This window comes from Macrobrachium nipponense, chromosome 45 (assembly GCF_015104395.2).
Source record: "Macrobrachium nipponense isolate FS-2020 chromosome 45, ASM1510439v2, whole genome shotgun sequence".
Lineage (NCBI taxonomy): Eukaryota > Metazoa > Arthropoda > Malacostraca > Decapoda > Palaemonidae > Macrobrachium > Macrobrachium nipponense.
The window spans coordinates 17,999,052-18,065,887 of NC_061105.1; the positions used below are offsets into that span (position 1 = coordinate 17,999,052).

General features: G+C 35.5%; 2 protein-coding genes across 2 annotated transcripts; one reads left to right on the forward strand and one right to left on the reverse strand.

Annotated features, from left to right (window-relative positions):
- Positions 1-14,135: 14,135 nt before the first annotated feature.
- Positions 14,136-25,629, forward strand: LOC135214407 (uncharacterized). Its single transcript, XM_064248677.1, has 8 exons — positions 14,136-14,338; positions 15,700-15,886; positions 16,941-17,131; positions 17,490-17,699; positions 18,314-18,444; positions 18,902-19,052; positions 19,268-19,502; positions 19,954-25,629. Exons 1-8 carry the CDS (start codon positions 14,143-14,145, stop codon positions 22,754-22,756), a joined length of 4,104 nt encoding a protein of 1,367 aa, XP_064104747.1. The 5' UTR covers positions 14,136-14,142; the 3' UTR covers positions 22,757-25,629.
- A 9,997-nt stretch (positions 25,630-35,626) lies between these two features.
- Positions 35,627-46,944, reverse strand: LOC135214408 (mannosyl-oligosaccharide glucosidase-like). Its single transcript, XM_064248678.1, has 5 exons — positions 46,733-46,944; positions 43,340-43,618; positions 42,169-42,326; positions 40,837-41,014; positions 35,627-39,478 (listed from the first exon to the last, which is right to left on the reverse strand). Exons 2-5 carry the CDS (start codon positions 43,616-43,618, stop codon positions 37,604-37,606), a joined length of 2,490 nt encoding a protein of 829 aa, XP_064104748.1. The 5' UTR covers positions 46,733-46,944; the 3' UTR covers positions 35,627-37,603.
- Positions 46,945-66,836: the final 19,892 nt, after the last annotated feature.

The following is a 66,836-nucleotide window of genomic DNA, read 5'->3' on the forward strand; positions in this document are numbered from 1 at the left end:
AAATGAGGCTATTAATGATAGTATAAAAAATATATACACAACACAAACAAGTGTAATATTACTAAAATAATAAAGACAGATTGTGTAATTTTCCTTAGGTTCGTGGTCAGATTAATTGTTCATTTAAACTTTGCTGGACAAGCTTCTTCCATAATATAAAACATTCCCCATAATTTTGGTCAGGAACTCCCTTGCTAATTGATTGTTGGTATTTCACCTATCATTCTCGTCTACTCCTAATGGCCTATAGGCCTATATAGTCAAGGTACCGTAAATTTAGCCAATCTGTAAATTGTGGACTTATAAACTTTTTGACTGACTATAATATTGATAAATCAGTCATCCTTTTCCCTTAATATCATTCATATATTCATATGGGCCTTAAAATACACCAAATCATGTCCATTTCTTCAAAAAATTTCTCGGGTTGCGCTTACAGGGGCCTAGCAACCTCCCAGCTGCCTATAGGTTGGTATCGCTCGCCAATATTAACCGAATAATTTTCCGAATGAGCGCACCGCCCCACCCTTTTTGAGACCAGGTGACGCCCCTGGATACGACAACAAGAGGCTCTATACAGTGATAAGATGTTGCGACAAATAGTTTTATCGCTTGTTATCTTCCTTGTAACTCGTCCAGGATTATCATAATCGTGTGTCGTAGCGGTTAAATTATTGCATAGGCTAATGTCAATATCCTCTCTATTGCCAATTTTTTATGGGACTGTTTCTGTTTTTAATATAAATCATCCAGTTTTATTCGTTGTTGTGAGTTATTAATAACATTAATTAGAATATTCTTTTTAATTTTACGATTCTATGTACTACATATATATAATTTAGCGTGAACTTATAGTCCCATTCGTTCTAGACTCATCTGACAAACCTTCATAGCCAAGTCACTTAAAGTTTTGGTTAGAAGTTTGTGACTTTTTTTAACAACACGCTACAACGAATGACGTAAACATCAGACTCATTACACCCTGTTTTGGAAAACTCCTCGGAAACACAAAACATGAGACTGAATTACCGTCAAAAGCTGGCGTTTCGAAACGACGGAAAATGCAACTCTTGCGCAAGACTTCTTTCGATAACTTGATCACTCAGAAACTACGTACCGTGTTTTTTTATATGGACATAACTACTATTACGTGACAGATAATGAGATCAGCATGAGAATACTATCGAAAGTAATCGTAAATTATCAGACAAAGGAGTTACCGAATTGCAACGCGGGAAATTGCCGGATTGGGTAATTTGTTAAGGTAGGGTTCATCATCCCTACAATTATACCTACTGAGTAATCAGGTAAATCTTCAGCGTGTAATCTGTTTCGTTTTTCATAATGCGCTCGCCGCTGTGGAAAATAGATTGGTTGATTAAGTTACGGAATGGAAAACGGAATTGAGAAAATTAGTTCAGAACTAGTTTGCATAAATTCCGTATGAATATTCGCGTAGACCTATAATATAATTTATCTCGTCACATATGAATAATAACCATGTCTATCAAAAATCATATTGAATATGACAAGATGCACTCTACGTACTAAATAAATCTGGATCTATCTAGTAATGAACTGACTGTATATTACAAAAAATTGCTTAAACAAAAAATTTGCGTATCTAGAGGAGCACTGCTTACTATCGTCACGCACTCTCTCTCTCTCTCTCTCTCTCTCTCTCTCTCTCACACACACACACACACACACACACACACACACGCACACAAAAGCAATCGTAAGGACAGTAGTACTGTAGTAATAATGGTAGCATAAGTAGCAGATTCACTAGTGGGAAAATGAAATAACACAGAATGTGGCAACACTGGCGACCTTACGTTTATATGACGCATTTCCTGTTTGGAAGACATTTCCCAGTAGATATAGAGGTATATATCTGTGTATTTCCCCCAAAATCCGTTAGTACTAATGTTTATGTAGACCTAACCCTTTAAATAAACTTTGATAACATAAATACGTTTCATGCGCGTGTTTGTTGTTGTATCTCTGTGTATTTAAAAATGAAATTCTTCATACGCCTATAAGAAATTGTATTTGTAAATACATAGTATATACACAGATGAAAGGAGTGTTAATATAATCGTTAACTTCTAATTTCCCGCCAAAAATAAAATTCTTTGCAAAACACTGCAATAAGACTACGGTAAATATGTGTTTTACCGCCTTACATTACATGATATATATATATATATTATAATATATATATATATATCTATATATATATATATATATATATATAATAATATATTCAAGAGCCAGCAGGAAAAATGAAAAGCAGCAGTACCTAGCGCTTCGTGTATTCTTGATACACCTCATCAGGGTACAATATATAAAAGAATGAAAAATAGCTTCGAAATATCAAAGGTAAACATAAAAACAAAAAAGTAAAATACAGAACAATCAAACAGCCCAGTCAAGAAGCAAATGGCCCACAGCCTAGAATTTCACTTAAAGGCTCTTGATATACAATCTTCACGTGTTACTTGTGATCGTATAGCATATATATATATATATATATATATATATATATATAGATATCTATATATATATATATATATATATCTTATAATGTAAGTTTGGAATGCAATTATAATTGTGGTAATATGATTAATTCACCTCAGAACCTGTGTATCATGTTATGAAGTGTATGTTTTTAGTGTTCAGATTCCCATATTTAAAGATAACATGTGCTAAATAATCCCACTTTTCATTTTGAAGTACCGTAAGACAGAGAGAGTGAAAGCTCATAAGCCTTTTGAAGAGGGTTGTTGTCACACTTTGAGAATGTCTTAGCTAAGCTGATTTCTTTATCGGCACGAACACATGCGTAAGACCTCTCAGGCCGCACTGTTATTCAACCCCTTGAAAATAGATGAGTTAAGCTAATTTTTTATCATCCGGGTCGGGCCTGTAACGGAACAAGGGAGCCTTATTCATAGACATATGTGAACGCAGTCAAAGAGGCCCTGTACTAGATATCCCTATAGAGATAACGTAATACGTTTTCGTCTCGGACTTGTACACTGAAATACACCCATTCCCCTGATACGCAGAGTTACGCATATAAAACATTCATTTGCTTTTGAGACGTAGCGGCGTGCGTTAGAGAGTTTAACATTGCTCTCTCTCTTTCTCTCTCAAAATCTCTCTCTCTCTCGCTCGCTCGGTTGCGAGACTGTTTCAGTAACTTAATGTAACAAGCTGGTCACTCATTTCTTAGTAAAATATGTGTTGTTTGTGGAATCTGAACATAGTATTATTTCTGTTAGTTTTGTGAAGGCGCCCACGAAAATAGTGAAGAGGTTGAAATTGTAACAGGCCTTTTGATTGGAGTTGCAACTGTGTATAAGGTATTTTTACAAATGTTTTGAAGTGCACTTCGAGGTTTTTATCCTTTTTTTAAACACATTTATCTTTTGCATTGTTCTTTTGACATATCCAAATTTTATATGCTTAATGTTTGTACTGTCAATGCTTTAATTGTTTTCATATTATGCATTATGTTTTTGCATTGTCTTTATTTTGTTTAATTAGTTTGAATAATATTCTATTGTGTAATTGTTGAAATTTAACACTTGCAAGTTAATTTGTAACTAATTGAATTTCATTTCAAAGTTAATTATTGCTTTATAATTTAATTTAATTAATTTTCTTGATAAACTTTGATTAAATTTTGCTTAATAACCAATTCAAGAATTAATTAAACTTTTCTTTTCAAGTAATAACAATTTCCCTGAGATTGTGAATTCCACTTATAAATTTTGAATTTAGAAATAAATTTTTTGTATTTAAAATTTTTGGAAGAGTTTCATTGACTTCCACCAGTATATAGCAATTAACCATCTTACGCCGATTGGATGTATTAAACGTCGAGTCAAAATGTCTCCCGTATGCCGATTGGACGTATCATACGTCGGCTCAAAAAAGTTTTTTTAAAAATTCGCGGAAAAATACTTATAGGCCTACCAGCCGAAAACTTTTGAATCACGCGCCTTGGGGGATGCTGGGAGTTCACGGATCAAGGCGTTGTTTTGTTTACAATCGCACCGCAGGCGCGCAAGCGCGAATTTCTTTCTTATCGCACAAAAAAGTATCAGTGACACATCTCAAAAATTATTTCGTCACTTTGACATAATTTTTGCACCATTTTAAATTATCCTTTACATTAAGTATTATATATGAAAATGTGCGCAATTTCATGTAAAATACAACAAAAAAATACCCATGATTGTAGCTTTTATCAGTTTTGAAATATTTTCATATAAATAACGATAAGTGCAAAAATTTCAACCTTCGGTCAACGTTGACTCTACCAAAATGGTCGAGAAACGCAATTGTAAGCTAAAATTCTTATATTATAGTAATATTCAATCATTTGCCTTCATTTTGCAACAATAGGACGTCTCTAGCACAATATTCCGATTTATGGTGAATTTATGAAAAAACTTTTTCCTTACGTTCGTGCGATAACTCTTCCGATAAATTTTTTCGTGCGATTGTCCTAATGTTTGCACCCTTTTAAATTTGCCGTTACATAAAGTTTTATATATGGAAATGTGCGCAATTTCATGCACAATACAACAAAAATCAACCCATGGTTGTAGCTTTATCAGTTTCGAAATATTTTCATATAAATAACGTTAAGTGCAAAATTTCAACTTTCGGTCAACTTTGACTCTACCGAAATGGTCGAAAAACGCAATTGTAATCTAAAACTCTTATATTCTAGTAATATTCAATCATTTACCTTCATTTTGCAACGACTTGGAAGTCTCTAGCACAATATTTCGATTTATGGTGAATTTATGAAAAAAAAACATTTTCCTTACGTCCGCGCGGTAACTCTTCCGAAAAAAAATCAGAATTTTTTTTATGCGATTGTCGAAATGTTTGCACCATTTAAAATTAGCTGTTATATAAAGTTTTATATATGAAAATGTGCACAATTTCATGTAGAATACAACTAAAAATGATTGAAGGTTGTAGCTTTTCTCTTTTTTTCGAAATATTTGCATATAAATCACGATAAATAGAAAAAAAACCACGTTCGGTCAAATTTGACTCTACCGAAATAGTTGAAAAACGCAATTGTAAGCTAAAACTCTTACGGCCTAGTAATATTCTGTCATTTTTCTTCATTTTGAAACAAATTTGAAGTCTCTAGAACAATATTGTGATTTATGATGAATTTATGAAAAATATATTTACCTTCACTCCGCGCGCCGATTCGTGGCCGCAAGTCTCCGAAATACGTACATCGCATTATCCTAATATTTGCTCCTTTTCATATTAGCCGTTTTATAGAGTTTCATATATCAAAATGTCCGCAAATTCATGAAGAATACAATAAAAAATAATTGAAGGTTGTAGCTTTTTCCATCTCCGAAATATGTGCATATAAAAAAATATATAGATAAAAATTTCGACATTCGGTCAAATTTAACTCGTCCGAAATGGTCGAAATCTGCAATTCTAATCTAAAACTCTTACAGTATCGTAATATTCAATGATTTGTCTTAATTATGAAACAAATTGGAAGTCTCTAGAACAATATTTAGAATTACGGTGAATTTTTGAAAATAACATTTTTTTACGTCCGCGCGTTACGAATTCGTACATCATTTTGTGATAATATTTTTCCGGTGTTGCTTTTATTGTTTTACTATGTATTATATATAAAAATTATTGAAATTTAGTGTACAATACAACGAAAAAAAAGTAACTCCTTAGCTTTGACCGTTTTTTGCACAGCGTGATATTGAATACAATTATCTATGATTTTTTTTTTTGCTACCATATATCGCATTATTTACATATGATAATGATATTATTTTTCATTTCTGATGATTGCATACTAAACTTCAGGCAATGACAAAAATATGAGCCAAAAATAAACTCTTAATCTTCAAAACTAAGCGCGCTGTGATTTTTTGAAAAAATTATTTTTTCCACTTCCGCGCTCACTCCAAACCGGCGCCGGCATACAGGAGAGGTTTTGATTTTTAGGGCTTCGGCGTAAGGGGGTTAAGTATTATATTTTATTTTTGTTTAGGTAGAAATATAGAGTGATGATTGTGACGTTTCCCACAAATAAAACAGAATTAGGGAAATACTTAGATTTGAATTTGCAGGAGTGATGCCCTTTAATTAAGATTACCTCCCACCTATTTTAATGAACTTAGACTGATTGTTTTCTTGACTGTCCAATTAAGAAAAAGTGATCACTCTTACCTTTAGAATATTCAGTCGTTTAGTATTTGTGATGAAGGGTCAGGTGTCTGTCTGTAGTGAGGTAAGTAATAACCAGGTACTTGAACAAACTGTGCCCTAAGTACAAAGGGTGTCCCAGACCCAGGAATAAAAGGGTCTCTTGTACTAGCAAGTACAAATGGTAAGTGTAGTAACCAGATACTTGGCAATTTGGGTTAACAAATATTAATGGTGTCCAGACACAGATCTTTGACTACTTCGTGCACCAAGTATTAATGGTATCCAGACCCAGATGCTCTAGGCCACTTCGTCACAATATATATATATATATATATATATATATATATAATATATCTATATATATATACTATATATATATATATATATATATATACATACATATATTTGATTCTAAATCACGAAGAAATAAAAAACTGGATGATTATATGAACAAAGTTACAACCACGAAGGAAAACTGAAACGCTGGAGAGGCTATAATAAGTACTTTCGTCTTATTACCAAGACATGGTCACAGCAACTAAAGATACACATAAGCAAGGGCTTATATAAATGGCGGATACAAGCCATAAGAAAATACAGAGAGGCCGGGAGGTCACAGAACAGCCAACAGATGAAAATGAAAATCTACTTATTGGTAATCCTCTTTATTCTATCTTTCAGTTCTTTCTGGAACGTATGTTTTATGACCGGGTCAAAAGATTGGCGTTAAAATTGTTCATCCAGGTTAACTGAATCAAAACAGATTCTAACAAGTTCCGGGAAATAGTTTCGTTACAAAGTGGCAATATTTGGGCTTTGCGTCCAATGCACTATTCTGTGGGACTTTTCACTTAAATGTAAAAATACAGCATTATTTGTCTGACCTGCTCTCATTGGGTATTTGTGTTTTAATCTCGTGTTTAATTCTTTACTGGTCTGACCTATGTAAAGGGGGCCGGCCGGAACCCCTGTATATGGGGTTATAGGGCGAAAAATGCAAAGTCATGAAAAAATTCATGGAGCTTCATATGGCAATTGAGAATACGTATAAGAAATATTTCGTCAAAATTCCTCTTACTTTCGTAGTTACAGGGTAATTAGTTAACGTAACTCAATAAGCCTTAAACATTGATCCGTACATCAAAATGCAACATTTCTTCTATTATCGTAAATTTTGATAATTACTGTCAAGGAAATTAGGAGAAACGGCATCTGTAGACATTCCCCGAGCCGAGAAGGGAGACTTCACGAAGTTCACTTCAGTCAGCTACGAGTACGAACACGAAGTCCAATCATCAGTGCGACTGCGAGCACAAACTTCATGTAGATTACACGGTCGATTTCGCAGTGACATTCGCTTGCTTTTACGTATGTTTATGTATGTTTCGGCAAGAATTTCATCATGCCAATGAGGAAAAGACAAGGAAAACATCTCGTTAACATACAGACGAAGAAAAATCGCTCAAGTATTATTACAGAATATCATAATATACGCGTAGTTAGAGAAGAGAGAGGGGAGGGTTGCGTAGTAACGCACTGCCTTGCCTGTGACAGCACACGTCACACTGTGCCCAAGGCTACGATCTTTGAGCAAAGAGATCTTCATTTATGATAAATAACAAAGTTTTGGTTTTTAATACCCAAAATGGAATATGAAATTCATAATAATCATGATTTATTAAATTGTCTTTGTAAAAAGAGAGTACACCTTCGAGTTTCACCTCTGACATTCTCTTTCATTTACGTTTGTTTATCTTTGTTTCGGCAAGAATTTCATCATGTCAAAGAGGAAAATACAAGGAAAACATCTCGCTAACATACAGAAGAAGAAAATTCGCTGTAATACTAATAAGCCGAGTTAGTGAAGGGGAGAGAGAGAGAGAGAGAGAGAGAGAGAGAGAGAGAGAGAGAGAGAGAGAGAGAGAGAGAGAGAGAGAGAGAGTTGCGTAGGAAGGAGTGCCCCATCTTGCCTCAAGCAGTGCCCCAGGCTACGATATATGAGCAAAGGGATCATCATTTATGATTAAATTATGATAAATAAAATAGTTTTGGTTTATTAATACACAAAAAAGAAATATACATTCATAATAATCATTAGTATTTATTAACATTGTCTTTATAGAAATACGAAGGAAAATATGAAGGAAAACTTTGAACGGCTGTATCTCAAAACTATACTTATTGACCTTCAAAATCTATCTTCTCACTTAGTTTTAAAGCTATAACATTGGAATTTGGTGTATAACTCAGAAAGACATTATAGAACAATAAAATAGAGCCCTTTTTTCCAATTTTTTGTTTCGTCTTTTTTTTATATTTTTTTTCTCCTGATTTAAATGGTTTATTTTTTTTACCATATTGAAAAATTCATATCTAGCAAAAGAATGACTTTTAGGAAAAAAAAAAAAACTCATTCGATTGGAGGTCTACATCAGATCTATATATGGTAGTAATCCTAGGTCTTAATATTAAATATCAAGGGAGGAGATAGAATTTGAAAAATGGTTATTTTCGGGATAAATCGTCCTGGCGTCACAAAACCGAAGGTCAGAGGCGAAAATCATATGCGGTTTGGAGATGTCCCAAGTCACCTTATTAAGTGGTATGAATATCAAAGTCCTGTCCTTAAAAAATTGCATTAGCCGGCCGCCGCCCTAAAATAAATCACAATCCATACGTGGAATTTTGTACACAATATTGCTATATTTTCGGTGGTTATTTTTTATTAGAATGTTTTTACATTATTATATGAGAAGGATAAATTTGTATTAAACACTTTTAAAAAAGGTTTTACAGCCTCAAATCCAATAAAATGTGGTAAACAAAGGGTGTTTGAGGCCACTTCTTTTTTTCTTTCTTTTCGGTTTTTCATAAAGGTCTTAAATAGCTTTATTATGACAGCAAAAATTTGCTCCTACTTTTCTGATGTTTTTGAATTCTTGATCTAAAAACTCAGGACTGATTGTGTGTGTATGTGTGTGTGGATGTATGTGTGTGTGTGATGTGTGTGTGTGTGTATTATGGAGGTGTCAGACAATTCTTTATTCTCACCCCCTTCTCTTCACACACACTTAAGATAATGGTTTCTCACAAACCGACTCTCTCTCTCTCTCTCTCTCTCTCTCTCTCTCAGTGTGTGTGTAGTCTTTAAAAGATAATGGAATTTCACAACTCCAAAAACTGGAAAGGTAGAACCATTTGACCACCCATTAAGGGGGAAAAAGGTTATAGCATACATACACACACATATATATAGCATATGTATTTATGCATTTATCACGTTCCAAACTTTCGTGATTCAGTTATACATGTATGTATGTGTATGTATGTATGTATGTATGTAACAGAAATATCTCTTCCTTTATTTCTTATGGAAGTACTGTCAACCTACCCACAAAGAATGACGAGAGTAAATAATACCCAATACCCAACGTAGAAACAAATGCCTGCGTAATTATAGCTTTCACGAAATATACCCGCAAATACCCTATGTTTACCTGCTGTTTTTTTAGACGGAAGGACAGCCTCCGTGGTCATTGGTTAGAAATATCTCTTCGTAAATTGCAAATGGAGTCTTCTAGAATTGTAACGTTAACAGCATTTATACCACCACCACCACCATTACTACTACTACTACTACTACTGCTAGTACTACTACAACACAGCGTACTAGTTGATGAGATAACTCGTTTTTTTAGTCTATTGAATGAACGTACTACTAGCGATTTCGCAAATATTTATGATGAATGGACTAATGGAGAGTTTTTTTTTCTTTTTTTTTTATCATCAACGTCAATCACTCACAAAATTCCTCCTATATTAAGTGTTCTGTTGTTATTTGAAGTTTAATAATGATAAAAGTTAATAAAAAAAATACCCTTCGTAGACTTCATTCAAAGATTATATCCCAAATCTTCACGGGGTAATCAGCCGTAATAGTTTTACAACGCCGTTCACGTTTAACGGAAAAATAGAGCGTAATTTGCCCTTAAGAATGCTCCGGAGAGAGAGAGAGAGAGAGAGAGAGAGAGAGAGATAGAGAGAGATCGAGAGAGAGAGAGAGAGAGAGAGAGAGAGAGAGAGAGAGAGAGAGAGAGAGAATTCCACTCGCCCTTATTTTATCTGAAGAGCACCAGTTTACGAAGGTAACATAAGTAAAATGAAAATAAATAAATCTCACAGACACGGCCTCCTCTGTTCGTCAAAAAGAAGTGAGAGAAAGAGGGAGTGAAGGGCGGGAGGGAGAGGGAGAGAGAATAACGGAAAAGGCTCCAGAGAAGGGAAACTCTGTTGTAAATAGAGGGAGGGAGGGAGGAGGGAGGACGGAGGCTGGGCATTGTGTATGGGAATAGACGGGGAAGGAAGGGTATCGGGCATTGCTTGATGAATGTTGACAGGCAGCTCCATTCGAGGGAGGTCCAGTTTCACTCTCAACAGCACTCGAGCGTCGGTAGAAATTACTTTTGGACGTCTTACTGTCTTTTTTTGCCGCAGTCTTCCCGTATCATCTAGCCTTTATTACCATCTTATTTACTGTCTTATTGTCCGTCAGATTTACTTTCTTAAAGAAGCTACAAAATAGGGAAGTAAGCGTTTTAATGAAGCATCGGCCTAGTTGCCTAAACTAAGGTATCTCGGCCTAAACCTCTGGTGGCCAAAACAGTCAAATTTTTCTCGTGTCGAAAATATAAAATTGATCAGAATTTGAAGACGACCTATATGGTATTTCGGCGATTTCCTTTATATTCAGACCGCAAGCAAATGTATATATATTTTTTTAAAGAACAGGAAACACACTTGACAATACAACTAAAAAATGAAGAAGAAGAAAAAAAAATACAACGCATGAAATGACGCGTTATGTTACGGTCAGTTACAGAAACCAAACGCCAATCCCAGCGACCTTGGACGAAGTTCCAAACCACATTAGAAAAAAAAATAATAGATCATAAAAATTGCTTTAATTTCGTCTTATTTAACGGAAGCTATACCCTTCGCAAGCATCGGAGGAACATTAACAATAGCCCTGGGTATGTAATGATGCCCACCGAATTCTCTCATTCTCTCTTTCCCACCCACATATTTACCATGCCATTCCTCCCCTCTTTGGATCTTTTTTTTTTCTTCTTCTTCTTTAACACGCTTTCTGTAGTACCGCCCCTCCCCAAACCCCCTAATGAGACGGGCCACAGGTCCCACCCACTAGGCTACTACCCAAGCACCACCAACCGTTCCTTAGTACCACACACCTAACCGACCATAAAAGTTTTAGTCTGCTTTAAAAATGATTTATATATATAAATATTTTTTAAAAATTATGGGCTTGATTGTAGGATAATGATTTGTGTTAGACTGATAATTTTTACGGACATGAAGATTTCGGATTGACCCGGTTGGTAAAGCCATGTAGACGTCTAGGACAGGTCGACAAACTTTGAAGGAGTGCTCGTCTGCATGGTGTGTATTTGTGTGTGTCTGTGTGTGTATTTAATACTAACAATCATTTACTCATAAACGCCATATACATATATGCCTTTAATACGTAAATAATGGCCAGTTTCAAATGCACGCCTGATTAACACAAACGGAAAGACTGTATGCACAGTTCGGACGTCAGAAGCACATTAAAAAATTGGAGTTATATTAGCAATAAGCCATGTATAAACAAAGGCATATTTATATAAAATACATATAGGCTACACACACACACACACACGGAGTATTGAATGTCTCATTTCAAAGCAACTCATACAAACAGACAAAATACGCGTTGCATTATGTATGTGCTTACACAGCGTGGTGAGATGTTTACAAATCTTATGCATTGAGGCGTGAGTTAGACCTATACTAGAAAATAGTTCGGTTATTATTTCCAGCCCTAATTATTTTTATTTCACTGTCCTAGAAAAGCAGGTTTCTTGTGAAAAAATGAAGAAGTGAACATTATGTAAATAGGGTATTTGTTGGTACATACCTCACAAAGGTTAGTCATAATACGAGGGTATTTTTAGTTGTTTAAAATTGCTGGTTTACGAAGAAAATTACCCACTTCTAAAGAGAAAGTAAATCACGCACACATATATATAGTATATATATATATTTATTTCTTATATATAGATATAATACATATATATAGATTATTATAATATATATATAATATATATATAGATATATATATATATAATTATATATGTGTGTGTGTGTGTGTGTGTGTGTGTGTGTCAGGTTAACAACAACAACAACAACAACAACAACAACAACAATAATAATAATAATAATAATAATAATAATAATAATAATAATAATAATAATAATAATAATAACATTTTGGTGTACTTCTTGCAATATTCCGTTACTCTCTTGTCCCAAATCTTCGTTAATCTTCGTTATCTTACATCTGCCATTACATTGTCCAGTACCACCTTCCCTTCCGGTCGGTAACACACACACACACACACATTCTCTTCCTTGCGATCATTTTTCTCACTTTGTTAAAACTTAAAATCGCTGGAGAGACTAGACCGATATGCTTATGTACATTCACAAAACGCCTTTGTTTACTAAGTAAGTCTAATGTAACAGATAAATAACAAAATAAACAAATAAATGAGTAAGTCAATAAATAAATGAATACACAAACAACTGAATAAATAAGTAAATATACGAACAAATCTTAAAATCGCTGAAGTTACTGAACCGATATTGCTAAACGTCTAAGTAAGTCTAATGTAATACGTAATACATTTATATATAAGAAAATAAATAAACTTAGAAGCAGAGAGAAATCGAAGCAACACGTGATGATGTTTCCTTTCCAAGTCCTGTGCAAGACGGACAACGCTGGGCTTCGTAAGTCTTCATTATAATAATTACCTCCTTCCTTCACCTGCCCTTGGATCCCAAGGGTCTCAAAGGGATGGAAAATACCCTTTATTTCATTATTTAGTCGAATATACAATGAACGCAGAAGAAATTTAAATGAGATAAAATTCATTTGCTTTTTTAAGGGCCATCTTGTTCCTAAGAGAGCAAGAAGAATGACACAGACATTAAGGATTAAAAAAAAAATTATTAAGGGCTGGTATTGGCAACTACCGACAAGCCACGAGAAGCAGATGTTCTCTCCTGGAGGATGAAACACGTGCTGAGGTCACCACGGGTGATCATTTTTAATGAAATTAACCCCCATCCCACCCATCCCATCCCATCCGGACTTATGTCAAGGGGCGCTGTACGCCCAAGAGTGATTTCAACTATACTTTTACCCAGATGAAATTCGCCTATGAGCGATCTCCTTCGACATCTCCGCCCAAACGCCCCATCTCGTTTCATCCAGGCCTTTTGTCAACGGTTGAAGAAGGACCTTTTCATGTGCCAAAAGACGTTCATTCCCCCCTTCCCCCGGCTCCCTCTTCCCCCTTATTCCAGGACCCACTTCTTTTTCTGTACCATCCGTCCCTTTAAGGGGCCTTGTGGGGTACCAACTGAAAAATAAATCAAAATCAATTCTTCTGTTGTATATAACTTTAAATTGATTAAATTAAGAAGCTTGACACCATGACCTTAAGTTGAACTCGTATTATAGCGACAAATATCCTCGCCATCAAGATTTTCTTATTGATAATAAACGAAATTTAAAGGAAAGAAGGAATGTTAAGACTTTTAAGTACTACAGAACACCTGGCCTCAGGCGTACCTACCCCTCCGAAGCGTTAATCCGAGACACTGACAATAAATATAACAAAATGTCTCAACAGTTACCCATAAAATCGCACTTAACATAATCATGTATAATAAAATTTAAGATTAAATAATTTTAGTGTATAAAAGCAGGATAAAGAATACAATATAGAGTATTCTATACCTGTCACGACGTTGGCATCCCTGCGCCTGGGATGTTTACCTTCCCCCATGTGGGGAAATGCAACGGTCGCTATGGCGGTCAATTCAGACGGGGATTCCACCTCGGAGGAACACAAGGCGTACAAGGAGCCGCCCCCGAGGACAGATGGACGCGTCGTAGCCTTCAAAATGCCCACGTTCACTGTGTTCGATGGCACTTTCATGGCGTTTTCGATGGTGACGTTCGTGGTGGACATTGGCACAGGTGAGTAGGAGGCAACCCACACAATGATGCTCTTTTACTAGCATCTCTTTTATCTCGACGATTTTAAACGTTCCTTGGACGTCATTCGCTTATTCGTGATGATGATGTTATTATTAACGCCCATTTAGGCATTTCTAATTGTATCTGTAGTGTGACATTGCTTAAACGTCATAGCAGGCCTGTCGGTAACTTTCATCCCAGGTAGTAAAGACCTATGGAAGCTGTTTTTTTCTCGATTTTGGATGTTATTTTGATGCCATTCGCTTATTCATGATGATTATGTTATTTTTAACATTTATTCACTCAGTTCTGCTCGTATCTGAACAGTTTCATTGCATATATGTCACATTATCTAGGTCAATCATTAACATTCATCCCAGGCATAGGCCTATGGAAGCTGTTTGATCCTAGTTCTCGATGATTTTAAATGTTATTTTGATGTCATTTGCTTATCTGTGATGATTAAAGTTGTTTTTACCATTTATTCATGCGTTTCTGCCTGCATCTGAGCAGTTTCATCGCATAAATGTCAGTAGGCCTGAGTAACTTTCACCCCAGGTAGGCCTATGGAGGCTGTTAGCCTGCTAGACTATATATCTATGCCCATTGACATATTTAAAGAGTATATTCATCCTAGATTATCAGAATGATAATTTCATTGTCACAGTATTGAGATTATAACTAACATTGAGCATTTCAGATACACCTATAGCTATGTACGTGTATAGGTAGTAGATAGGGTAGCTATTTTGGAAATAGCTAGCTATTTGAAGCCACTGCCTAATTGGCAAAAATATGCAGTGTCTTATATGGATAATTAAGGTAGTTGTCAGAGTAAATTAAAGAAATTTAAAGGGAAACTTAGCAAAATTGAGTAAGCACCCAGACAGGGGCTAGTTGTGACATAAACTGAGACATCAGATGCAATAGCAGGGTTCCCAGTAGTATGATAATGATTGTTAAATAGATGTACATTAGGGGTAGCCTGTTATATGTGTTAATTAACAAAATAACAAAAATGTTTATGGAAATAGAAGCCAGGGCATTTGTATATATCGTACAATACCTTTGCCTCTAGTTATGGGGCCCCTTGTGCATTAAATCCTTTCAGTTAACTATAAAACCTGGGAATCTTAATGAAAAATGATAAGGCTTGAATAATATTCTTTAGCGTGAGTGATTTTTCTCAGATAATATTACCTAGTTTTTAAAATAAATTATGGCCATTGAAAATTCATGTACGTACTGCATAATATGTCACAGCAATTATAATGAGCAAAATTACAGAGACCAAATGCGTGATGGATAGATCTATTTAATGAAGGTTTTGCTATCATTTAGTGTCTGATTGTGCATTTCAGATTTGAATTTAGTGGTCCGTTACTTCCTAGCCGGATCGTTGATATGGGCGGCACTTACGTTGATGCTGGTCATCTTTCCCGCGATTATTGTTATGATACTATCGATGAGATGGCACTTGGCAGATGGGCATCGTGTGACAAAAGTGTACTGGGCTGCGCATGTTACCCTGTGGGGGATATTACACAGGTAAGCCATCTTTTTGTTTGACAGGAGCTGTTTTAGTATCCTCAAGTCCGTTAAGTAACAAGGACTGCGCATTATAGCCATCACCTGAATATTTTCAAGATATCTTGCCAAATAGTAATTCCACAATTCTTGAATCAAACCGACCTGTAACCTGTACTTTACACCTTAACATTCCTTTTATGAAAGACATCTAAAAATGTGTCACATCTAAAATATCAGCATATGAAAAAATAATTTTAATGTAGCTGCTGATAAGTCACCCAAGTTGATGTCCATTGTTGATTAGAGTTTTACTGGACTTCTTTTCTGTATTAGTCTGTCATAATAGTACTCTGCTGTTGATGCCTGAGCATTCCTGCTTTTTTCATCATGCACATTTCAGGGTTCTTTTGTACGGGTGATTCAATTCTCCATATTGCTCTTGCCTCTTGTTCATCATCTGTTATTAGGCTAACAAATTGCTCTTTCTCTCTTAGAACATATCTAAATATGGATTCTATAACTGAGGTTTAGTGCTTCTGAATTCTTGCATACTTTCATATCCATTAATTTAATCCTCTGTTATCAACATTTTGGTTTTCATCAGTGCTTTAAATGTTCAACTCAAGACACAACTTCTGTCATGGCAGAAGTTTTGGCAGATATAGTCTTTACTGTATGGTCACTGGCTGTTCCTAGCCTTCTATTGCATTTCCATTAATCCTCTGGCCCCCAAAAATGGTTTTCATACCTTTGGGCCTTTAACCAAACATTTAAGTTTCTTGTAGAAAATACCGTAGATTTTGTCCCCAGTTCATTAAGAACTTAACATCATGAAATATGTGGAGTTCGCAAGTGGCTTAACTTTTATGTACGACTGTAAAGTTGTAACGAAAAATTGTAAGCTGTTATGAGTGATTTTCTTTAAAAAATCAGATAAAGCCAATGTTGTCTTGTTATTGCAGTATTATACAGCATTTTAGTTACATTTTTTTTGAGGGAGGAGCCATTATTTTAAAAGTTGAGAAGATGAAGCAAATATGAATATGACAAAAGAAGAAATTTGTCATTTCAGATACATCCTCATGTTCAAGACTGGGGTCAAAGCAAGACGCAGCCAAGACTTGGCTGATTATGACAATCTGTATCGACAGCAGAGCGACGTGTGTATGTTACGAATGTTTGAATCCTTCATGGAGTCTGCCCCACAGCTTGTCTTGCAGCTTTATATCATGATGTCCTTTCTCGAGTACACTGCTTGGACAGGTAAGAATGTCTATGTGAATTATCACACAAGTTACTATTGTCTGTACATGTCCCTTTTAGGCTAAGTGTTGCAGATTCTACTGTTACCTCCATGCACTTATGCAGCGTGGAAGTTTCTGCCGACATGAATAGTAATAGTATAACTAGTAGCACAACAAATAGGAGGTTTTACATTACTTTATTTTCTTCTAATGGGTATGGACAGGGCAGCTAAAAACTCAAAAAATAGCCGAAAATCACGAAAGAGGTTTCAAGGTGTGGACAGTAGTTTTGAAGAGTAAGATTTTTCCACAAATTACATCATGAGGATAAAATGATATGTTCTTTCTCTCAATTTCTGTTCTGTTTTTTCTTCCAGCTCTCACAGCTTTTACTTCCATGGTTTCGCTGGCCTGGGGAATTGCTGCGTACACTAAGGCCATGAGAAATGCCCGTCTAGACAAGCACAAAATGACAATATCCGGCCTCACCCTTCAGACGTTTTGGCGGATAGGAATGATAGCAGCGAGAGTGGCATCTCTGGCGCTGGTTGCCACTGTGCTTAAAGGATGGCTGCTTCTAGTCATGGGTAAGGACTCAAGTCAGTTTTCTTGTTTTAGTATTAATCATGGACAATGCAATACATATAATGTTTGGTTTACCTTGGAGTAAATTTTAGTTGGTTTTAGATGTAAGTACACCTTATAGCTTTTAATGTCTTGTTCTGCTGCTGCATATTTTCCCTGTATTAGATGTTGGTATACTGGTAATTTATTAAACAGGAATTCTTTACGTCTCCTCTGTTCAAATGAAAGCACAGAAAGCTTCGTCAGGTGTCAAACAGTACAACAGTTGATGATCCTGCAAATCTGAAGGATCCCAAGGGAGGAATACATTTGGCACCCAAAGAGCACATTCAGTTTCACTGAAGCAGACTTTGCCAGGGCCATGATGACATCTTTCTAGGACATGCCATTATAAATTTCTAAGCACAAAATGCTGATAGACCAGATGTGTCCCAATTTTCAAACATTGTGGTAGAAAACATGTGATGAGAAAGAGATAAGAAAATTGGTTTTCAAAGCATTAAAAAAGACAAATTTTCATCAGCCCATTCAAAGTCACTATCTAGGTATGTTTGAAAGTATTTAGTTTTAGTTTTCCTTAGAAAGCAGTTAGTATTTGTTTTTATTTTTCTTTCAGGCGCACACATGATTGCAATGTTCCTTTGGGTTGTACGTCAAAAGACGGGAATCAGTGCGGTTAAATGGGAAGAGAATCTATTCAACTTCATTATGGCTGTGACATATTGTTTCTGTTTTTTCAACCTGAAGGTATGTTTGAGCAGGGATTATTGCTGTAATAGTCTGAATTTTTCTATTCTTTCAGGAGCAGTGGCTGTATATCCTTAGGCTGTGGTATAAGTTGTGCTAACCTTGCTTTTATGTAGAAAATCAGAGTGCTCACGTTGCAAAAGTGATGGTAATATGAGAAAGATGGGGCAGTAGTTACCCTGTAGTGCTCAACCCTATATGATAAATTCTGACCATATAGGACATGGCACTGTTCCAAAGCTTGGACCAGTTTGTTTTCATTCTGGGTACTTTGAAGACCAGTGACTTCTTTAAATCAAATCATGATAAAACTAAATGTGGAAATCTTTTGTTCACTAGATTTACAAGGAAAATGGTACAGCAATTGATAATTTGTAATGGCACACATGAGTAATACAAGGTTTTTACAAAATAAATGTACACAATATTGTTTGTTAAATAATACATGATATTCCAGGAAGGACATTCAAGGTGGAGGATGATAGCATTCTATGTCGTGATAATAATCGAAAACAGTGCTTTTGTGATCACATACTTTTTTCTTGGACATCATGATGTCTGGTTGAAGTACACAGCTCTTGGCATTGTGTTTGGAGGAATGACTGTAGGCAAGTAATATTTTGAGTAGTGTGTAGTCATGTTACTTACTTCATGTTATCCATTTTTTCCTGATAAATATCCAAGTTCTGGAATATCTTTTGTATGTATTAATAGCTGTGTTCATATAAGTACAAGCTTCCATTATTATATCTATTTGGAATTGAAAATGTACAGCATCCTTGCATCAAAATTTTACCAATAACAAGAACTTCATATCTTTCAGGGCTAATGTGCTTGATCCTATATTATCGATTTTTTCATCCAATGGGACCACTGAATCCATTTGAGAAATGGACAAAGCACACGCAGGCGGACGCTGAAAAGGGCGAGAGGTTAAAAGATGGCCAGGAGATTCACAGTAAAAAGTGCTCTGAAACAAAACAAGTTTGTGTCTACAGAGCATCTATCAGACGGAATATCAAGTCCCTGTATCCTCAAGAACCCAGGTCTCCTGCATGGTAAGAGCATTTGTTTTAACAGGGTTAGAGCTGTACAGGTCATTTGATGCAGCTATTTTTCTGACTCGGTTGATCTTAGTCTTAAATTTTCTCCTTTTAAAAATGCTTGAAAAGTGTTAGAATAAAAAAGCTTGCTTAATATGGAAGAGTCAGTTTTCTCAGATAAGGCTAGATTTTGATTGTTTAAAGTACATTTCTTCCAGCTTTCATTTTTAACAAGGATTGCCCTCATTAATGTTTATATTGTCCTAATTTTAATCCTGTGAAACAATGGCCATTAGTATTGATTGCACTCAGCAGTCTGGTTATACTATAATTTTATTTCTGTAAATTTTACCGTATAATTGACTGGCAAGGTTTAAAAAGTTTTTAATGTTTAAATAAATGGTTTGCTTGAATCATGTATTGGTGACAGGGAGACCATGTTACTGAGATAAACATTTCTTTTCAGTATTTTATCTGCACCTGGCATCAGCTTGAACAGCTCCCCTGCCTCAGAGGCCACAGAATCAAAGTCTTCACTCCATTTGAATTATAACAAGCCCTCGGAAGTCATGTGCTCTGTGCAAGATCTTCTTGCTAATGTATCTAACATGAGTGAGTTGAATGTTAGTGCTTCTGCTGAAACAGTTCAGGATACATCTGGGGTAAATAATTTGCCCGTTGTTAGTCAAGAAGAAATGAATGGTCCCAGTTCCTTTGAACAAAGCATGACTCGAGAGCTCAACATTAGACTCTCGTCCTCTGATTTTAAAGCTCCTCTGCTGTTGGAAGAGGCCACAGTTCCTTGTGATGGCACAGATACTTTGGATACCCCTCGATCAGTAGCAAGTCAGAGTAGTTCCCAGAGTGCAGCTTGTCAGGGTATTTCCACTCATTCCAGCCCCAACAGCATTGGTGTTCCTCACATTGCAGGTACCACTAATCACAATAGCTTAAGGAAGGAGTTATCAACGAGTATATTAAGAACTAGCATAAGAAAAAATAATAGAGCCACAGTGTCTGATTCTGATATGAAGTTAAACTCTCTTCCACATCTCACAACAAGTACTGTTGATGTTACGTCCAGGTCTTACCAAGAGCCTGTCTTGGATACAATGGAAAACTCCAGTGCAGTCAAACCTCCTAATGTAGAGTTAGCTGTGATAGATAAAATGCACATAATAGAAGTTGAATCCTCAGGCTTGAGTTCAGAAAATCAGTCCGATTATGAAAATGTTTATGAAAATCAATCGGACACGAAAAGGGATTTACCTCCTAAACCGCCCAACCTTCTTGTCGATAATCTCGATGAAACTCGTACCACTCATTCGTCCATACCTCATGATTATGAGAACATTTGTGCAGTTAATATAAACAGAGCCATGTGGGGTGTGAGACACTGGAAGACTTACTCTGACATTGAAGACAGAATACACGATAATAGTACTGTCAAAGAAAGACTAAAATTATTGGACAGCACGTTAGCTTCTAGTCAATGCTCAGATTACAGTATTCTAAAGATAGCTCAAGGTCGCAGATCCATAAGTATGATGGAAGACAGTGACTCTGTGTTATCTAGATCCCTCCCAGACCTAAGTGCAGTTCGTCTTGAGACGTGTTTTGAGGACCCAGAGGAAGAAGTAGAGGAAAAAGTTTGTGCTGAAGATGACAATAGGTTAATGAGCATGCTGAATCAACTTAGAGCTAACAGACCCTTTAACAAATCAAATTCTGTAGATGATATACCAAACTATGAAACAATTTGGGTTGGGGACATCGAGAAGCCAGAGAATAGTGATGCATCTTCCCAGATGAATTCCCTGAATAGCAAGTCATCACTGGTTGTTACCATTGGTGATGTTCGTGCCAAAGAATCCCTTTGTAACCTCTATTACTCCACTATGTCTGATCTCTCATTCAGATATTATAGTGAGAGGATGAGGAATAATTGCTCTGGACTTTCTCATGCTTCAAGGCGAAGCAACAGAGAAAGTACAAAGGAAATGGTAAGAGCCATTTCTGTTCCAGACAGCAAAACATTGTTAGAGGTCAGTGAAATGATAGAAGAACAGAAGCAGCTTGAACAGGAAAAGGTTACTGTGGAAGGAGAGGTGAGGCCAGAAAATCAAGACAGACTTTTTGTGCAAGCTACTGACACTCCTCTTGGGACAGGCGAACAGTCTCGGCCAAGAAGAAAGTTTTCCATGCTTCGGGAACGATTTGAAAGTCCATGGACTCCAAAGAAGTCTCCCATGAAGCAGGGGCAGTTAGCTCAGAGACGGAACTCATTCCAGGACAGAACGGCAAAAGCTCTTCAAGCAGGCATGAAAGTGTTTCGAAGACCAAGAGTCCATGTTATCACCCCCAAAAAAGGTGATGATAAGGACACACCTCGCCTTAAGAGTCCATTTAGGTCTAAAAATACAACTCCAACACCTCCAGCTATTAAAATTAATTGCGACCATCACGTGGATTCCAAAATTGACAAGAAAACTGATGAGGCCGTGAAACTGCCTTCTCATGTGACACCCCAAAGAAGAGGTATGGTTGACCACAAGCTTACTAAGAGTACTCCAAAAACAAGTACACCTGACAACACCAAACAGTCAGCAAAGAAGACTCCTATTAATGCATTAGATACAAACAAAGCTAAAGCACTGAAAGATGGTCCAAAGACAAGCACTCCAGAGGGAAACAAACAAGTCCAGATGAGTATTCTCAGCTCGGTGTCGAGTGTTGTCCCTTCCCCACCAGAAGGCCTTCAGAAGCTAGAAGTTTTAGATCAACGAAGGCTGCCTCTTTCTGAGAATCTTCATTTCGAAAGTACCTCAAAATCTTCATGTTCACAGGGTGTTCAGGAATCCACATCGAACGGAGCGGTGCCTAAAAGACCAATGTGTGGAACTCTGATGCCGGCAAAAAGTGCTGTTAATTTAAGGGTTTCTAGGGTGGTGACTGAAGAAAATGTACAGAACATTGCAGGTGTTATATCAAACTCAGGTATGCAAGCTTCCCAGTCCCTCCTGAGCTTGCAGGCACTCAAGACGAGTTCTCAAAGCCAAGCCATGTTCACAGGTTTCCTTGGGCTTCCTCAGGTACAGCGTGAAACAAAATCCACCATAAATATAGTCGAGTCCATCTGCAGCCCAACTAGACATGGAAATGTTACAGTCAGTCGTAGCATCATCCTTTCATCTCCACAGTCACCCAAGTTCAATATGCAGAAATCAACACTGTCGCCAAATTCAAAAATTTTCTCAAGAAGGATATAATCTGATGGTCTTCTCTTGGCAGTATACAGAGTGGGTGACTATAAATGCGTTGAGGTGAAACATGATAATTTCCTTTCGAATATCTCTACTTAATTTCAGGTGAAACCTTTACAATTGTTATAAAATACTCAGTTTTACAAAGTAAGAGATGTGACTTGTACCCTTCTTACCCCAAGTGATTCTCAGATTTACAAAACTTGGATTTTTGTCTTACAAGGAAGGGTATTTTAATATGTTTGTTTAAATTCACTGGGGGTTTGTCCATACAAAACTTTGTCTACTTTTGGTCGTGAAATGGAGATCAAATCTGTATATTTTCAAAAGAATACCTAATGCATAGAATTTTATCAAAGAAAAGGATTCCTCTCCATTCATTGGTGTTTCTCATTGTAGATATTTGCGAAGTATTTAAGAAAAGCCTCGTTGTCTATTAGTTCGTGTGTAAATCATTGGAGCGTACCTTTATAATATAGCTATGACTGATGCTAGTCTATAAATGCATGAATAGTCATGTAAGAAATGTCCCCTCACATTCATAACAATGTCTGTTACATACTCTTACTAATCTGTCTTTAAGAGCAAAGAATTTATTTTTATTTAACAATTTTGTCTATAAATTAATATAATTTTCTTAATTTTTTCACTCCTATTGCTCATATTGGCTAAACCATCATGTCTTCCATTACATTTGTATATACTCACTAGTTAACATTTACTGGTACTTAAGTTTTAACAAAATGTATACCAAATATTTAAAAGTCACAAAGGTAATTTTATTTAGTGTAAGTTGAGTAACAAATGACTTCATTGTAGTGCTATGTATTGTTGTCATTTATTTTTCTTACCCAGTGATTAGATGATACTGTGTTTCATGTACTTTTATCATTTGTTTCCACTTTGGATTCTTAGACATATCTTCTAAATCTGCCATTACAAAGATGCAACTACGGTAGTGAAAGAAATTTTGAGAATACAAGGTTTGGACATATTTATAATTTCAAACAGACAAGTAACTCAAATGTCTTTGTTTTGTAACTGTAAATATGTGTTTAATATTCATCTTCATGTAAAAATTGATTGTTCCATCAGAATATATGTTCTGTTATCCATGTTGCTCTAAATGCCAGTAGGTAATGAAATAGTCTGTTGGAATTTGAAATGACTATAAAAGGTGTTTATCAGTGGTCACAAAGAGTGTTGGTCAAGCAGGTTTTGATTGGAGAATGAAATTTTACTAGAAATGTGAATTATCCATGGCAGAGTCACTCACCACTGACATTCTTCTCTGTTTGCAAAGAATAAAGGCATATTTGATTTTGCTTCGAATCATCTGTTTCTCTTAATCAGTTCATACATTGTCAGTGGTTAAAACTTAGTATCTTTCAAGTTTGTCTGCAGACTTAAATGTTTACTTACTATTTGGCATGTGAGTTCTGTGTTTGACTCCTGCTTGGGCACCCTGCAAAATATTCATTGTTATTTGATAAGGTTTTCTAGTCGATGAAACCAATTGTTGACCATATTCTGGAATGATGAGTAAGCACACTACTGGTACAAGTCTTCCCTAATTTGGTGATGGAAATGTTCTTGACAAAACCTTGGTGAATATGAATGTACTCAATAGATGTCTGTTGGTTTCCATTCTTGAAGTGTAAATTGTATTCCAAATGAGGGCAAGGGAAATTTTCACAGGTGTTGTTCCTTCTTGCTGAAACTGTTTTCTTCCCAACTGGCTTTTATCTGGTACATTTTTAGTTGTATTCAACCATTTTGCTTATAATTTTGGCATTCTTGGTTGTTTATGCCAAGAGCAAAGGGAGTTTCTACCAAACAATTCAAGCTTGGTCTTTGCGGGCTGTCCCAGTTTTGGTGTAGCAGTGGTTACTTGGAATGATACAGTATTCAACTGGAAAAATGGGTTGATATAGTTTCTTTTCAATGTACAGGTCAAGTGTCTCTATAGTGGCCTCGTTCCTGGCTCCTTGGTCTTTGCTGAGGCTCGGGAGTACAAAGAATCTAGGTCATCCGTGAGAGCAGTCATTTATTTAGCTGAGAAGACCTGTCTGAAGACATAGCCATTCTCAGACACTGTTTGATGAAATCTGGTCCTCTTGTGTTTGGAGCCTAAGTGAGAGATGCAAAGCAAACAAGGGAGCTTTACCACACTCCACTATTCACTGCTTTTGTTTTTGCAACCACTGATTCATTCAGTAGTTAATGGTCTATTTCACTACCTAACAGGCACTTGGAGCAAGGGCTTGTACATAATAAATTATGAATTTGAATTTTTTCATGAATGTTTATATAGTTCTAATTATTCTTAAATTTTAATTTTTAATTTATTTTGTAATTGATTATTTTAAGAAAAGTGAATTCAGTTCCTCTAAATATTCAAATAATTACAACTAAAGGAATTTGCCTCATACCAAAGTTCAAATTCTCTTTTAAAAAATATTGGCATAGTGTATCATTTACTGTGTACATGAAAACTACTTGTCTAGATGACCAAAACTGTAATATAACTGCACTTAATAAATTTTTTATAATAACTGAGTTTTGAAGACCTTTATTGTTTGAATACAGACTGATTGACCATGTAGAACCATCATTTGTGGTTTAGAATGACCCCAGACACACATAAGTTCTTATATCTTGTGAACAAAAGTAGCTGGGCAGTTGTCTACACTTCCATGAATAGTTCCCGAAGTTTTGCTCTGACATTTGGAATGTTTCTTCATTTGTATTTCCTCAAATTAATACTCTGATCATGAATAATTTAATCCCTTGCTATTTTAAAATAATATATACAATGTATACTGTATATATTTAAACTGCTGTTACATCAAACAATTTTTATAAAAATTTTTCAATAAAACCTTTTAGTCACATAGTAAGTAGAAGTGCCAACTTCTACTTGAAACAATGAAGAGGTTAGTTATTAACTATAGATGGGTTGAAGGCATGTGCATGAACTCGGCTACTTGGTATACAAGACATAAGAATGTATACATCATGGAGCATTTGGACCAAAAATTAGGGCTCGTAAGATTATTGATCGGTCTGTATAAAAAAAATATACTTATAAAAAGTTAAACTGTAGAGGATTTATCTTGAGTTTGATCAGAAGAGGAATCAAAGCTTTTGGCTATTCAGGGGACTGAAAATAGAATATATAAACAAAGGTTTGGTCTGCAAGTTGAGCTCTGAAATTCTTGATTTATGATGGCAAAATGTTCCACTACAATTGTATACATTACTTGGAGAGCACATCTGGTACTACCAGAGAACTAGATAATAATGTTAGTAGAGATTTCTAAATATAGTTAGATAATTCTAGATATGCTACCCAATTCCAGTACAGTACACTGTTCTACCTAAAAGAAAAAATGAGCTTTATTATTTTTATGGGATTCATATGTATTTGCTGAGGGAATTTGTTTTTTCCAAGAACCATTGGGCCTCCATTGCTTATTTGCATTGGCTACCTGACCAGGCTTCCCTCTTGTTCCTTAATTAAGCAACCACTGTCAAGTTTGCATTAAAATTCTGTCACCAAAGACTCCAGACTGTTAATATGACATTTCCCTAATGAGACTATATGTCATTTCATTCCCTATCTTTCCATGAACTTTGACTCAGACTGCATAGTTAGAACTTACTTCCTTTAAAACTGCCAGTCTTTTGAGTTTTCTCATTCCCCATCCTTCTCCTTATTCTGTGTTTTCTATTCCATTTCTTCATGGTGTCCATTATTTTGTCCCAACTAGTTTCCCTCCCTCTTCATTATGTTGCTCCTCCCATCAGCTTCTGTATAGAAACATGCATTCAAGGATGAGCTTGAGAAACTAAATCAGTTTATTCTGACTTAAGATAATATGACCCACTGACAGTTGACCCAGGTACCTACTCCCACACTTTCACAAAATATCAAGAATTCGACATGACCTTCTTTTGAAAAAAAATGATAAAAGGTTTTTAAAAAAATAAGTTTTGCTAAAATTCTTTTATGCTAAATTACAGTTATATTAATTTGAAAGTTCTATAATTAAAACTTGAAACAGGGCAAGCTTCGAGTTTATGAAAGAGGTTCAGTTGTACGTTTTGACCAGACTTGTCAATAGTAATCAGCTTGATTACAGTATCAGTCTATTGTACATTTATAATGACATAGCAACAGCTCATTCTACAACAGCCCAAATCTTGAGCATAGCTGGGTGAAATTCTCTGATACCACCATGAAGGCAAAAGTAATCAAAACTAATGACTGAAAAACATAAATTTTCATAAAATTTATAATTAGGTTAATACTTACCTGCTATTAAACATAAGCAATGTCTCTGCACCAATTGGCAAGTTAGCGTTCAAACAAAAGAAGACAAAGATTGCTGGTAGTACTAGACATACATCTGGGTCAGCCTAGCAATCTTTTGTTTGAATGCCAACTTGCCTATCAGCACAGAGATATAAGCTATTTTTAACAGTAGGTAAAATTCATCGCAATTAAAGTTATAAATAACTTGACAATTATAGTCAGCATTGTAAAAAAAAAAATTGTCATGAACAAATCACTCTACAAGAAAACAGCTACAATACCAAAATGCAAATATTTAATGACAGGATATTGTAGCTAATTCTTTGTGTGTCTATATTTCCTACCTATGCTTCCAGCACCAAAGATATATACTTTATGCTTGTTATCATTACAGTCTTGACTTTCTCTCTATCCTCATCTGGCTACAAAATCCTGTATGCTGACTAAATTGGTGTTGCAACAGTTGTCTCTACAAAGGGCATCTTTCTCCTACCCATAGCATTAATAATGTAGTCTGAATTTACCTCTCAATAACTTCTTTTAAAATTAGGTGAGTTCACAGTTTGATTTAGGCGATATCTTAACTGAGGTCAGGATCATCAATTCATCATAAGGAACATCTTAGAAGTGAATTGCACAGCAAGGTCATATGATCTGAAGGGCCATTGTGGATACTATTAAGGCCTTAAATTATATAGGTTGATGCCCATCTTGTATTTTTTGATGGTTACTGTGGCTGGCCTTCAGAGGTTTCTGGGCCTAGATGCTTACACTTCAACATAATGTGTCAAAATTACATTGTTTTGTGATTTCCTTTCTTTATTCTAGCTGACTCTGGTACGTAATGAACAGTCATTGGAAGTCTGGTAAAATCTGTACTCTCTTCATCTAAGCTTTCTAGCAATGTTTCCAAAAATTTTCAAACATACACCAAAGTGCACAAAAATCATATTAAGATTTAAGAGACAGAATTACTGTAGTCAAAAGTGGAGAGAAGAATCAACTACTATACGGAAAACAAGTTCTGTTTTGAACCGACTATCCACATGCCAATGTTCATCATAAATGCTTTCATACTTTCATAAATCCATAAAAAGAAATTAAAATTTATACTTTAACCTTCAATAGCGTATAGGAATTTCACACACCAGCTCTGCAGTTAACAGATGCTAAACCAACCTTTACAGATTCGTCTAATAGCCAACTACAGGATTCCCCTTTGAGCTTTAGAATTGAGAGTCAGTTTTTAGAAATTAAAACATTTTAGATAAAATATATTATGCTTGTTTTACAACTGTATTATACTTGCCAAACCCCAAAAAAATCCGGCAAGTGGAGACAGTAACACTTGAAAGTTTTAACAAGTGAAAAAATAGATTTATAAAAGGAATATGACATTCAGATAATTCAGTAGAGATAATGGTAGAATAAGTAATATTAAATAAAGTATTCCAACACTTATTTCAAACACTATTATCCTAAATGTGGTGAATTTAACAAATGTACATTATTATTCATTACCATCAGTAGATAAGTTATCATTACAGATTAGTCGTTACATTTTAAAAGTGCATCTAAGTTAATAATTTATGACGGGGTCTAAAACCAATACTCAAGACTAAGATATCTGAAAACTACAGATGAGAGCAGAGCTGTCATTCTAATCTATATCTGAACTGGTCAGAAGAAAAATGACTGGTGCACCAACTGATGCGATCCACAAAATCGCTGGGTATTTTATGTCCCATACACAACACTGTACTTGTCTTGAGGTAAACTGACGTACTTAACAACACAGAAGTTTACCTTATTCCAAATTCTGAAAGGTTTTTCTTATTGGTGGGAACTGTCAGTTTAAGATAGTATGTGGAATGAAGAAATTAATAAAAACTTTATCTCCACAGTTGAATTAAGTAGATAAGTCTAATACTAACAGTATCACAATAAATTCCTTAAACTTCAACGTTCAACAAAGTCAGGAGTGATCTTTCAAGCTCCTGGATCCAGAACAATTCTAAGAGAAGCAATGACTTTTCAAGTGCTGTTTTTTGCAGTGTACAAATGAAAGCTTTTCATAGTACCAACCAGGGACTAAACATGTTAATGGGTAACATTACAGGTTCTCCCACAAAGGAAAAAAAAAAAAAAAAACTGGTTAGGTTTTATCACACACTCTAAGTTACCAATTTGATACAGCATTACACACTGATGGAAACTGGGCAAATTTTAGCTATTACTTTCAAAAGCTGAATTATGAAGGTGCCCTATTTCCTCAATTAAACGTCCATACACTGTCAGTTTTTAATCATCGCACAATAACTTATTTGTGAACTCAAAAACATTTACACTGTCCTGATTCTTTCTTGCCCTAAAAGGTCATGTACTACTTAACTTACTATAATAAAGAACGTGTCCACACCAACCACCAAAATCAATGGCTGGTAAGTTTTCAGAGCCACCAGTCATTTCCACCTCTGATCAGAACAGGACTATTAAACGCAGACTAGCAAATGACTTGTAAGTGAATCTAAAAAAAAAAATAATAAATGAAGGATTTCATTATGTGCATTTTGAATATTATCACCTTATGAAGAAAGACTTTGGATTCCATACAGGTAAGTATATTGCTTAAGAGTAAAAATAATCTATAGTGTACAATTACCTATACAAAGAGAAGGCAGTCAGGACATACACAGTATAAAAATGTACTGTGTAATGCAAAAACATTAATAATAGATGTAGGTTTAAGTACAGAATTCAATACTTAATTTTGTTTACTTTGGAAGCAACCAAAATAGATTTCTAATGGACTAATATAGCTCAACAACTTTGCACTTGGACTGCATCAAACAACTATAAAACACAATTGTAAACATTCAGAACAATCTGTTCTCTAAGATTTTCCATTACTCAAAATGCTACCTTACTACAAATAACACTACAAATAAAGTTTATGAGCTACACTCTACATATAAGGTTTTGCAAGAAATACTATGCTTATAGGTTCAGTGAAAGGCTGCTTTTCTAGATATCATTAAGTTTTTGCCAGGGGTAGTGGATGGGAGCCCATGCATAGGTACAAATACAAAACTACCCACCCAGCAGAAATGTTTGCACCTAAGTTTACATGCAGGTTGGAAATGTACACATAATATTACAGAGTTTTGACTAACCAGAGGACAATCACTTTTATAAATCTCTGAAATGAATTGAGTCTAAAACCAAGGTAACATGGTTATGAGGAAGAACTTAGAACTGTTCTTTTAACATTGGGCTAAATCTTTGTGAAGGAGAAATTTACCAAACAGTATACTTGTTGTCCACATTCTGTAAGATAAAGAAACTTGCTCTTTCTTTGACAACAGACACGCTCAAATCATGGCAATGCCAACATACTTCCTGCTTTTATTTTAATATCAACTCTCACCTAGATATATCTTATATGGGTTACTGCATAAAGTATTGCAATTCTCTCTACAGAAATTCTATCAACAAACATTACTTCCCAAACTCCCTGAATATTTTACCTGTAATTACTATTATCACTGACGAACCATACTGATATCTATTACTGTATACATTCTTATAAACTTACCTTTCAAGTCCACTTAGACCTTATAAATGGCAGATAGTGTTCTACTGTCTCGCAATATTTACAGGTCCTTTAATAATCTTATGATGCTCCACATCTATAAGACTGTAATAAAAAATTGTGGTATGTATTAGGAAATACTGATATACCCTGAGAAAAAGTACGAAAGAAACCCTCACCTTTCAAGTTGGATAAAAAACTGCACAGAAAAACAAAATTCAGATAATATGTAAGCAAGTGTGTCTTCTACTTTGGCATAATACTGACAACATTCACAATTAACCACACGTATTGATTGATATAGTTATATACAGGATCTGTAACTTAAACTTTCAACACCAAAGAACTGGACTTCTGTTAACTTGAGCCAAGTGATAGTCATATGGTATGAGAGACCCTTCTCTTAAGAGCCATTTTGTTTCAGTTACAGAAATGCTTGTATTCGAAACTGTTTGTTTGTGTGTCTGAAGACCAGAGATGCATGTCCTTAAATAGGAATGGGAAGGAGATTCTTTCCTTCTTTCATTAAATTTTCAATTGGAAACTTATGGGCAGAGGCAATGGACTACAAACCCAAGAGGGACCCAAAGGGAAATCAGCCTGCAGAGAGAGACAAGCTATATGAAAGGGTGATAAATAAACAAATATGAGGGGATAGCAAATAAAACCAATACACCTGAAATTTAGATGTCAGTAAAGACCAGAAATGAATGTCCTTACTTAAATATTTGGATATCAGAAGATTCCATAAGTGCATTAGGCAAACTATTCCATAATTTTGCTGTAGCCAAGATAAAAATGCCTAGCAGACTGTATAGTATGTATTGGGTATTAGGTAAAGGCTAGAAAACAACCCACTTGCAGAACTAAGGCTGCCGAGATACTCAGTAAAATTAGGAACCTTTTACATAATATAACAAAAACTATTAAAGTTTGAGTGTTTGAAATGGCAGTGGCTTTCTATGCATTAAGAAAATAGTACAAGAATGTGCTTAACTTAATTACTTTTGAAATAAAGTAAAACAAAAAGTATATGTAATTGTTTCTTCTATATCTTGACAGTCTAACAAAGTCTGATATTTTTTTTTTTTGCTACCAAATGAAACTATCCCTTCAAATCCTTTTGTTCTGAACCTAACCTCTAAAAACTTAAAAAAAGCTAATGGGAAGTTACCATCCAAATGGCCATTTGATTTTCCTAAGATCTTTGAGAATGTGGAACTGGGTACTGGATTCTATGAAATTCTATACTATTTATCTTCCACGTAACAGCTGTAGAACTGCCATGTTAGCTTACTGAAACTTTTCAACCTCAGTGTTTACATATTCGAGTTGGTTGCAGTGAGGTCAGACACCATGCTTTCTTTTAACAGCTGATGAGTCATGTTGGCAAATGTGCAGAAGGTTGTTTGTATATTTATAAAGATTACGCACCAATTACAAGCATATAATTATGAATCTATGAAAAAGTCATTCTAAACAAATGAGATACAGGGATAGGGTCATAACCTGAGGGAACAGACACCGGAGCAGATACAAAGACCCTAAGGAAGGAAGAATGGACAAGGTTGAAACAGCTCCATCTCTGACCACAAACAAATGTTTAGCCATAAGGCAATCACAGCCTCTGTAAGTGGCACCTTTCTAGTAAATGGAAAGGGTAAATTCAATCTCTGAATACTAGCAATCTGGGCTACAAGACTTTTACAATAAAACTAAACGAAGAGAGCAAGCTATACTTAGTTATGTTTGACCTTCCTGAGCTAGCTAGGGTAAATTAAAATTTCTACTGCAATTATTAAAGCCAGACATAAATACAAGAAGTCCAATACTAGTAATCAATCATACAGTGTGGTGTTTGTATTGTAACAATACAATGTAAAAAAAAAAGGAAATTTTAAATGCTTTTCAACTGGTTAAAAATACAAATTCATTGCTTACTTAGATATCTTTGAAGGTTTTACTAGGGGTTTCATGAAGTGCTGTATAGCAAAATGGCACCATTAAAGCTCAGCTCGAGAGCTAAGGATGTGCAAATTTGGATTCTGTCAATTTTTGTAGAAATATCTTTATGGATCAAAATTTGCAAGAAGATTGAAAGTTATCTTGTGGGTGCACAGAGTCCTGGGGTTGCCTGACCACTTCAACTGATTACTAATTCTGCCGAAGTGGGTTTTTGTTATTATTTACCGCACTAAAACAAAGTTATGTAATTACTATAATTGCCTAATAACAGAATATTGTGTTGATGTAACAACCACTCGACAAGGAGATGAAGTAATTAACAAAATCATACCTTTCGTAATAATTGTGCCATATGATTTCCAATAACATATTGGTACAGCACAACTAAATAAAACAGATAACCAGGTTAGAGTATACTTACCACTTGAGTAAGGGCTAAGTGCTAACTCGTGCTATTGTTCAAAACTATGTAGTTTTAAAAAGCTACTGAACAAATACAGAAAAAAGTAATTTACTCATGCAAATGGAAAAAAGTACTAAAATTAAGTCATGATAATGATTTCAAATGGTATTAAATGCCCGACAAGTGGAAATCACAGGACCAATATTAGATATGCAAAGTTAACCCTCTGAGATTTAGGGGGAGTTCCATATTCATCTGTGGCAAAGAACATTAACAATTATGTACATAATGTTTCTTTTGTATTGCTTGTGAATTTATTTGTCCTGTTATAGATCTAGTTTTATTGTCATTTGGAAGCTGAATACCTGTACATACTTTATTGCAGTAAGTTCAACATTGATAAATACAAAACGGAGAGACAACAAATTAAGTTCACCTTAAATTTTTGGCTGGTTATATCATTGAAATTTCAAGGGCTAGGAAGATGACAGAAATCTCAGAGGATTATATTCACCGGTAGCTACTTAGTAAAACAAGACTTGTCTCCAACCTCTACTATTCAAATAAGTATTTTGAGAGGTGACAATTTGAAACTCACATGAAGACAATGACACAGTAATGATAAGTATGTTCCATGTACTCTCAACCATTACAGTTTTGATATGGAATCCAGTGAAGTTTCTTGATAAATTCTGGATCTTTGTCTCTGTTAACATATTTCCAACTTGCAAAATAATGTCAGTCATTGGCAATACTATAATGGTTGATAATAAAGGAATTACCATAACATGATTATTTTGAAAACAAAAAGAACTTGAAACAAAAGAAATATCCATATACATAGTACTACCAAATGAGAGCTTCACCTTGCCTTTGCCTTTGCACAGTTTCGTTACCAGGTATGACTTTTAATGTTTCCAAGTCTTCTTTAACAATATTCTGGCTGTACTTACATCTTTGTGGCTGGAGTTTCAACATGAATTTGTACAAATTCTATCACTAATGTCAGTTAACTGGCTGCAAGAAAACCTGAAGTTGTTAACCTATGTCGCATCTGCCATCTAAGTTGCATAGTCAATTGAAGTTTGATAAAGATGAGCTTGAATATCATATTCTCTTTCTCCCCACAATTACAACATTATTACTTGGATGTACAGTGTCACCCTTCAGAATTTATATAACACTGCACCTATCATGCCCTTGCAAACTGTAGGTTCCAACAATAAAATGGAAGTATGTAGACTTAAATTTGTCTTGAAAGCATGAAGGCAAAAGTCTAAATAAATGAGTATTATAGTTTTGACCTTTCAGTGAAAAAAATTCAGACTGAGTATTTAACATCGAGGTGGAAAAACAGTTAACAGCAGTCCCATTTAGGGAGAGTAATTTCCTCCTGGATCTTATCTTTGAGAAAACAGGAACATGGAAGCACATTAGACAAAATAATCAGTTCCAGAAATTCTCTTACTGGCTTACAACTTACATATGGACACAAGTGACTTGTCAAATTTGTTGGTAGGCCTAACAAATCATTAGTTGCATATGGTTAAAATAAAATCTTATCTCTGATAAGGAGCTATAACCAAAAGGCTCGAATAACATGTTTCAAATACACACCTATAACTTCTCACTAATGTCTACTTGCTGGTCTATGTAGAGACTGAGTAAAGAGATACTGCTTAGGAGGAAGAAGCAACCCCTATCTCTCCTGTTAAAAGGGATTGGGGAGGATGGTGCTTCTATGAATGAAGTAAAAATGATTCATGAAAATTTTCACTGCGTTCATATAAATTACAAAAAAATGTTTCCTTTTCAATCTAGCTAACTTGCATACAACAAACAAGTCACGTTCATTAGATTGATCCCTTATGCAGGAATAAAACCTGTTTTGCCTTGTGGTTATGAGAGACTAACACTTTTAACAACATTGAGTGAGCTGTGTCTAAACAAGATTTTGGTGTCAATTTCCCTGGGTTACTTCTGTCCATATCTCAAACAAGGCCACAAAACATGAATGTTCACCTTATCCATTTGATACTTTTTACAGCACAGAGTGAAGTTAAAGTGAACACTGCTATCTGCTGTGAGAGGGCAGAATGACAAGGTATTTAAATATTTAATGTCTCTTGAGGAATAGTGTGGTAAAACTTGTCTGGTCTTTCTTGTACTCTGTTCCAACTTGAGCACCAGACACAAAATCTTATGTTTACTTTAACCAGCAATCCTACATTCAGTCTCTCCTTGCAGACTGGCACGAACATATCAGCAAAAAGGGAAAGGTTTGCAAACTGTATGACGACACACATGAAAATATGGTGCCGTAATTATAATCAATGGACTGAACTGCAGATTCTTTTGACAATGTACAGAATTTTACAAATGGAAAGCATAGCCCCTTAACAGAGTGAATCTTTATGTAACATTGAAGGGTGACAGATTTATCTGCCAGTTAAAACATAAAAGGTAAAGAAAGACTGGAATGAAAAGGACAACAATAATGTCACTATGATAAATTCTTCAACTTGAACAAATGATAAAACTCTCCCCCTAAATCAAGTAAAAGAAAAATGAAGAAACTAAAAGGTAATCAAAAACACATTTCTTGGAAACTTTACTAAAATAACTGGATGTCAGGTGAAGTGCAAATATCTTGACTCAGTGAGACAACAGTAGTCATCTATCACATAACTTGTTAAAAGAAGACATCAGGTACCGTACTTTATACACAAATCTGTCTCTAGTATCAGAACCTTATATTGTGAAGCGTGAAAGGATTTGTTCTTAAAAAATAAACAAATAAATAAAAAACAAAAAACTAAAACTGCAAAAAAAAAATCTTTAAAAATTTCATGATCTTATAAAATAGCAAAGCCTTATTTTCAAGATCAATTCCTAAATTCTAATGCATATGGTAATTATATATGATTTTATTACTATTGGGTAGTTTAACCAGAGCACTTAGTCAAACGACTTCTATATGGATGGCAGGTATTTACCTAAAAATCCCACTCAAATATAAACAATGCAGTTAAGAAAATGATGTGCAATTATCCCTAGAGCAAAAATTAAATACACAAAGTGGAAGAATTTGATGGCAATTCCGACACTTTCAAAACTTCAAATGAATTCTAAATTCACAGACAAAATTCTTTTAACAGTGAAACACATAAGGATAACTCTCTAAGCTATCCAGCAAGAACAAACTGGGATACCCTGTTTTAAAGCAAACCCTTGTAGCTTCCTGGTCAGTTACAGCACCAAGTAACTCACGCTTAACAAGTTTCACGATTTCTTTTTTTAAAAAAATAAACAAAGAATATCTTACAATACAATGAACTGTATAATAGTAGGTCTCTCTGACCTAATAAATATATACACCAAACAACTTGGTACTTTGGAGAAAGTACTGCACTAGTTCTCATAAATAAATAAATAAAAAAAAAAAAGACTGCCCAGGAATTTAGGAGATATGCAAGCAATAAATAATTGGTATGAACATATAAATAAAACCATGCCCCTTAAAATCTATGGTTTAACCGTGGATATGGGTAAAGAAGGTGTCTTCATGAACAAACACAGTACTAACTCTTTGCAAATTATGACTTCCTGATCCCACTCATTACCAGGACACCAGAATACAGACTATAACAGCCAAGATTTGACATGATAACAGGAAAGCAAAGATTTCTGTAAAGCACTTGCCCATGGCAACCGGACAAATGGAGGGACAATTAGAAAATATACAAGAATGCCACAGGAGCCGAAGGCATCATTTACAGGATGGTTTCCCAATCACAAAACCTCAACACAATTATGATTACACATCAACGTCCAGGATGAGAGAATTCCTAATCACACATCTTCGAATTGTATCAGTCACTTCAGTGTTAGGTATGTTTCTACTAACATACATGACTATACACAAATAATAGAGATACCACCCATGGGATAGCAAACCCTTTCCACAGAGGAAGAACGCCAGACAAACAGACGCGCACACGGAAGTGAAGGTAACTGACGTGGTATTGTAACTGCAGTACATTTCTGGAACATACTGAAAGAGCTTCAGGGTGAGACTTAAAAGGCACAAATCCAGGGGTTTAGGAACCTGGGAAAATCACAAGGATAATACCATAGAGGATCATAAATAATATGCCTTCCTTCCCACTGGCCTACTGGACAAAGCAAAATGCCAAAGTTGAATATTTCTGGTTATGCTATTCCTTCAATTTGTTCAATTTAGCATCGACAAATGTAGAGAACCAATACAATGAAAAAATAAACTTCATTAATCTGTATACATCTCAGGTATAATGGAGATAATGAATTTACTATTATAGAAGGGCTTTACTAAAAGAATAAACATTCATATTTAATGAATACCTTACAACATGAATGGACAGTATGACTGAAGAAATTGGAAATACCAAGGCAAACCTCAGAAAGTTGTAAATCTTAAAACACTAAAGAAAAACAAAAATGACTTCCCATATCATCAAATTAAAAAATGTATGCATAAACAGGATCCAAAATCGGAAACCTTATCATACACCAACACGTAACAATGAATAATTCTCAATATGTTTCTCCCATTATCAAAACAACAAGTGCTGACCAACCAGTAAATGGTCTGCATCCTTCTCCTTTACCATTCTTATCATTATAGTGCTCCCAAAGGTACCCAGTTCTTTTGTACTCTCGAATTATATTTTTCACTACGTTTTCTCTCAAGTTGACGTATATCTCTTGAGCTAAATCTTTGTGGGGCCCATCTATGGTACTATAATGGTGTAATGCTTGAATTGCCAGAAAATTCATGTTGATCCAAATGGCACCCCGCCAGTAAGGAGGATCATGCTCAGTGTTCCTTTTCCTGTAGAAGGGCGAGTTTTTTGCCAGGGAACGCAGGCCATAGGAGGTCCATAATAGTTCAGGCTGACGCAGGTCGTCCAGAACTTTACCTAATTTGGCAGAGTAAGGATCAATAATTTGCAGAAATAGGGGAAAGAAACTGACGTAGCCAAAGGAGTCGACAAACTTTAATTTTGGATCGTCGTGAACAATTCTTTTCATGTCGGCCCTTTCTGAAAGTTTCCTCAATTCTGCATAATCTGTATGAAGCCCATAATCCATGTAGCCATTTGCTGCATAAGACCAGTGGAGGGCATCTAGGACATTGTTATCCGATAAGTATTTGTTAGATTCTTCATACTTATTTGGATCTTTCTCAATGAGTTTGGCAATGTCTGCCATTAGACCTGATGCTAATGTCATCCAGCACCTCAAGTCAAGATGTCTCTCATCTGCTGTTGGATGAGAAGCCCTGGGATAATCATCAAGGCCTGAAGTAAGGGTCTTAGGATTTAATTCTTTGTCTGCCCTGGAATCACGGCCCCGCCATCTGTAAGTTCCCGGAAGATCACCATACTGTGTTGAGTTGAACCAATTGTACCATGCCCTTAAACGTGGCCACAAACGACTTAAGTATTCATAATCATCGTCTGAAAGATCTCGCTTAAAGCCTGACATCATTGAATGAAGAGTAAGAAGAAGAGTAGGAGGATTGGCATTTTTACCCCTTTGTACTACAAACTCATCTGGAACTCTGGCACGAGCCTCAAGGCCCAGGATTTGTTCCCTGGGAATCCAGCCATCCCAGTTCATGAGATCGAACCAATGTGCTAAGATATCCTGAGATATTTCTCGGTCCCATTTTGAAATTAGAAGATTATGGAAACCTTCATCCCACAAAAACCCTCTAGGGAAAAAGCTCCTTGAAGGGACGCTGGTATAAAGAGGAGCTTTCCAGTAAGGAACAGGATCAGTATTATACTCTCCTAACACTTTAGATGATCCATAAAAGTATCCTATTCCTCCAATCATATTGCTCAATGCAGCTTTCGCGATGGACACTTCCTCTTCAGAAAAGCCTTTTGCCTCTAGTGCAAACTTCTCACTGAAATCATTGTGGAATTTCTCAACAAAAGCATTCAATTCATCAGTTAATGTCTCCCCAATGAGCATACCTGGCCTTTTTAGAAAACTGTCACTTTCATATACTATCTCTATCTCAAACGGGACTTGTCCGGTTACCTGGTAAACAACAAAGTTTGGCTGACGGTCCATGTCCTCATGAGAGAATACCTCTCCTGCTAAGCCAATGTACTTATCGCTTTCACTATTACTATTAAATACTCTTAAACCTCTGAAGACAGTTTCCTTCAACATGTGAAGACCCATATGTTTTGTACTTAGTAAATGGTGATGTAAAATTTCCCCGGAGCTGTTCACCACATGCAGTCGAAAGCCTCCTACACTGTCTGACACTCCTCTCAGAGAACCCAGTGATTGACTTGGTCCCATCATAGGTTGTAATACTCCGGTTGTGTCTTCAGGATCCAGTGCAACATAGTACAGTAAGGAGGCCTGGGTACCTTCACCTTTCTTACCCTGTAACGAAGAAAAGAAATAACACTCTCAAAAAATATTCGTTTTCATATGCTAATTACATTTAAAAAGATGATTCTGGTGCTTTATAATGATTAGCAATATTTTACAAAGAAAACCACACTGAAAAGGATGAAATAAGAATTTTATGTAAACATTAAAAAGGATACTGAAAATTCAGCTACTGCATCCTACACCATTGATTAGTTAATTTCAAAATACCATTGCCAAACACTACAATACCATTTCAATAATTTTGGCAAATGTTTACCCTCAACATGTTCCCTAAAAAATAAATGAAAGACCATAACAGAATGTTGATGATAATCTAATTGAATTGCTTATTTTGGAATTGTACAACCATCATAATATGTATGACTATAATTTCAAAATTTGACAACTACTGTAACATGTACATTATAATTCTCAAGCTCATTTTTACAAAGAATTATATAACTGTTAATTAGATACTGGTATGACAAAATTCAATACAGCAGACTGCACTTTATTCAATACCTTGCATGGACTCAAATTCTACCATGAACGTGGCCTATTGTAAGTGGTGGATTTGGTTTAAACTGGATGATCAACTACTTTGTTCCCTGATATTTTTAGATTCAATTTCAACTCAAATCTATTTTGAAAATCCAAATAGGAAGATAAAATAAAGACATAAGAAGTTTGCAATTCACAGAAAATGTTATTTTCACATTAACATTTTCCATATTAAAATTAAGTTTCACTTATACTTACCAAGTAGTTACGTAACTAAGTTTTCAAATTGTGGGGGCAACTTAAATGAATAGGTACAGCAGAGTTGTAAAACCCCTGTGCTGACACCCTCGACCACCTCTACAAGTAGCTCTCTTCCAACTGAAGTTTAGTTGTAAATGGCAGAAATGAATTGAGCTCTTCAGCTGTGCTGTACCTATTCTTCCCTGAAAGTGGGCACGGCTAGTCACTTACAGTAAAACAATAAGAGTGCTACCACGAATTTCAAAATTGAAGTTTCCGTGCAAGGTGAAACATTAGCTATGTAATGACTTGGTAAGTTACTTATATGAAACAAAGAATTACAAGTTAAAAGGATTAACTTAGCTTTCATGTATTTTTTGTATGAATGAAACAGTACATAATGATCTCATTTGATTGCCTTCGTTAATTCTCTTAAAAAGTATTTCCCTTTACAATAATGATTTCATTATGGGGGGCCTTAAAGTTGTAGAATTCTGCTTTCCGAATAAGGTTGGAATTTGACTTGTATTATAATAATAATAATAATAATAATAATAATAATAATAATAATAATAATAACAACAACAGTGCAAGAAGAATCCTCCTGATTCTGTTTGCAACATTACCTTAGGAAGAACAGTAATCCTTGCAGACCAATCACCCCCATGCTGGCCACCCATTCGTTTCACAAAACTTGTTTGTAAAATGACATGTTTGTCCACAATCTTCTGCACACCTGCGAAGCGGCCATCATGAACTTCCCATCCATACTTGGAAAGGTCATCGCCTTGGTCACACCAGTGTCTAGAAGGAAATGGTCAGAATCATACAGTAAGCCTATAAATAAATGACTATCTAATAGGTATCCACTAATCAAGAGTACTTTTGAGGGCCTTCTGATAGGTAAGAAAGACCCTAAATTGAATATTTTCAAGCTTCCCCTTACTATTCAAAACTAAATTTTCACCCTATTTCTAGCCTAAACTGAAAATCTCAGTGACACAGGCATTTCACAATTAAGGAGAAAAGAACACTGATAACATCAGGTAAGGGTGAGGAACGTTATGATAATGGAGGAAGCCCAGTAGGGGATGAGAGTAAAAATGAACTTGTTCTAAGAAAGTTTCTGCCCCTCGCTGGATTTAGAAAGAGAAAAAGGGCTGGTGTGCTAAGAGTACAGTGGGGCCCCCGTATTCGCGTTCTCCGGATTCGCGGACTCACTCATTCGCAGATTTCTCTCGGGAACGTTTCCCCGCATTATTTGCGGAAAATTCGGGCATTCGCGGTATTTTTCTATGAGAAATATCCACAAATTCCTGATTTTTTTTAATCAATTTCATCATAAAATGCACTTTTTGTGATAAAACTATTAAAAAAACCAAGTATGAACAATTTTAGTGGTTTTTCTTGAGTTTTAACTAACAAAATAGGCTATTTTAGCGTTTTTATAGGGGTTCCAAACATTCGCGGGTTCTAACTATTCACGGGGGGGGGGGGGGGTCTGGTACGCATCCCCTGCGAATACGGGGGGACCACTGTAAAATCATGTGAAAATGTGTTCTGACAGGGACTTGGATGCTGGAAAAAGCTATTTTTTTTCGAAGAGTATTCATAAGGATATTATATTGTGATGAAATAAGAAATAAAATCTGTCTTGTGCTAGCATGGAGTAATAAAAGAAAATTGATGGCTTTAAAGTTGTATTCAAGAATAGCCAGACACAGAAGTGGAAGGGATCATATAAATTAGTTTTATTACTGATCTGATATGAAGTCAGAATAGCATAAAATATAAATGAAAAATTGGGTAAGAGTTACAACTACCTAAGTCAAGATGAGACATATTCTAAATTATAAGATGAGGTTTCAGTTTCAAGAGTAGATATACACACAGATATGGCTACATGTGAAGGAGGAATGAAATCAACTAATCAATAACAAAATCAAAACCTACATTACCTAAGTGCAAGCATGTTGTTTTGGAAATGCCCTGGGACAAACCACATCATTCCAGTAACCAAAGACGTTGGATGACGTGTTCGGGTGCCAAAATAAACACCAGGTCTGTAAGTACCCCAATATCTCTCAGGGACTGCTAGTCCGGATCTTTTGACAACCTGAGAAATAACAATAACAATGATAAAGTTATACTATTATTTGTCTGCTCAACCCTCACAAATACGTATACACTAATGCATACGCCCATGACTGGGTTAAATTTAAGGATGGCCAATTAAAAAGAAAAATAATTAATGGAAAGAGTTAGACATGCGTATGCTCGTGGTATATATAGAATTCTTTTTTTTCTGTACCTTCCACAGGAAATTGAAAGTGAATATTTCTAACCTGGCACAGGCCTATTTTCCATAGGACAGTCGTAAAAATATGCTAATTTTACCAATTATAATTTTTTATATTTATCCTGATTTTACTTTGTCAAATGATAATTACAGCTCGGACAATATCATAATAATTAAGAACTAAAATCTGGAACAAATTCTGAGTATGTTTATTGTAAAATATTTACAATGCATCCTTGGTTGGGAAGTTGGGACAACACTCCCCAGTACCAACAAAAGCAAGACTGAATCTCTCCCAACTCACTCGGACTCTCGTACGTCGATCTGAAGAGTTGCCAATACGTAGTGATAAGTGGCACTTGGAACATTTTTCTCCGCAAAATTCATTCAAACTGCATGGTGCCAAATCTTGAACATAGTTACCCATCAAAGGGGTAAAAGATAATACCCTATTTCATTTTGTGAAATAAGGGTAATATAACATCACAGTTCTTGTTCGCTTTTTTCAGTCCTACACAATACAGTAGTGCTACATACTACAGCACTGGTATGCTGAATATGCAATGTCATGTACAATTGAAGAGGCAAATAATATTCATCAAGCAATTTATAAAAAAAAAAATCTCTTATATGCATGTAGAATATATATGCAAATGTGTACGTATACACCTGGCATGTACGCCATACTAAAGATATTAAGTTTTGCAACAGCTCCCTTCAGTATCAGACAATAGCAAGTAAAGAAAAAAGAAATCAGGACTCATAACTACAAAAGAAATCAGGATTCATAACTAAAAAAATATGGTGCACGATGAATAAATGTATATTACCTTCGGTGATGAAATTGGCGTATTGATTCTTGTTTCCATGTATCCTAAGTAAAGAAAATAGGCGACAGCTAAAACTACAATCCCGGCAAAAATGACAAAAACAACTGCCGGGAACAATCTGCTCGAATTCGATCCTTTTCTCTTCTTGTCAGATCTGGTGGAGCGATCTGACCGCGGTGCAGCATTCGCCTCGTCCAGGAGAGCCAAGTCATGGTGGAAGTGTCCTCCACTGGATGTCAGTTGACTTGACGGTGTTCTGATTCGACGTTGCCTCGTCATCTGAAAAGCAGAAAGAGGAGTAATTTATGCTACACAAAGTTACAGAATGGAATGGAATATAAGATTTAGGCAAAAGGCCAAGTGCTGGGACCTATCAGGTAATGTTACAGTGCACCATGTGTAGTGGACTGATGGCACTGCCTCCTACGGAATACAAAAAGTTGTGGATGTGCAACTAAAAATTGTGATGCTTAGCCTCTGATAATCAATGAAATAAATGGATCAGTTTTACTCCGTTAATATGTAATTTGCCTATACTTTATCTTTTAACACCTGGACAAATATATATGTGCTCAACAATGTTTATTTGCATCATCTGTTAAACAAGTCTCCTTTGAAAACAAATAATTTCTGACCACTTGTACCTTGACTAGGAAACATCATCTACATACAAGTCAGGATTATGATTTGCTTTATTCTATAAAATGTGTAAGTGAGTCCTCCTTTGTGTCAGGGTCATATTTTCTTACTTTATAGTAACAATGACTAAGTCTCCTTTGAACAAAGCATGTTTCGGACCACTTGCACCTTGGCTAGGAAATCATCTATGTACATACCAGTCAGGTTATGATTTGCTTTACTCTATAAGATGTGCATGGAAGTCCTCCTTTGTGTCAAAGTCATATTTTCTTCCTTTGCAGTAACAATGATGGTGAAAAAGCCTACAGTCTCTCTGCCTAATGGGTGCATCTAGCTCTCTATTCTATTGGTCTACAAACATGAATAGTGTTATCAGGTATCAGACTTCAAGGCAGAATACTGTTCCCTCTTTTTTTAATGGCTACTTATATTTCAGGATAGTCTTGGATCCTTAAAAAGTTTGACTAATAGGTCTAGTTTCCATCATCGAAGGAACTATTATGCAGGTGCAGAAGTCTCATCACCATTACCTGCCAGTTATCATAAGTACTACAACTCAGTTGTATGTTGATGTCAGGTCTCAATTTCTCAAAGTAATGTTCACTTATTTTGAAAATCATATGAGTAAGTTTTTTTTTTTGATAAGACTTGTAATAGTGTAGAGAAACAACAGCAAGTATGGCATAGACGTTACTTTTTTGTGGTTAAATTACTGGAAAATTTTTAGACTGGCCCCTTTTTCTCTTGGAGACATCTTCATGTGGATAATGGCTTCTGATACTGAAGGACCTTGGTAAAATGAACAAGTTTTTTGAATTATAATAATTAGAAGTACATAGTAGTCTTGTTATGAATTTTACATAACAAGACTACTATGTAATTCTAATAATTATAATTAAAAAAACTTGTTCATTTTACCAAGGTCCTTCAGTATCAGAAGCCATTATCCACATGAAGATGTCTCCAACAGAAAAAGGGGCCAGTCTAAAAATTTTCCAGTAATTTAACCACAAAAAATTAACGTCTATGCCATACTTGCTGTGGTTTCTCTACACTATTACAAGTCTATCAAATAGGCTAGCCAAGTCAAGGCCATAGCCTCAAATCAAAAAGGCTAAGTTGAACTAAAAATACAGTATTCATAGCTCGAATACCTTAATCCCCTGTTGCTTACACAACTCTAAATTGACAATGGTTATTGAAAAACAATGACTAAGAAAGGACTTAAACCACAGCCTGAACATAGAAGCCTCTCTGTAGGTATAAAGAGAATACTAGGTATTAAAAGGAAAAACGACATACGTATCCTGAATAACGGGAACAGATTGACGGGACTAAATTTCCGTTTGGACAAGTGGTCTGGCACTGGCTATAACCTAACCAGAATTTATCTTCCTAACCTGAGTTAGGACCACATGCCCTGACCTGGCCGAGGAGGCTTTGCTGGCCCCATTGACACCCCAAGTAATACTTAACATTGAATTAACATTGAACACATGGACTGGCCTGGGCTACGCCTTTGTGGTAGTAGATTCAAATTACCCATGCCTACCCCTGTCTTCTTACTCTGCATACTACCTCATGAAAAAGTGCACAAATTTCCATACAGAGATGAGATCAGCACATATGCTTGATAAATATATGTTAAAAATTCCTATTTTCAAGTAAATGCAAAAAATAAAATATATTGTTGAGGACAATATAGGCTACATTCATGCACTGCATGGGTTGCTGGTTGCTTTGTTTCTTTAGGCTAGCCAACACTAATGACTACCTTAGCCCCGAGGTGTTTTGTGGGTGCTAAAAGGATCTCTACCCAACCAAAAAATGGCGACTTGTAAAGTCAAACTGGTCCTAGTGCTGTGTCAGGTCTTGACCGCAACCTCAAGGCAGAGGTTACATGAAGCTGAAATCCATAACATTTGAGATTAGATGACACTGAAACAATACGAAAATAACAATTTGGCTTTATCTAAAAATATACAAATGATTATCATAGAGGATACCAGAAAGGTTGATTGGATAATTATGGAATTTAGGCCAAAGGCCAAGAACTGGGACCTATGAGGCCATTCACTGCTGAAATGAAAACTGGCAGTGAAAGGGTTGATAGGTGTAACGGGAGGAAAACCTCACAGTTGCACTATGAATCAATTGTTTGGAGAGGGTGGAAAGTAAGATGGAAGACAGAAAGTATGAAAAGAGGTACAATAAAAGGAACAAAAGCAGTTACAGCTAGAGGCTGAAGGCAAGCTACAAATAACCTTAAGTAGGTAGTACCTAATGCCTACAGTGTACCGCATGAGGTGCACTGATGACACTATCCCCCTACGGTGAGGGGAGGATACCAGAAAGAAATGAAAAAAAGGATGTGGTAGGTAACCTGAAAATGTATCACCTATGATTAGCTAAACCCATTAACTAGCCTAAAAATAGTAGACAATATGGAAACTCTCTTAAGATACCGTAAAAAAAACTAATATACCCAAATGATGATAAAACAAGGCAAGAAAGGAAAATGACAGTTTAAAATAGCAAAAGGATTGAATTGGCTGCTACCTCGAGGAGGTAGTAACCAGATGACGTTCAACCCTGGTGAGACCCAGAGTACCCTAGAATACCCACAAACAAAGTAAATGAGATAAAAAATAATAATAAAAATTAAAAGACAATATACACTTTAACAGATGAAAGAAAGCTCAAATAAAAGAAAAATCGGCTGCAACCTCGAAGAGGACTCCAGCTGACACTCACGTCTGGCGAAACCGGTTCTCGTTCGAGTTAGCCCCAAATAGACGCAACAGAAGCCATTAACAAGCGTCCCCTGGCCAACATACATCGACGAACACCCAAAATTCAGTCCTCCGAAAGCGTCCCTCAGCTGAGGGTCCTCGTACCGGGTCCTTACGTTGTTTTGGTTTGACGTGGAAGGGGGTCCACAGAAGGGACCCTGAACCTGCGAGTTTTGGGGACATGGCGGCGTTTGCTTTGCCGGAGGAAAAATATATTATTATTTCTCATTCTAAATGAATTTTGGATGTTTAAATATGTTCTTTTCGTCGTACAGCAATAATTGACTTACGATTAAAATGATTTCATGTGATTTCTATGCAACTCTACTCCACTTCACTGAAGTAAGATTGTGTAATTTGTGTAGCCGGGAGAATCAAAGTATTCGTTCTAATTTTAAAGGGTTTTTGGATGCTATAACACTTTATTTTCGATGTAAATTGATGATTTGTCTCCTGATAAAATAATTTTTTATGAAGTTTACGGAAATCTGTTCTGCGTTAGTGGCATAAGACGCCTTTATTTTTATTATTACCTAGCCAGAGCCTTGGTAGATTGTCATACCGCTCGCTTAGCTGTCTTTCGCAAATGCGACTAGTATCTTTATAATTAAACAGGAAAATATTAAAAATATATAAAATAGGCATAAACTCCCGTAATATTTAAACACTAGTACAGTGCGTCGTCATTTTTTTCTTTTACTCAGCGAGATTGTTTTGGAAAGGGGCCCCCAGTCGAGATATTGAACTCGGGGGCTTTGGAAACACTATCGGCGTTTTCTTGTCCAGGAAGTACTAGTATTATTTCTTTAAGAAATTCATCAAATAATAATAATAATAATAATAATAATAATAATAATAATAATAATAATAATAATAATAATAATAATAATAATAATAATAATAATAATAATAATAATAATAATAGTTCTTGAAATCAAGCTAAAGTTTTTCACAGCTCAGTAAAAATATCTTTTAAATCAATAAGCTCTTAGTTTCATCATCCCCTTTGTTTACATTTTAAGATTATAACGACCGATAAAACCATAAAGACTCCGCTGAAATAAAGAGCCTTCCATCCATAATAAAACATCACAAAGTTTATTATATCCAGGTCCAAGGTTTGTGCCCATTTTCAGAGACATTTATGATCAGGACTTTGAGAAATGAGCGTATGATTTGTGTGTCAATTTTCCCCATACATTTAAGAATTATATATGCCAGCAATGAGGCTAGGATTCGAAGCCTATGAGAAATTCCATTGTAGAACTCGTTATGGTCATCCACAATTGTAAAAATGTTAGTAAAATCCAGTTTTTACTTGTAAGTTTATTAGAGATAAAATTCAAAATGTACAGTTATTTACACAGGAGTACAAAGTGAATTCTTCTATAGAGAGACGCAAACATAAACTTATTTTACAAGCATTCATTATTTTATAACTATATGCTTAAGTAAACTGATCATGGATTTTTAATGTACTTTGGAATTTTCATGATGCAAAATGAAATATAGAAAACGTACCTAACTGGCAATATAGAAAACGATACTAACAATAAGATGATAGACTAATGAAATAAGTGTTTTCACGATGAAAAGGTGAACCTCTGTTAGATATCTTTGGTTAGTAATTATACCAAAGATAATTCATTCATGAGAGAGAGAGAGAGAGAGAGAGAGAGAGAGAGAGAGAGAGAGAGAGAGAGAGAGAGAGAGAGAGAGAGAGAGAGAGAGAGAGAGAGAGAGAGAGAGAGAGAGAGAGAGAGTTTATATTATATTTTTAAAGGCTTATATTTTGTAATGGGTTAAAGCTGGTGTTTTCGCTTGGTAACACTGCGTCCCGGGCTTTAAATAGTTATGCTATGTGTAAGTTGTAGGTAAATAAAAGGATTATCTGGGTGTACATTTGCAACTGAAAAGAGTTTTAATAATTTACTGTATGCTAATTACACCGTTAATATTCGAAATAGAATATTGTTATTATTGTTGAATGTAAGCTGCATGTACCTATCTAAAGCTCGGGACGCAGTGTTACCATACGCATACACCACAACCGGATGGACAGATGGAAAAAAACAGAGTATAGGTAATATTCCTCACGAATTCATATTCGGGTGTGGTGTAATAATAATAATAATAATAATAATAATAATAATAATAATAATAATAATAATAATAATAATAAGTATATTTTGGGAATAAAAAATAAATTGAACGTATATTTGTAAGTGTTTACATAATAAAAATATGGAATGTTAGTCCATATATATAAAAGAATAAAACTAAAGAGGTCAACCAGATTGCTTGCAGGAATGTGATCAGACTAGAGACGCTAAAGATGACGTATACCATAAGTATGTAGGCTAAGATAACATGCCGTCACCTGTAGTCATTCAATTGTTTATAAACATTAGTCCAAGCTCCCTGCTTGAGACAACTACCCCGACCTATGATTCAAACGGCCTACGTGATCTGTAGCGTGTCTCATTCGATTGTGTGTTCGTATGAAACTATGTCATTTGTATGTATGTTCATATGTTCGAACTACTGTCTGTTCCTTCATAACTTGTAACAGAGATGGTAGACAGGCAGAACAGAGTTAGCTATCGTCATTAGAAGACCTGTACCTCTTTACCTAAGCTTTATCATGTAGAGGAATAGGATTAGCCATCATCATTGGCAGAAGCGATCAAGCTATCGTCATAGAAGACTTGTACAATCATATCTGATCTTCAGCATGTAAAACTTCAAGAATATATCTATTTTTATACTTAGTGTTTTCTACAAGAACCTCCTCACCATGAGTTTAACACATCGTCGTAATAAACAACAAGATAATACCGACTTCGTAAGTGATCTACAAACCCCCAGACACTCCATTGAAGATGGAAGTGCAATACCAACCGACTTAGCGTAAGATTATCGCTAGTCTAACATTACCTCATAGGGCGCCTTATCATACAAGGCACAAGCCCTAATATTGGTGGCCAGCGTACCAGAAGAACTCTACAACGTCCTACGAAGAAAAAACCAGAATAATAAATCATGTATCATAAGAAGTCAACGACGACGGAAGCAGCAGATTGCTTCAAGCAACTTATTTTCATCGTCTAGTGAGCGACTTCAGAAAACAACAAGAACTCTTTAACGACAACGAAAGCAAGAGATTCTTCAAGCAACTTAGTATCATCGTTAGTGAATAACTTCAAGAAACAAAACCGACGTGTCCTTTTTCCTACGACAACGGAAGCTTCGTCTCTCATTAGAATCATTCAAGAAAACATCGTTAGTGAGCGTTTCCGGCACTGCAAGAAACAAACCGAACGCGTCTGCAGCATCGGATTTTCAAGGGCTCGAATCATCCCAACAACGCGCACGGGGGAAACTCAAGCCAAAAAAACAGGTCATCCGCTAAATAGAGAAGGAGGACCAAGGCCGTGTATCGTTATCGGAACACCGTGACTTCCCACAAAAGCAAGCTAAGTACAATTTTTTATTCATTTGGAGTAACTTTGAGTGTTTCCTTTGCAGGTCGAATTTCGTTATTCCTGTGGCTGAAGTTACGAGACATTCTTAATCTTACTTTTTTACAGAAATTATATACATCATTGAGATTTCGCTACTGCGAGTTTTTTATCTTTGAGTGTCTGTTTCCAGAAGTTCTACTGAAATATCATAATCATATACTATGTTAATTTTATCATTTTGGGTGATTATTAATCCCTTACTTAACAAATCATATTAAACAGTGAATATGCGTTTACGCAGTGGACGTCTGTATTTATACAGATGCATGGATAGGGTCGTTAAGCACCGTAGTGATTAGAAAACACACAAAAACAAGTGGAACACCCGTACAAATCAAGATACATTAGAGGTAACACTATTTCGGGCCATAACAATAAATGCTCCTTTGCAAGTCCCGATCGCAGTTTTAGCCTTGAGTTTTTTGAGTTATATAAAAAATCGAACCTCAATGACTCAACTTAACTTTAAAAATACGGCTGGATTGCAAGAAATAACATGCCTATAAAAAACTTTCATCAGGCTAAATGCGCTGACCAGGATCCCTCACTATTTCAAATTTTAGCAAAGAATGAAGTACAAACAGTTAATATTGAATGCAGTAGTGATAACTTGTGTTATTAGTAATCGCTCAGTTCCTAATAGTTCGTCCTTCATTGCTTTATACGTAACCAGCAACATAATGCTAAAAACACACAATACGTTGCCGATGGTAATAAAGAGAAGGATCCTAATTATTACAAAAAAAAAAAAAAATAGAAACAGTAGCCCGTTCAGAATCAAACAAGCAAGCTCGGTGACTGTGTCACCTAGTCAAGCGGTCAAGGTCAGTCAAAAAACTGCCGAAGTGTTCAAAGCATAGCAAATTCCACACAATAAGCGACTCTAGCAGAGTGGGGAAAAGCGATGTTGGTTTATACATGCCAATATCTTTTTGAATTAAAAAGGATTTTTCCTATGAAACACACGACCGTATAAAGTAATCAGAGCAGGTTTTCGTTTTTTTTTATACGTAAGTTATTATAAGTAGTGGTGGATAAAGCCCGACTGTACGCGCAGTAAAAATTAGAATATCTTGTTTATTCCTTTAGTAAACGTAATATCCTGTATTTACGGACTCACTGTCTGTTGTTCGAACTTCCCTAATGAGAAGTCCGGATAAGCGAGCGCTTACAGATACCTCTATAGTTATAAAAAACATTGATCTGTATCTAGTGTAATTGTAAGATTCATCTAGGGGTATACAAAATATTATCTTACATCCTGCAAAATAAGGCGTGTTTATCAAAGGAAAATCCTATAAACCTTCAAACATATTAAAATCCGTTTGAACAAAAATGAGACAGTTAATCAAATAATAACTTATATAAAGGAACTATACATTTGTCTCATAAATCGTAACATTGTTCAAATGACCCAACAGAATTCTCCCACAACCGCAGTCGCACTTTGCACGCAAAATCTCGAGAAGCATGCACCCTCGAATGTCTTAGTGCGTGTAAAAAGACTTTGCTGGGAAATGAAATTTTAATCCTTCCCGACACTGAAATATAACGATTTCCGCGAACAAAGCCCTAAAAGTATACATATCGTGGATACGGAAGTTATAAATATCGCATTTTTTATTGTTGCTAATTTTTAATCACGCCCAACCAGTCGTGGATGAATCTCTCTGATAATCTATCTAAAGTAATATCAGTAAAGTCATTCAAGCAGAGGTGATTCAGCAGAAATTTTTTTTTTTTATCTTTTACCTGAATACCAGGAAGTTTCTCCACTAGCGAGTGATCTCTGGGAAAAAACGGATGTAATTTAACACAAAATACGGTCTAAGGACAAACATAAAGCTATATACGTACCTTCGTATAGACTCTCACTGCAATTTCAAAATAGAGATAAATGACGAAGTTGAAATATGTTAGTAATAGGAGCCATTAGGAAATCAAATAGCCCATATAATTTTCCCTCAAAACGTCATGCCATAAAAGATCGGACTTGGCGTATCTGCGTATATTTCTGTCGCTTAAACAAGGAAACGACTCCCGATAGTTTCCAGTGCCATGTACCGACGACATCTTATCTCTGTTAGCTTAGAATAAATTTTTTTCACCAACTTGGACTTACTTAAAAGTTTTTACCTGATACCATTACCTAAGTGATTGTACCTCATACACCGTTTTCAGCACACTCAGGGGACATTATCAATTTTTTACGTATGCCTCCGGCTTACGTTGCGCCCCAAATTATAATATAGTGTTTGGAGACTTTTAGGGGATACCCTACATGCTTATATGGTTGGTCTTATAATCTTTTCTAATACCTTAGAAGTACATTCACATAAACTAGAGCTAGTGCTACAGAGACAAAGACAAATAATCTCAGAGTAAAATATCTAAATGTGAGTTTTAAAAAACCGAACATGTTTATCTAGGTTTTATGTGTCTCGTCAAGGTCTTAAAGTAGTCCAAGGTAAGGTGTCGGCTATTCATAACTTCCGGTACCTATTAACGTAAAAGGGGGATACAGCACTTTTGCGCTGTAGTGGGTATTACAATCGTATGTAAATATGTAACTCTTCAATCATGACAGCTCCTTTAACAGATCTTACGAAGAAGATTTATTATGGTCTGAAAAGCATCAACAGGCGTTGTTCGATATCTTAAAAGCGGAAAATGCAGCTTACCTAACTTAAAAATCCCTGATTTAAATAAGGAATTTTTTTTTATTGCAACAGACGCCTCAGACCAAGGGGTAAGAGGGATACTACTTCAGCAATATGATAAACAGTTCTTTCCTATAGCTTTTTATTCATGTAAACTAAGCCCTCTGAAAGTAAATATGCAGTAATAGGCAAGGAAGGGCTAGGTATCTTTAACACTAGTACATTTTAAGTTCATAATCTATGGCTATCCTGATAAAGTCCTTACTGAACATGAGTCCTTTACCGAGTTTTTTCAAAGGCTTTAATCACAGTCCAAAAGGAACTCGGTGACAAATGATCATTCAGGTCTTTGGAGCCAAGATAAGATATCTTACCTGGGAAAGCAATTATCATAGCTGACGCATTATCCCGCAAATCCCGCACCATACTGCAAAGAACCATTAATTAGACTAAAAAATATAGAAATATCCGTGCCTATTGTTAAAACCGTATCTAAACAAGAAAATTCCTTAAACCAAGAGATCGCGAGCATTGAATATCTGGGTAGTCGGAGCGCAGAACTGTTACAAACTGAACAAAGCAAGAGTCAGCAGCAATAAGCAAAATAATAAACACTTCGAACGAAAACAGGGTCAGCAGCAGCTAAGCAAAAACAATACACACTTCGAGCAGAAACCCTAAAGCAAAAGTATACTTAAGGTATGTGTATCAGAATAATGTAATCAAATGTAGTATTATATGTAGGTCCGTGACGAGGAAAACCCGAAGAACACAGCAGATGACTAACGACCAGGTAGTAATAATAATCTCTTTCATACCAATCGTCATAAACTGGTTGCATTCCGTCATCCAGGGTTCCATAGTATGTCACAGAAAGCCAAATCACTATTTTACTGGCCTACAATGCTTACAGATATAAAAAGCACATAACTAATTGTAACACGTGTCATGAAACAAGGGATACACTAAGACACCTGTCAGTTTAGGGGCCTATCCTGTGCCAAATCAATCCTTGAAAGAATATACGTAGAATTATTAACAGAATTACGAGTCTGACAGAGGGAATAAACACTTCTTAGTGTTAATAGTTCCTTGACACGTTATATAGAAATTAATAGCACTAAAACACAAACACCGCAATTGAGTGCATTAGGAATATTTATGAGTGCTAAATCAGTAAACATGGAATTCAACACATGATAATCTGACTCTGGGTGGTGTAAATCAATAATAATCTCCATAACACGTGGTGTGAATTCCTTTCCATTAAGAAAACCAATAATATATTTTATCACCCAGAGTCAATCGGTTTGGTAGAATAACGGATAATTAATAGGAAGTGTCAATGTCTTACGAGTTACAACTCGTGATATTGGATCCGAACTGGATTATAGCGGTTCTCGCGGCTTTTAAAATACATTTATCATTTATATCTTGTATCTATAGAATTGATGCCGCAAGTAGCCTTATACTGTACGCCGCTAGAACACTTTTCCCACGATATTCAAGCCAACCAATTAATTTATCAAATATATATAAAAAACATATAAATAATAAATATATAAAAAAAAACAAAAAAGATAATATGGATACAAGTGGAGTCAATATAATACACTCCGTAAGAAGTCGGAAGGGTTACAAATTATAATAAAAAATGAATCACGATAAAATCAATAAGCAAAAACGTAAACCATAGATAATTAAATATCCAAATATATATGCGTAAAGATTTGAACTCTAACTTAACGCTTTAGTAATGACAAATAAGCTAAAGTTCAAACACATATCCAAAATCTACTGACATATTGTCTGTCCCGGGATATTATATTCGTAGTCAATGAAAAAAAAAAAAAAAATAATAATAATAAATAAATAAATAAATAAATAAATAAATAAAATCAAATAAAAGAGATTTTAAAGTCAGGAAGTCTAGAAGTGAAAATGTTATCTATGAAATAATCCTATATGAATCTTATACAGGGCTAATAATATATATAGAATTTGTATGGAAACCTTTTTCATATAGTTTGAATAAGGAATATTTAATCTAACATAATTACAATTATGCAGATTTCCAACATGAAACTAATATATTGTTCAATTTTGTACTGTTTTTTTTTTTCAGACATTCTTCTCATGTGGGTCGAGTATTAAAAAACATTTATTTATCCTAAAGTCGTATTTATTACAGCAAGTAACGTAACTCTTAGCTGGCTGAGAGCAATCTCCTGCAAGTGACGACCGCCATCATTGCCGTATCAGCATTTGTTCCTTTTAACCTCAATAATCTGCTTACACAGGCTTCATCTGTGTGTCGTCTCTGCTTGCAAAAGCAGATTGACTGGAGAAAGGAATGCTTAGCCCGAACTTCTCATGGGCAAGGCAGACGTTAGGTACAAGTGTCTATCGGTATGCGCAATGCAACTTGCAATCATTTTAAAATTAACAAACAAAATAAGGAAATAGAATTTCTATAACATCAAAATGAATTAATTTTTTTTTTTCTGAACCTCATAGACATTTAGAAGTATCAAGTCATGGGAAAATGTCGCATTTTCTTGAAAAACCCAAAGTTTATATAGAAATTAGTTACATAGTGGGTTTTTTTTTTTTTTCGTTGCATCTCCTACCTATTAATAAAGTTTTTTAAAAAAATAACCTCAGAGGATGCGCGCGAGAATATTGAATATGAAACTTTTGTTAGGGCACATAGAATCATGATTAATCTTCTCTTTGACTCTTATGTTGCCTGGCAATCTTACAAATAGCTCCGTTTTCCACTTCTTTGTCTAGTAATTTACTACCAGTAATATCGAATTTTCTTTGGGATTTGTATTGATATCTGTTTATTTGTTATAATTATGGATATTTTTACAGTCATCATAGACCTGGATAGGTTCACTCATTGTTAATGCCCATGGATAAAAAAGTTTGTACAGCGGACTCTTTTGAATTCCAAAATATCAGCGAATTCATGTGGGTTTAAGTCTGGTCTAAATGGCTCTCTCCCCTCCCCTGTATTTGGAAGTTGTCTGGAATTTACTTTGCCCTTGTGACCAAGTATAATTTCACTTGCAGGCTGATTAATGGAACCTGGTTACAGTATCCTGCAGTACGAGAGTTTCACATCGCAACTTCAAAAAATCGTTCGTCGCAGCGGACGACTACAGTCAAGTAACAACCGCCTACAATGTGAAGGAATTTCATGGACTTCTTCGACCGACACCGTATCTCGTCGTTAATCTCGTTTTAATGCGGAACGCTCCGGCGGCTGTCGGAATCGACTACAAAAAGGGACATACTTCCGACAATTACGACCCGAAGGATATTCAACTCTACTTTGCTGGCGAAGGACTCGTGCTGGGATGATCTATTCATCGCGAACGTAATCGTGTAGCTTAGGATGCAGAGAATAAGTATGAGCGCAAAATAAAACGTTGGACCCGCCAGGCAAATTTTCCCCTTGTTTTAACCATTGAAAAAGGCCGTTTCATTGGCTATAGGTGGTTGTCTGGAACTGTGTAATGGACGAAAGTTGTTCGAAAGCTAGTTAAATGTGAAGTAGTATAACCTCGGTCATGTATCCTATATATATAAAGTATCATGTATCCTATATATAATTGATCATAAATAACAGAGTCGAAATATATCTTTGCGTGTACGCAATAGGAATCTCTTATATAAATGATCATAAATAACAGAATCTAAATATATCTTTGCGTGTACGCAATAGGAATCTATTTAAAGTGCACATATATTAATCATAATTATATGAATCCATATACATATGTATAAACAAATCAGGACGTAGCCTATAATCAATCTCGTTACCTTTTTTTCTTACCAATATCTGCAGTTATTTATGAGTTAGTCTATGATTAATGAATCAGATATATAACAGTTAGCATAAACATTAATAATTTTTATCAATTCATATATGAAATTTTTTATCAGTTAAAATATGATTTTTATCATGTTAATCTTCATTCTATGCAATTGTCAGAGTACATTAGTATTTTCTGTAGCATATGTATCTTAATGAAATGAAGTGAAAAACTGTATCATTATATATCACGTGATCACTATTATTTACCAATATCATTGTTTTATATTTTATTACTTGAATCAATTCATGTACACCATGAATTTTTATTACTTTATATATATATATATTCACATAGTGTCTGTATCACACTCCTATAAGTCAAATGCAAGTCAAGTTTGAGTAATATTCAGTAGTTGGTTTTGGTAGCTGACCGAGCTGATGTAAGTGTTTACATAATAAAAATATGGAATGTTAGTCCATATATATAAAAGAATAAAACTAAAGAGGTCAACCAGATTGCTTGCAGGAATGTGATCAGACTAGAGACGCTAAAGATGACGTATACCATAAGTATGTAGGCTAAGATAACATGCCGTCACCTGTAGTCATTCAATTGTTTATAAACATTAGTCCAAGCTCCCTGCTTGAGACAACTACCCCGACCTATGATTCAAACGGCCTACGTGATCTGTAGCGTGTCTCATTCGATTGTGTGTTCGTATGAAACTATGTCATTTGTATGTATGTTCATATGTTCGAACTACTGTCTGTTCCTTCATAACTTGTAACAGAGATGGTAGACAGGCAGAACAGAGTTAGCTATCGTCATTAGAAGACCTGTACCTCTTTACCTAAGCTTTATCATGTAGAGGAATAGGATTAGCCATCATCATTGGCAGAAGCGATCAAGCTATCGTCATAGAAGACTTGTACAATCATATCTGATCTTCAGCATGTAAAACTTCAAGAATATATCTATTTTTATACTTAGTGTTTTCTACAAGAACCTCCTCACCATGAGTTTAAACACATCGTAGTAATAAACAACAAGATAATACCGACTTCGTAAGTGATCTACAAACCCCCAGACACTCCATTGAAGATGGAAGTGCAATACCAACCGACTTAGCGTAAGATTATCGCTAGTCTAACATTACCTGCATAGGGCGCCTTATCATACAAGGCACAAGCCCTAATATTGGTGGCCAGCGTACCAGAAGAACTCTACAACGTCCTACGAAGAAAAACCAGAAAATAATAAATCATGTATCATAAGAAGTCAACGACGACGGAAGCAGCAGATTCTTCAAGCAACTTATTTTCATCGTCTAGTGAGCGACTTCAGAAAACAACAAGAACTCTTTAACGACAACGAAAGCAAGAGATTCTTCAAGCAACTTAGTATCATCTTAGTGAACTAACTTCAAAGAAACAAAACCGACGTGTACTTTTTCCCGTACACAACGGAAAGCTTTCGCTCTCATTAGAATCATTCAAGAAAACATCGTTAGTGAGCGTTTCCGGCACTGCAAGAAACAAACCGAACGCGTCTGCAGCATCGGATTTTCAATGGCTCGAATCATCCCAACAACGCGCACGGGGGAAAACTCAAGCCAAAAAACCAGGTCATCGCTAAATAGAGAAGGAGGACCAAGGCCGTGTATCGTTATCGGAACACCGTGACTTCCCACAAAAGCAAGCTAAGTACAATTTTTTATTCATTTGGAGTAACTTTGAGTGTTTCCTTTGCAGGTCGAATTTCGTTATTCCTGTGGCTGAAGTTACGAGACATTCTTAATCTTACTTTTTTACAGAAATTATATACATCATTGAGATTTCGCTACTGCGAGTTTTTTATCTTGAGTGTCTGTTTCCAGAAGTTCTACTGAAATATTCATAATCATATACTATGTGAAATTTTGTTATTCATTTTTTGGGTGATTATTAATCCCTTACGTAACAAATCATATTAAACAGTGAATATGCGTTTACGCAGTGGATCTGTATTTATTTTTTTAACAGATGCATGGATAGGGTCGTTAAGCACCGTAGTGATTAGAAAACCACACAAAAACAAGTGGAACACCCGTACAAATCAAGATACATTAGAGGTAACACTATTTCGGGTCCATAAACAATAAATGCTCCTTTGCAAGTCCCGATCGCAGTTTAGCCTTGAGTTTTTTGAGTTATATAAAAAATCGAACCTCAATGACTCAACTTAACTTTAAAAAAATACGGCGGTGGATTGCAAGAAATAATAGGATGCCTATAAAAACTTTCAATCAGGCTAAATGCGCTGACCAGGATCCCTCACTATTTCAAATTTTAGCAAAGAATGAAGTACAAACAGTTAATATTGAATGCAGTAGTGATAACTTGTCTTATTAGTAATCGCTCAGTTCCTAATAGTTCGGTCCTTCATTGCTTTTATACGTAACCAGCAACATAATGCTAAAAACACACAATACGTTGCCGATGGTAATAAAGAGAAGGATCCTAATTATTACAAAAAAAAAAAAAATAGAAACAGTAGCCCCGTTCAGAATCAAACAAGCAAGCTCGGTGACTGTGTCACCTAGTCAAGCGGTCAAGGTCAGTCAAAAAACTGCCGAAGTGTTGTCAAAGCATAGCAAATTCCACACAATAAGCGACTCTAGCAGAGTGGGGAAAAGCGATGTTGGTTTATACATGCCAATATCTTTTTGAATTAAAAAGGATTTTTCCTATGAAACACACGACCGTATAAAGTAATCAGAGCAGGTTTTCGTTTTTTTTATACGTAAGTTATTATATAAGTAGTGGTGGATAAAGCCCGATTGTACGCGCAGTAAAAATTAAAAATTAGAATATCTTGTTTATTCCTTTAGTAAACGTAATATCCTGTATTTACGGACTCACTGTCTGTTGTTCGAAACTTCCCTAATGAGGAAGTCCGGATAAGCGAGCGCTTACAGATACCTCTATAGTTATAAAAAACATTGATCTTGTATCTAGTGTAATTGTAAGATTCATTAGGGGTATACAAAAATATATTCTTACTCCTGCAAAATAAGGCGTGTTTATCAAAGGAAAATCCTATAACCTTCAAACATATTAAAATCCGTTTGAACAAAAATGAGACAGTTAATCAAATAATAACTTATATAAAGGAACTATACATTTGTCTCATAAATCGTAACATTGTTCAAATGACCCAACAGAATTCTCCCACAACCACCGCAGTCGCACTTTGCACGCAAAATCTCGAGAAGGCATGCACCCTCGAATGTCTTAGTCGGTGTAAAAAGACTTTGCTGGGAAATGAAATTTTTAATCCTTCCCGACACTGAAATATAACGATTTCCGCGAACAAAGCCCTAAAAAGTATACATATCGTGGATACGGAAGTTATAAATATTCGCATTTTTTTATTGTTGCTAATTTTTAATCACGCCCAACCAGTCGTGGATGAATCTCTCTGATAATCTATTCTAAAGTAATATCAGTAAAGTCATTCAAGCAGAGGTGATTCAGCAGAAATTTTTTTTTTTATCTTTTACCTGAATACCAGGAAGTTTCTCCACTAGCGAGTGATCTCTGGGAAAAAACGGATGTAATTTAACACAAAAATACGGTCTAAGGGACAAACATAAAGCTATATACGTACCTTCGTAATAGACTCTCACTGCAATTTCAAAATAGAGATAAATGGACGAAGTTGAAATATGTTAGTAATAGGAGCCATTAGGAAATCAAATAGCCCATATAATTTTCCCTCAAAACGTCATGCCATAAAAGATCGGACTTGGCGTATCTGCGTAGATTTCTGTCGCTTAAACAGGAAACGACTCCCGATAGTTTTCCAGTGCCATGTACCGACGACATTCTATCTCTGTTAGCTTAGAATAAATTTTTTTCACCAACTTGGACTTACTTAAAAGTTTTTACCTGATACCATTACCTAAGTGATTGTACCTCATACACCGTTTTCAGCAACACTCAGGGGCACATTATCAATTTTTTACGTATGCCTCCGGCTTACGTTGCCGCCCCAAATTATAATATAGTGTTTGGAGACTTTTAGGGGATAACCCTACATGCCTTATATGGTTGGTCTTATAATCTTTTCTAATACCTTAGAAGTACATTCACATAAACTAGAGCTAGTGCTACAGAGACAAAGACAAATAATCTCAGAGTAAAATATCTAAATGTGAGTTTAAAAAACCGAACATGTTTATCTAGGTTTTATGTGTCCTCGTCAAGGTCTTAAAGTAGTCCAAGGTAAGATGTCGGCTATTCATAACTTCCGGTACCTATTAACGTAAAAAGGGGGGGGGGATACAGCACTTTTGCGCTGTAGTGGGTATTACAATCGTATGTAAATATGTAACTCTTCAATCATGACAGCTCCTTTAACAGATCTTACGAAGAAGAGCGTAGATTTATTATGGTCTGAAAAGCATCAACAGGCGTTCGATATCTTAAAAGCGGAAAATGCAGCTTACCTAACTTAAAAAAACAAAATCCCTGATTTAAATAAGGAATTTTTTTTTATTGCAACAGACGCTCAGACCAAGGGGTAAGAGGGATACTACTTCAGCAATATGATAAACAGTTCTTTCCTATAGCTTTTTATTCATGTAAACTAAGCCCTCTGAAAGTAAATATGCAGTAATAGGCAAGGAAGGGCTAGGTATCTTTAACACTAGTACATTTTAAGTTCATAATCTATGGCTATCCTGATAAAGTCCTTACGAACATGAGTCCTTTACCGAGTTTTTTCAAAGGCTTTAATCACAGTCCAAAAGGAACTCGGTGACAAATGATCATTCAGGTCTTTGGAGCCAAGATAAGATATCTACCTGGGAAAGCAATTATCATAGCTGACGCATTATCCCGCAAATCCCGCACCATACTGCAAAGAACCATTAATTAGACTAAAAAATATAAGAAATATCCGTGCCTATTGTTAAAACCGTATCTAAACAAGAAAATTCCTTAAACCAAGAGATCGCGAGCATTGAATATCTGGGTCGGAGCGCAGAACTGTTACAAACTGAACAAAGCAAGAGTCAGCAGCAATAAGCAAAATAATAAACACTTCGAACGAAAACAGGGGTCAGCAGCAGCTAAGCAAAAACAATACACACTTCGAGCAGAAACCCTAAAGCAAAAAGTATACTTAAGGTATGTGTATCAGAATAATGTAATCAAATGTAGTATTATATGTAGGTCCGTGACGAGGAAAACCCGAAGAACACAGCAGATGACTAACGACCAGGTAGTAATAATAATCTCTTTCATACCAATCGTCATAAACTGTTGCATTCCGTCATCCAGGGTTCCATAGTATGTCACAGAAAGCCAAATCACTATTTTACTGGCCTACAATGCTTACAGATATTAAAAAGCTCATAACTAATTGTAAACGTGTCATGAAAACAAGGGATACACTAAGACACCTGTCAGTTTAGGGGCCCTATCCTGTGCCAAATCAATCCTTGAAAGAATATACGTAGAATTATTAACAGAATTACGAGTCTGACAGAGGGAATAAACACTTCTTAGTGTAATAGTTCCTTGACACGTTATATAGAATTAATAGCACTAAAACAAACACCGCAATTGAGTGCATTAGGAATATTTATGAGTGCTAAATCAGTAAACATGGAATTCAACACATGATATCTGACTCGGGTGTGTAAATCAATAATAATCTCCATAACACGTGGTGTGAATTCCTTTCCATTAAGAAAACCAATCAATATATTTTATCACCCAGAGTCAATCGGTTTGGTAGAATAACGGATAATTAAATAGGAAGTGTCAATGTCTTACGAGTTACAACTCGTGATATTGGATCCGAACTGGATTATAGCGGTTCTCGCGGTTTTAAATACCTTTATCATTTATATCTTATCTATAGAATTGATGCCGCAAGTAGCCTTATACGGTACGCCGCTAGAACACTTTTCCACATATTCAGCCAACCATTAATTTATCAAATATATATAAAAAAAACTATAAATAAATAAATATATAAATAAAAAAAGATAAATATGGATACAAGTGGAGTTCAATATAATACACTCCGTAAGAAGTCGGAAGGGTTACAAATTATAATAAAAAAAAAGGAATCACGATAAAATCAAAATAAGCAAAACCGTAACCATAGATAATTAAATATCCAAATATATATGCGTAAGATTTGAACTCTAACTTAACGCTTTAGTAATGACAAATAAGCTAAAAGTTCAAACACATATCCAAAATATCTACTGACATATTGTCTGGTCCCGTGATTTATTATTCGTAGTCAATGAAAAAAAAAATAATAATAATAATAAATAAATAAATAAATAAATAAAATAAAATAAAAGAGATTTTAAAGTCAGGAAGTCTAGAAGTGAAAATGTTATCTATGAAATAATCCTATATGAATCTTATACAGGGCTAATAATATATATAGAATTTGTATGGAAACCTTTTTCATATAGTTTGAATAAGGAATATTTAATCTAACATAATTACAATTATGCAGATTTCCAACATGAAACTAATATATTGTTCAATTTTGGTACTGTTTGTTTTTTTTTTTTCAGAACATTCTTCTCATGTGGGTCGAGTATAAAAAACAAAAAAAAATTTATCCTAAAGTCGTATTTATTACAGCAAGTAACGTAACTCTTAGCTGGCTGAGAGCAATCTCCTGCCAAGTGACGACGCCATCATTGCCGTATCAGCATTTGTTCCTTTTAACCTCAATAATCTGCTTACACAGGCTTCATCTGTGTGTCGTCTCTGCTTTGCAAAAGCAGATTGACTGGAGAAAGGAATGCTTAGCCCGAACTTCTCATGGGCAAGGCAGACGTTTAGGTACAAGTGTCTATCGGTGTGCGCAATGCAACTTGCAATCATTTTAAAATTAACAAACAAAATAAGGAAATAGAATTTCTATAACATCAAATGAATTAATTTTTTTTTTTCTGAACCTCATAGACATTTAGAAGTATCAAGTCATGGGGAAAATGTCGCATTTTTCTTGAAAAACCCAAAGTTTATATAGAAATTAGTTACATAGTGGGTTTTTTTTTCGTTGCATCTCCTACCTATTAATAAAGTTTTTTAAAAAAATTAACCTCAGAGGATGCGCGCGAGAATATTTGAATATGAAACTTTTGTTAGGGCACATAGAATCATGATTAATCTTCTCTTTGACTCTTATGTTGCCTGGCAATCTTACAAATAGCTCCGTTTTCACTTCTTTGTCTAGTAATTTACTACCAGTAATATCGAATTTTCTTTGGGATTTGTATTGATATCTGTTTATTTGTTATAATTATGGATAATTTTACAGTCATCATAGACCTGGATAGGTTCACTCATTGTTAATGCCATGGATAAAAAGTTTGTACAGCGGACTCTTTTGAATTCCAAAATATCAGCGAATTCATGTGGGTTAAGTCCTGGTCTAAATGGCTCTCTCCCCTCCCCTGTATTTGGATGTTGTCTGAATTTACTTTGCCCTTGTGACAAGTATAATTTCACTTGCAGGCTGATTAATGGAACCTGGTTACAGTATCCTGCAGTACGAGAGTTCACATCGCAACTTCAAAAAATCGTTCGTCGCAGCGGACGACTACAGTCAAGTAACAACCGCCTACAATGTGAAAGGAATTTCATGGACTTCTTCGACCGACACCGTATCTCGTCGTTAATCTCGTTTTAATGCGGAACGCTCCGGCGGCTTGTCGGAATCGACTACAAAAAGGGACATACTTCCGACAATTACGACCCGAAGGATATTCAACTCTACTTTGCTGCGAAGGACTCGTGCTGGGGATGATCTATTCATCGCGAACGTAATCGTGTAGCTTAGGATGCAGAGAATAAGTATGAGCGCAAAATAAAACGTTGGACCCGCCAGGCAAATTTTCCCCTTGTTTTAAACCATTGAAAAAAGGCCGTTTCATTGGCTATAGGTGGTTGTCTGGAACTGTGTAATGGACGAAAAGTTGTTCGAAAGCTAGTTCCAAATGTGAAGTAGTAATAACCTCGGTCATGTATCCTATATATATAAAGTATCATGTACCTATATATAATTGATCTAAATAACAGAGTCGAAATATATCTTTGCGTGTACGCAATAGGAATCTCTTATATAAATGATCATAAATAACAGAATCTAAATATATCTTTTGCGTGTACGCAATAGGAATCTATTTAAAGTGCACATATATTCAATCATAATTATAGAATCCATATACATATGTATAAACAAATCAGGTAGCCTATAATCAATCTGTTACCTTTTTTCTTACCAATATCTGCAGTTATTTATGAGTTAGTCTATGAATTAATGAATCAGATATATAACAGTTAGCATAAACATTAATAATTTTTATCAATTCATTATATGAAATTTTTTATCAGTTATATGATTTTTATCATGTTAATCTTCATTCTATGCAATTGTCAGAGTACATTAGTATTTTCTGTAGCATATGTATCTAATGAAATGAAGTGAAAAACTGTATCATTATATATCACGTGATCACTATTATTTACCAATATCATTGTTTTATATTTTATTACTTGAATCAATTCATGTACACCATGAATTTTTATTTACTTATATATATATATATTCACATAGTGTCTGTATCACACTCCTATAAGTCAAATGCAAGTCAAGTTTGGAGTAATATTCAGTAGTTGGTTTTGGTAGCTGACCGAGCTGATGTAGTGTTTACATAATACTAAAAAATATTGGAATGTTAGTCCATATATATAAAAGAATAAAACTAAAGAGGTCCAACCAGATTGCTTGCAGGAATGTGATCAGACCTAGAGACGCTAAAGATGACGTATACCATAAGTATGTAGGCTAAGATAACATGCCGTCACCTGTAGTCATTCAATTGTTTATAAACATTAGTCCAAGCTCCCTGCTTGAGACAACTACCCCGACCTATGATTCAAACGGCCTACGTGATCTGTAGCGTGTCTCATTCGATTGTGTGTTCGTATGAAAAACTATGTCATTTGTAAGTATGTTCATATGTTCGAACTACTGTCTGTTCCTTCATAACTTGTAACAGAGATGGTAGACAGGCAGAACAGAGTTAGCTATCGTCATTAGAAGACCTGTACCTCTTTACCTAAGCTTTATCATGTAGAGGAATAGGATTAGCCATCATCATTGGCAGAAGCGATCAAGCTATCGTCATAGAAGACTTGTACAATCATATCTGATCTTCAGCATGTAAAACTTCAAGAATATACTATTTTTATACTTAGTGTTTTCTACAAGAACCTCCTCACCATGAGTTTAAACACATCGTCGTAATAAACAACAAGATAATACCGACTTCGTAAGTGATCTACAAACCCCCAGACACTCCATTGAAGATGGAAGTGCAATACCAACCGACTTAGCGTAAGATTATCGCTAGTCTAACATTACCTCATAGGGCGCCTTATCATACAAGGCAACAAGCCCTAATATTGGTGGCCAGCGTACCAGAAGAACTCTACAACGTCCTACGAAGAAAAAACCAGAATAATAAATCATGTATCATAAGAAGTCAACGACGACGGAAGCAGCAGATTCTTCAAGCAACTTATTTTCATCGTCTAGTGAGCGACTTCAGAAAACAACAAGAACTCTTTAACGACAACGAAAGCAAGAGATTCTTCAAGCAACTTAGTATCATCGTTAGTGAATAACTTCAAGAAACAAAACAAAACCGACGTGTCCTTTTTCCTACGACAACGGAAGCTTCGTCTCTCATTAGAATCATTCAAGAAAACATCGTTAGTGAGCGTTTCCGGCACTGCAGAAACAAACCGACGCGTCTGCAGCATCGGATTTTCAATGGCTCGAATCATCCCACAACGCGCACGGGGGAAACTCAAGCCAAAAAACCAGGTCATCCGCTAAATAGAGAAGGAGGACCAAGGCCGTGTATCGTTATCGGAAACACCGTGACTTCCCACAAAAGCAAGCTAAGTACAATTTTTTATTCATTTGGAGTAACTTTGAGTGTTTCCTTTGCAGGTCGAATTTCG

Bases quoted from the DNA above. Each gene is read 5' to 3' on its own strand.
- LOC135214407 (XM_064248677.1), top strand. From the start codon at position 14,143: ATGTGGGGAAATGCAACGGTCGCTATGGCGGTCAATTCAGACGGGGAT. The intron at 17,700-18,313 runs GTAAGGACTCAA...TTTTTCTTTCAG, and splicing joins ATGGCTGCTTCTAGTCATGG to GCGCACACATGATTGCAATG. The intron at 19,053-19,267 runs GCAAGTAATATT...CATATCTTTCAG, and splicing joins GTTTGGAGGAATGACTGTAG to GGCTAATGTGCTTGATCCTA.
- LOC135214408 (XM_064248678.1), bottom strand. From the start codon at position 43,618: ATGACGAGGCAACGTCGAATCAGAACACCGTCAAGTCAACTGACATCC. The intron at 41,015-42,168 runs GTAATGTAGGTT...ATTTCCTTCTAG, and splicing joins AACAACATGCTTGCACTTAG to ACACTGGTGTGACCAAGGCG. The intron at 39,479-40,836 runs GTAATGTTGCAA...TCTTCGTTACAG, and splicing joins GGATTACTGTTCTTCCTAAG to GGTAAGAAAGGTGAAGGTAC.